This window comes from Oncorhynchus clarkii, chromosome 10, assembly GCF_045791955.1.
Source record: "Oncorhynchus clarkii lewisi isolate Uvic-CL-2024 chromosome 10, UVic_Ocla_1.0, whole genome shotgun sequence".
Classification (NCBI taxonomy): domain Eukaryota; kingdom Metazoa; phylum Chordata; class Actinopteri; order Salmoniformes; family Salmonidae; genus Oncorhynchus; species Oncorhynchus clarkii.
This window is the reverse complement of record NC_092156.1, coordinates 32,934,085-32,993,181: the sequence shown is the minus strand read 5'-3', so window position 1 is coordinate 32,993,181 and position 59,097 is coordinate 32,934,085. Positions and strand designations below refer to the sequence as shown.

The 59,097-nt window shown below is 41.3% G+C and overlaps 2 protein-coding genes, 1 long non-coding RNA gene and 1 pseudogene across 4 annotated transcripts; 1 reads left to right on the top strand and 3 right to left on the bottom strand.

Annotated features, from left to right (window-relative positions):
- Positions 1-18,962: 18,962 nt before the first annotated feature.
- LOC139418285 (alkaline ceramidase 3) lies at positions 18,963-33,607 on the bottom strand. Of its 2 annotated transcripts, XM_071167643.1 has the most exons (11): positions 33,396-33,607; positions 29,526-29,636; positions 26,081-26,133; positions 25,765-25,817; positions 25,305-25,386; positions 24,173-24,208; positions 23,252-23,310; positions 22,726-22,827; positions 22,255-22,359; positions 21,994-22,039; positions 18,963-21,363 (listed from the first exon to the last, which is right to left on the bottom strand). In XM_071167643.1, exons 1-11 carry the CDS (start codon positions 33,496-33,498, stop codon positions 21,310-21,312), a joined length of 804 nt encoding a protein of 267 aa, XP_071023744.1. In that variant the 5' UTR covers positions 33,499-33,607; the 3' UTR covers positions 18,963-21,309. The 2 variants fall into 2 exon arrangements, with proteins under 2 accessions (XP_071023744.1, XP_071023745.1); XM_071167644.1 differs by lacking the exons at positions 29,526-29,636; positions 33,396-33,607 and adding an exon at positions 29,394-29,413.
- On the top strand, positions 33,043-50,376 carry LOC139418287 (uncharacterized). Its single transcript, XR_011635294.1, has 3 exons — positions 33,043-33,168; positions 38,491-38,575; positions 50,309-50,376. It is a non-coding gene; the product is annotated as an uncharacterized lncRNA (long non-coding RNA).
- On the bottom strand, positions 39,946-40,629 carry LOC139419765 (tsukushi-like; annotated as a pseudogene).
- Positions 49,141-53,651, bottom strand: LOC139418284 (serpin peptidase inhibitor, clade H (heat shock protein 47), member 1a). Its single transcript, XM_071167642.1, has 5 exons — positions 53,456-53,651; positions 51,463-52,084; positions 51,240-51,338; positions 50,859-51,091; positions 49,141-50,579 (listed from the first exon to the last, which is right to left on the bottom strand). Exons 2-5 carry the CDS (start codon positions 52,058-52,060, stop codon positions 50,277-50,279), a joined length of 1,233 nt encoding a protein of 410 aa, XP_071023743.1. The 5' UTR covers positions 52,061-52,084; positions 53,456-53,651; the 3' UTR covers positions 49,141-50,276.
- Between the last annotated feature and the right edge of the window lie 5,446 nt (positions 53,652-59,097).

The window sequence follows — 59,097 nt, the reverse complement described above, 5'->3', positions numbered from 1 at the left end:
AACATTTCTAAAAATCAGTTTTTGCTTTGTCATTATGGGTAACTGGGTGTAGATTGATGAGGGGGGAAATCTGTTTAATCCATTTTAGAATAAGGCTGTACTGTAACAAAATGTGAAAAAAGTACTTTCCGAATTTCCATCAAAAGGAGAGCCATGCTTATGGTCTAGAACTCAAACTTCTTAACAAAATTCCTCACACACCCCACCTTTATATACAGTATTGTGCCTTCAGAAAGTATTCACACCTGTAACGGCAAATTTCCTCTTCGTCCGAAGAGGAGTAAGGATCGGACCAAGATGCAGCATGGTAAGTGTTCATGACAATTTATTAAAAACGAACTGAACACTGAAATACAAAACAATAAACGATGTGATGAAAACCGAAACAGTACCGTGTGGCGACAAACACTAACACGGAAACAAACACCCACAAACCAATAGTGAAACCCAGGCTACCTAAGTATGATTCTCAATCAGAGACAACTAACGACACCTGCCTCTGATTGAGAACCATATTAGGCTGAACACAAAAACCAACATAGAAAAACAAACATAGACTGCCCACCCCAACTCGCGCCCTGACCATACTAAATAAAGACAAAACAAAGGAAATAAAGGTCAGAACGTGACAACACCCCTTTACATTTTCCACATTTTGTTGTGTTACAGCCTGAATTTAAAATGGATTACATTTAGATTTGGTGTCACTGATCTACACACAATACCCAATAATGTCAAAGTGGAAATGTGTTGGTAGAACATTTTTGAAATGAATAAAAAATGTAAAGCTGAAATGTCTTGAGTCTATAAGTATTCAACCCCTTTGTTATGGCACGCCTGAATAACTTCAGGAGTATACATGTGCTTAACAAATGGCATAATAAGTTAAATGGATTCATTCAGTGTTCAATAACAGTGGTTAATATCATTTTAAATTACTACCCCATCTCTGTACCTCACACATACAATTATCTGTAAGGTCCATCAATGGAGTAGTGAATATTAAGCACAGATTTAACCATAAAAAGACCAGGTAGGTTTTTCAATGCCTCGCAAAGAAGAGTAAGAGATAAGAGAAAACTGAGGATGGATCAACAACATTGTACTTACCCCACAATATTAACCTAAATTACAGAGTGAAAAGAAGGAAGCCTGTACAGAATAAAATATATTACCAAAGCGTGCATCCTGTTTGCAACAAGGCTTTTAAATAATACTGCACAAAATGTGGCAAAGAAATCAACTTTAAGCATCAGCCATCTGAGCAGCTAACCGATCGCTGCAGCTGTACATAGTCCATCTGTAAATAGCCCACCCAATCTACCTACCTCATCCCCTTAGTGTTTTTATTGACTTTTCTGCTATTTTGCACACCAGTATCTCTATTTGCACATCATCATCTGCTCATTTATCACTCCAGTGTTAATCTGCTAAATTGTAATTATTTGCTCCTATGGCCTATTTATTGCCTACCTCCTCTTGCCTTTTGCACACACTGTATAAATACTTTCTTTATTTTCTACTGTGTCATTGACTTGTTTATTGTGTTATTTGCTTGTTTATTGTTTATTCCATGCGTAACTCTGTGTTGTTGTCTGTGTCACACTGCTTTGCTTTATCTTGGCCAGGTCACAGTTGTAAATGAGAACTTGTTCTCAACTAGCCTACCTGGTTAAATAAAGGGGAAATAAATAAATAAAAAATGTCCTGAACACAAAGTGTTATGTTTGGGGCAAATCCAACACAACACAGAACTGAGAAGCACTCTTCATATTTTCAAGCATGGTGGTGGCTGCATAATGTTATGAATATGCTTGTCATCGGGAAGGACTTACTGTAAGAGTTTGTTTGGATAAAAAAAAAATACAACTATAAGCACAGGCAAAATCCTAGATGAAAACCTGTTTCAGTCTGCTTTCCAACAGACACTGGGATACGAATTCACCTTTCAGCAGGGCAATAACCTAAAACACAAGGCCAAATCTACACTTGAGTTGCTTACCAAGATGACATTGAATATTCCTGAGTGGCCTAGTTACCGTTTTGACTTAAATCGGCTTGAAAATCTATGGCAATACTTCAAAATGACTGTCTAGCATTGATGAACAATCAACTTGACAGAGCTTGAAGATTTAAAAAGAATAACATGCAAATATTGTACAATCCAGGTGTGTAAAGATCTTAGAGACTTACCCAAAAATACTCACAGCTGTAATCGCCGCCAAAGGTGCTTCTGCAAACTATTGAGTCAGGGATGTGAATACTTATGTTAATGAGATATTTCTGTATTTTATTTTCAAAATGTTTGAAAAAATGTCTAAAAACATGTTTTCACTTCGTCATTATGGGGTATTGTGTGTAGAAGGGTGTGATTTTTTTTTTTTTATCCATTTTGAATTCAGGCTGTAACTTAACAAAATGTGGAATAAGTCAAAGGGTATGAATACTTTCTTAAGGCAATGTAGTTGCATTCAATGCATGACTCTAGGACAGGATCGGACATGTAGGGGCTTTGAGGACAGAGACTAAGACTAGTCCAGAACAAAGAATAACTTGCTGTTTAGTCCAGGACTAGGCTTAATCTGTGTCCAGGAAAACATACCATAGTGTACTGTATGTACAGACGGCACACTGTATGTACAGACGGCACACTGCTGGCCTCCCTAGAGAGAGCTCACCTTCACTGTGGAAGGCGAGTCCCTTCTGCTCCTCCGGTGGAACCGGCTGGGGATGACCTTCGCTCAGATCTTCAAGGCCCCTCTGAAGGCTCTCCTGATCTGCGAGGACCTCATGGCTGGACGTTAGCTGGAGATCCTCGGGGTGAAGGGAGGGAACCGTTTTTTTTACAGAGCTGGAAGGCACTGTAGCTTAGGGTTGCTGTTCTCACCTGTAGCTCAGGGTTTCTGTTCTCACCTGTAGCTCAGGGTTTCTGTTCTCACCTGTAGCTCAGGGTTGCTGTTCTCACGTGTAGCTCAGGGTTGCTGTTCTCACCTGTAGCTCAGGGTTGCTGTTCTCACCTGTAGCTCAGGGTTTCTGTTCTCACCTGTAGCTCAGGGTTGCTGTTCTCACCTGTAGCTCAGGGTTTCTGTTCTCACCTGTAGCTCAGGGTTGCTGTTCTCACCAGTAGCTCAGGGTTTCTGTTCTCACCTGTAGCTCAGGGTTTCTGTTCTCACCTGTAGCTCAGGGTTTCTGTTCTCACCTGTAGCTCAGGGTTTCTGTTCTCACCTGTAGCTCCGGGTTGCTGTTCTCACCTGTAGCTCAGGGTTTCTGTTCTCACCTGTAGCTCAGGGTTTCTGTTCTCACCTGTAGCTCAGGGTTTCTGTTCTCACCTGTAGCTCAGGGTTGCTGTTCTCACCTGTAGCTCAGGGTTTCTGTTCTCACCTGTAGCTCAGGGTTGCTGTTCTCACCTGTAGCTCAGGGTTGCTGTTCTCACCTGTAGCTCAGGGTTGCTGTTCTCACCTGTAGCTCAGGGTAGCTGTTCTCACCTGTAGCTCAGGGTTTCTGTTCTCACCTGTAGCGCTTCTCACTCGTAGCTCTGAAACTCCCCATTCTGGTTAAAAAATATATATAGAAATCGCTGATGTGCATTCACTTTTGAGGACACAAGCTCAAGTACATAGTAAAAATGTTATGAAAATATGAAATATCATATATACTTTTTTTCCTATTCAACAAAAGTGGTGGAATAGGGCTTGAAAAGACTGTCATGCTTTCTAAATAGAGTAACAATCAGATGTTAAATGATTTACTATACAATATTGGTAGCATTTCATATAATTGACAACACCCACTGAGTGGCTCAGAGACACCAATCAAATGTTTGTAGATGCGTTACTTCAGCTTTAAGTCATTTTGTCCGTCTGTGACCAAGAGAAAGCGGTCTTGTTTCAAATCTGTGAAATTATTTAGTATCTTTTCATGTTGAGAGAGCTAAAATATCAGTCGGAACCAATCCAGAACCACTCAAAGTCCCGTATATAGGGGACTTAACATCTAAATGAATGGTCAGGCAGTTTGACTGTAAGCTTGTAGTTGTGGTTGTTCTCAGTAGGTTCAGTTACGATACCTGTACACAGCTCCCACTGTAATCAAAGACACAGATGTAAAAAATGTCATGAAACTAAACATAATGAAGCATAACACACCTTGTTATATGTTCGAATCAAATCAAATTTATTTGTCACATACACATGGTTAGCAGATGTTAATGCGAATGTAGCGAAATGCTTGTGCTTCTAGTTCCGACAATGCAGTAATAACCAACGAGTAATCTAACTAACAATTCCAAAACTACTACCTTATACACACAAGTGTAAAGGGATAAAGAATATGTACATAAAGATATATGAATGAGTGATGGTACAGAGCGGCATAGGCAAGATGCAGTAGATGGTATCGAGTACAATCAAATGCTATTTATCACATACGCCAAATATAACCGTGAAATACTTACAAGCGCTTAACCAACAATGCAGTTCAAGAAATAGAGTTAAGAAAATATTTACTAAGTAAACTAAAGTAAAAAATGTAATAAAAAGTAACACAATAAATTAACAATAATGAAGCTATATACAGGGGGTACCGGTATCGAGCCAATGTGCGGAGGTACAGGTTAGTCGAGGTAATTTGTACATGTAGGTAGGGGTAAAGTGACTATGCATAGATAATAAACAGCGTGTAGCAGGAGCCTTTTGGACCTAGACTTGGCGCTCCAGTACCTCTTGCCATGCGGAAGCAGAGAGAACAGTCTATGACTTGGGTGACTGGAGTCTTTGACAATTTTTTGGGCCTCCCACTGACACCGCCTAGTATATAGGTCCTGGATGGCAGGAAGCTTGGCCCCAGTGATGTACTGGGCTGCACACACTACCCTCTGTAGCGCCTTACAGTCGGATGCCAAGCAGTTTCCATACCTGGCGCTGATGCAACCGATCAGGATGCTCTCAATGGTGCAGCTGGGGACCCATGCCAAATCTTTTCAGTCTCCTGACGGGGAAAAGGTGTTGTCATGCACTCTTCACTCCTGTCTTGGTGTGTTTGGACCATGATAGTTTGTTTAGGGATGTGGACACAAAGGAGCTTGAAACTCTCGACCCGCTCCACTACAGCCCAGTCAATCACAAGATCACCTCTGAAATAATAGGGTCAACCTATTAAAGAATAGCGCTTGTTCAAACAGTAGAACCAGCAACACACCTGAGCAAGGCTACACTCACTGCCTTTGTAGGAGCCTCTAAAAGCCTGCCAATAAAACCATCTGAAACTTGACCTCTCATTAGTAGCAGCACTCTAAAATGCAATAGTAAGTCTAAGAGGCTTGTCTTACCAGGGGTAACAGCCTATCCCTCCTCTCATAAATACCTCCGCAAACTCCAGGTCAGTATCTGATGGTCCTCTCAGGGGTCGCCCTGGGTCTTTGTCTGGGGATCGACCTGGGGGTCAGAGGGGAAAAGTTAATATCAGGCAGGGCTGCATCAGAGCCTGGACGGTCAACCAGGTTGTCCCCCTGCCTTACGATGTCCCACTGACTCAAACTCTGCCGAGGCGAGGCCTATTGCTCTCTTTCTTGGTTATCATCTTTTCCAGTGCTGTGTCTACAGTGTATGGAGTAGGGGACCACCTAGATCATACTGTGAATTATGTTTGTGTGAGGACAGACGCTGGGAGAGAAGCAAGTACAGGGAGTGAATATTTAATAAATAACAGACATGAAGCAAAACACGGACAGAGTCTGGACAAGGGAAACGTAACGACATTAATGCTGACACGGGGATCAAACTGAGGAATAGACAGATATAGAGGAGGCAATCAATAAAGTGATGGAGTCCAGGTCAGTTCAATGAAGCGCAGATGTGAGTAACGATAGTGACAGATGTGCGTAATGATGGACAGCCTGACGCCCTCCAGCGTCAGAGAGGGGGAGCGGGAGCAGGCATGACAGTTCCAGGTGTCGTGAAGGTACCACAAAATGATTGGTTTACCTACCCACATGTTAACAAGTGGTTATCTGTGGATGAGCATACAGAGAGGTATGCAACATTGTGAAAGTATGCTATCAGGATAATAATGGGGTAAAAACTAAGATTGGGAGTGAGATTAGGCTTTAGCCCGCAGATACAGAACAGTATACATTCCCTGTATTTGCCAGAATCTATTGGTTGATGCATGACTAGACTTGTGGAACACAATACATTTTTATGTAAATAAGGCCATGATGGGTAGAGATGGTTATGGTAGTATATAATATGTCATTTTGTCATAAACTCTTTATTAACAATCTGTGTAGGCTTAACAAGGGTATTTCTGAAGGCTTCATAATCTTCATGTAAAGTTGTATACAGTTTTAATATTAGCTCTAGATCGGCTCTATAGTTTCCAGTTAATGAGACAGAGCATGACAACGTTTGCAATGACTAAGCAAACACTTTTACAAACGTACGCACATGTCAAAATCACATAATCACTTTGGACATGTCTCTACATATCCCTCCATATGTGTCTGCTTTTTCAGGTGTTAATACAATCTGACCTTGTACCCTGAGGATGACTCAGAAAATGTCCCAATTATGATGAGGGACGGTATGGAATGATATAATCAGTGTTCCTACGTCCTAGGGATGAAGTCATATCCTGCATTATGTAGCAGGAAATGTTGGCTAATGGACCATGGTAGTAGTTTGAAATAGCTATATGGTGGAAAATCACATGAAAAACTTTGAAAGTCTGATCAGCCTTTCTAGACAGTTTTACATGCTATAGGTATACTGTGCAGAAAAACAGGAAAACTAAATAGAGGGATTGTTTTATTGTCTATGTTTCAGGCAATGCCAAGACATTTCTGAGACTTGTAAGGCATTGGCAAAAAAATATCTAATTTCAATCCCAGTTTTGTATCTTTGTTTTTCAGGTGAACGAAGATAGCCCCAAGAGGCAGTAAGTCTGTACCATGTAGTGCTGCTCTTTATTGAACAAGTAGTGTTGACATTGCACACATTATAGGAGCTGCTGCTACTGTGTATTTAAAATAACCTCTACATCTCACCTTCTCTCACTGATCTGAAAGAGCTGGATTAGGTGGCCTCTTAGACGACACACTCTAAAAGGTACTTCCAAGAACACCCTAGAAGGTGGGATTCATCGAAGAACCTCAGTTCTTGGGGGTTCTTGCAGGAACCTAACTGCCCAACTGAAAAATGTGGATTTGAATTTGAGAAAACAGCAGGTGCAGGCACTTAACTGAAAATGTTTAAGATCTCCTCAATTAAAGGTTAGGTTTCTCCCTTATCTGATCTACATTGATATTGTTTTATGATGATACCATCTATCTTTTCATATTTGTGCAAATAGCTGTAGCTTTTAAAATTCTTTCTAAAACAGAAAATGGACACAATTCAATGGGATGTTAATCAACAAAGACGTAAGAATATGTTGAAGGCTATAGCTGCATTGGGTGCAGGTGACTGAACTGCCCACCTATTTGTGTGTGTCTGTGTCTGCAAGTATACTGATGAGGCACACAAAGGTATGTACAATTGGTATTGGTTTGTCACATAATGTTATGCAGATCACATGTAGGCTATCATTTATTCATGGTTTCTCTAAAACCTTATAGGACTCAGTCACAGCAGCCATCTTCCTTCTCCCTGACCTCTACAATGAAGATCCCAGAGGTCTCTACATTATGGACAAGGTATGTGTATGAAAACCGTTGTCAAAAGCCAACCACTTTTTTCCTTCACATTTACCCCAAAACCGATGGTATGAATACTGCCGTGTGCATGTTTTGTTAATCATTTGTATAATTATTAATTATTATTTTTGTATTCACAGACTTCACCCTCCCTACACCTCTGATGAATATAACTGGAAACCTGTTCGTTCACCATGCACTGCAAAATCATTCTGGCTATGGATATGAAGGATATCAACACATTAACACACCAGAGGATAAACTGATTGAACTTGGAGCTTTGCTCGGAGTTTACCTCATATTTAGATTTTTTAATTTGGCTTTGCCACTAAACAAAAATATTGTGTTATTGTTGTTATGCTGATTGATAGTAATAATAATGATTATTCGAAGAACTTAGAGGTTCCCACACAGTTTCAATTTGAAGAACCCCTAAAATATCTTTATTTTTAGAGTGTAAGGTTGCTGTCAGATACCAATTTTACAGTCGTACAATCATCAGACTCTTACCAGTATAGTGAGGACGACTATACTGTCACAGACAGTACCCAACCTGACATAACACACACGTCACAGGCTGGGAGCCTGTTGCCAAACAGCGCCCCTGGAGCACTTAGGGGTAAAGTGCCTTGCTTAAGGGAACAACAGCCCTTAACTGCTTTGTCCGTCCAGGCTCGAGTATGGCACCCAAGTCTCACAGCGCAACCACCTCTGCAGATCCTTTCAATCAAATTTCAAATCAAGTGTATTTATAAAGCCCTTCTTACATCAGCTGATCTCACAAAGTGCTGTATAAAAACCCAACCTAAAACCCCAAACAGCAAGCAACACAGGTGTAGAAGCATGGTGGCTAGGAACAACTCCCTAAAAAGCCAGAACCTAGGAAGAAACCTAGAGAGGAACCAGGCTATGAGGGGTGGCCAGTCCTATGGAGATTATAACAGAACATGGCCAAGATGTTCAAATGTTCATAGAGGACCAGTAGGGTCAAATAATAATAATTACAGTGGTTGTCGAGGGTGCAACAGGTCAGCACTTCAGGAGTAAATGTCAGTTGGCTTGCAACATGGCTGCCTCAGACAAGAAGCCATAACATTAGCAGATCCACACGATTCAGTCACAAACAAACGCTTCCCCCTACTTAGACTGACAGATATTACAACAGCCCTATGCCTTTGTGAGACTGCTTAATGCTGCTTAGCTGTAATATTGTATCTCAATTACCAGTAAATTCACACAAAATCAAATATTTTATTTACTTACTTACGTAGACCTACTGTATTCTGAAATGGTGTACAATTCAAAATAAACCTATCAACCTTACCATTATTAATATATTTATCAAAGCAATTAACTATTTGAACAATCAAGGTATTCCAGACATGACTCAGTCCCTACTTTGCAAGCTCTCAATAAGCGACTGGTTCACCACTGTCTTACTCACGCTTTCCTAGAAAATCAGCTCAGACGGATGACAGCCAAGCAAAGAGCCTGTGGCCACTAAAACAAACTGATAGCTAGTTGTCTGTCTTGTTGTAAAGCTGAATCAATGTGAAACAGGAAACGCTGGGTCTTATTCTTTGATAATGGCCTTCATTATGCATTCATTACACCCAATAAAATGTTGGCTGAGCTCTTGGCATGCAATAAGCTTGCGATAGTAACCCCTAAAGACACAACAAGTGGATCTGTGGCTGCTCTGCAGACTGTGACATAGCCTACAGTAGCACTGTGTACCATTGTACACAATGCCTATGATGCTAGAAAGAGGGAAGGCATGGTTGAATGGGGAGGCATCGCCTGATGGAACAGATCCATTGCTTCCCACCGAACATGCCTCCCCTATAGATATGCGCCTGCGTTGCACAAATGTAATTTCAAGCACAAGATACTGCACATTTCGTGCCACATATAACGAATAAATACTTGGAACAAAACATGTGACTTCATAAGAAACAAACAACACTGAGCGAAGCAGCTGGCATGTTTAGGCTGCTATGGGATGTCTGTTGCAGTTGGTAAATGTTACTTCAACTCTGTTCTTCTCTCCCAGTGGTGGAATACATTTTACAGCAAATGGCCCTATAACTGCTCCAGGTATCTGTATCATTAATGTAAATCTATGTTGCAAGTGAGGACAGGAACGAATGTGAACCTTAGAACAAGCAGCAGAGACAGTAATATAACAATATGTAAATTAATGTAAGTACGTCCCAGGTTTATATGTGAGTGAACCTATTCTAGCTCCACAATGTTGTTTTTAGCTGATCCTTAGATTAAATATTAACTGAAACACCATGTGCACAGGTAGAGCTCTGCCCAGTGATACTACCGTCTCAGAGCAGGGAGTGTTAACAGGAACAGGAAAAATGTCTCAGGGACTTTTTCAGATTAGTCACCACTAATGAAAACCTCACTGAGGTGTTTTCTCTTTTTTTACACACAGTTATACACCTTCTACAGATGTGCATTGGTGCTTGCTCAACTAAAAACAGGGACAAAACTGAGATACACAAAACATGGGAAAATCTCATTGAAATCAATACTGGTTGTCTTTTGTGGTTTTGCCTTGTGTTTATTTGCTTTTCATTCCCAGTTTTCAGTATCTAATGTGTTATATAATTCTAATCTTGTATTCTCGCAGCCCAAAAATAATGAACCCAGAAACCTTTTTGATTGCAAAAGGCCCATAGAAACCACAAACTACTGAGTGTTAATCTGATAAAATCCCTATCTATGAAAAACAAACAAATCTACTCCACATACTGAGACAGGTAATACACACATTTACACTACAAATACTAGAGAACCTCCAGGGAAAATTGGATAGTGCTTGTGTGTGTTTAGTGTTGAACAGCTTGTTGATTAGACGAGAAGGAGCTGGGGCAGATCAGCTGTGTTGTCATTCTTTGGTGGAACAGCTTTGTCCTGACTTGTCTCTAGTCTAGTCTGTACTGTAAACACTTCCATATAACCCTATACATCTACCAAACATTTAGAAGGTACAGATGAGAGATCTTAATTTGAGACAGTTTCCTGCACCAACAGGAAATGTGAATTATTATATGGATTATATAATTAATTGAACATTTTTTGTAGGTGTTGCTACGTTTGGGCAAATCAATTCTGACATTTTAAAGTGGAAATTACAAACTTTAGAAGCCTGTTTAAACCTATACACATTACAAGTTTGCATTTCCTGCTGTGCAGGAAAATATTCCACAACAAAACATTTTTTTGTCACCCAGTGCAAGTTTCAGACTTGTCTGATTAGACTAAGGGCATGGTGACTCAAAGAAAATAGTAATTGTAAAGTTTTGGATTGCATCAAGTGTTTTGGATGACTCTTGAATAACGCATACTCGTAACAAACACACACTCTTTGTTTACCTTGGGCAATAGTGTCTTGCTCTGTGGGAATTCCAAAGCACTTTGTGGTTTCATGTTCTCATGTGAACACAAGAGCCAGATCATTATACTCCTACATACACCAATAGGATTCAGTGACTCAACCTTGCCAATGCAGCACTTAGGCTACTACTCAGCCTGAAGTGTCCCCATTTGCGCCAGCAAATTACTAGCTTTTCACATGGTGCCAACTGGTAAGATGCTTCAGGAGGGCAGTCATGTGTGTTAGAAAGGCAGAAGTCCTGGGGTCAAGCCTTGATGGGAACTAAATCAGGAGGAAGTGACACTTGCTAACCAAGCAGCATGATGTATTTACACCTAGCCTATGAACTGCAAATTATTCAACACTTCTCTCAATAAAGCTCTGAAAAATAGGCTATTGACTCAAGAAAGATCAAATCTCACAAATGTATCTTTAGTACATATTGAATGATGTTAATTTCCAGTAAGCAATACTATACACATTAAAAAGTGAAATACTGTAGCTATGTTATCAAAAAATGCAACTCCAAGCTACAAGTATCAGAACGCCTAGAAAGGTAGTTCTAACCTTAAGGTTTTTTGATAACATAGCTACACTATTTAACTTTTTAATGTGTATAGTATTGCTTACCAGGTGTGTCCAATCAATTTTGTAACCACTCCCTCTTAAAATTAGAGCTAATTGGAAAAGCTGTTCAAAAGAGGACATTGTATTATTTCTTTGTACTCCCTGACGAAGGCCATGCAGCCGAAACGCGTCAGATTTTTAAACTTTGTTTCTATTGAACATGCCATACAAATAAAAGCATTTTAATTATATGAAGAGTGCCTTGGTCCTCCTTTCTTTTTGGTGACCTGTATGTTTGACTAGTTAGAATTATGCCCCATAATGATAACATACAGTACCAGTCAAAAGTTTGGACACATCTACTCATTCATGGGTTTTTCTTTATTTTTACATTGTATAATAATAGTAAAGACATCAAAACTATGAAATAAATAACACATGTTGAATCATGCAGTAACCAAGAAAGCGTTAAACAAATCAAAATATATTTCATATTTTAGATTCTTCAAAGTAGCCACCCTTTGCCTTGGTGACAGCTTTGCACACTCTTGGCATTCTCTCAACCAGCTTTATAAGGAATGCTTTTCCAACAGTCGTGTATGTCCACATATGCTGAGCACTTGTTGGCCTCTTTTCCTTCACTCTGCGGTCCAACTCATCCCTAACCATCTCAATTGGGTTGAGGTCGGGTGATTGTGGAGGCCAGCTCATCTGATGCAGCACCATCACTCTCCTTCTTGGTCAAATAGCCCTTACACAGCCTGCAGGTGTGTTTTGGGTCATTGTCCTGTTGAAAAACTAATGATTTTATTTGATTTTATTTGGATCTCTTTTAGTCCCCATTTGGACTAATCTTCCAAGAGTCCTTAAACATTAAAATACAATTTATAATACAAACACACTTTCACATATAACACACTATTACAAACATACATAATATACTAGCATAATGACCTAATAAATATTAAATAAAAAAATATTGATTCTTCATCTACTATAGTCCCACAACATTTCTATATACTATATTTAAATTATTTTAAAATAACGTTTACATTTATATATTGAAAGGTTTCTAGTTTGTTCAGTTAATTTATTCCATTTCTGTATTGTTCTAAATCAAAATGTTAATTTGCCTATTTCTCTTTTTTGTCTGGATCACGCATAGATGGTGGACAATCTATTCCTAGTATTTACGGAATGTCTGTCTCTTACCAACTGAATACCATTGTGAATAGAACTTGGCCGTTTTAAATGATGTATATTATAAAATAAAATAAGCATGTTTTTTTCAATTACCTTGTCGATTGATGACCAACCAAGAACACTGCGCATGACTGCATCAGAAGAACCGTATCTCCACCTTAAAACAATCCTTGCTGCTTTATTCTGTGCATTCTGCAGCCTCCTAACTTCACTAGATGATGCATTTCCCCAGACCACCGAACAGTACTTCACCTGCCTCTCAATTAATGCTTGTGCTATTTGCTGAATAGTTTTTCCTGTTAAATATTTAGCTATCCTTCTGATTATGCATGCTGTTTTAATAATTATTTGACATAGATTAGTTATTTGAGACGACCATGATAAGCAGTTGTCTAGCTGCACTCCCAATAGTTTGGTTTCCGCCACTTCTTCAATTTGTACTCCTCCCATACTTAATTGTATCCCATGCTGTTTTTGCCTTTTCCTAGTTGAACAGACCAACATAACTTTGATTTTCTTGGTGTTTAAAACAAGTTTGTTTTGGCAAACCCACTTCCTGATATTCTCCAAATCTCCTTGTAAAGCATGCTGTACCTGTTGAACCGATTGTCTTGCTGCATAAATTGTAGTATCATCTGCAAATATAGTAGATTGAGTTTCAACCAAGGCATATGGAAGGTCGTTGGTATATATTAAATAAAGAAGTGGACCAAGGCAGCTACCATGCGGTATTCCACAGTTTAACACATTATGGGAAGAAAATTAACCATTGATATAGATGGACTGTTTCCTGTCAGTTAAATATGGCTGTACCCAATGCAATGCTACCCCCTTAAAACCATAATGCATTAATTTTGTCAAAATTATTTAATGATCCACTAAATAAAATGCTGCACTGAAATCTAAAAATAGTACACCTACAAATTTGCCATTATCCATGGCATTGAGCCACTGGTCAGTCATGTCAACCAATGCAGTGGTAGTGGAATGGTTTTTGCGATAAGCATGCTGATTGGCTGTAATCAGATCATTCTTTTCCATGTTCTCTCACATTTGTCTACTCACAATATTCTCCAATATCTTACTAAGTGTAGGGAGTAGACTATTTGGTCGACTGTTGGCAGGAGTAATGTTTTTTTTTGCTGTCTTTCGGAATAGGACACAGTTTCACATGCTTCCATACATTTGCAAACATCCCCTTTTCCAGTGACCAATTAAATATGTATCTCAGTGGAACTGCAATCTGGGGAGCAGCACAGCGAAGCAAACACCTCCTCCACTGACACCGTTTGTAGACTAAAAGAGCAGATCTTATTGCTCATAATATGATCATCAATCCATTGGACAATAGCTTGTTTGGAAGAATTTATGTCTACATTGTTGCTCAGTAATTTAATTTTCTGTGTAAAAAAATCTGCAAGATGATTGGCAATATCAACTGGTTTTGTTATTATTCTCCTGTCAACCTCCATACTAGATGGGCATGATGAGATAGTTGTACCAAGTAAGCCCTTAACTGTGTTCCATACCTTTTTAGAATCATTTTTACAATCAATAAAAGCATTGTTGTAAAATATATTTTTTTTCTTTCGATTCAATTTAACTGCACAATTACGCAATGTTCTATAATTCTATAATCAATTTCTAATTTTGACTTGGCTGCTAAGACTTTTGCCATATTTCTTTGAGAAAAGCCTCACCCAGTTCATCATCAATCCATGGAGATGGACGAGCACCAACTGTACTCTTGATGATGGTCCATTACCTCAGTGAGCAAATCAACAAAACATTCTGTAGCGTGATTTAAATCATCCTCTAGATAAATCAGCTCCCAGGGTACAGCAGCCAAATCTTTTAGAAATAACTCATGGTTAAATGTTTTAAAATTTATTTTGACCACAATCCTAGGGGGTTTATTTGGAACCTTGGTGTTCATGGTTATGGTTTCAATATTATGGTCTGTCCAGCCCACTGGCATTAATCTGGCTTTTAAGCATTGCAATGGTATATTACAGAAAATCAGATCAATGCATGTGTCTGAACAATGACCCAACTTAATTGAAGATCTAGTAGTATCATTAACCATTTGTTTCAAACCATAGTTCTTAGCAAATCTCATCAATTTAGTTCTATTCGAATGATTGTGATCCTTCCAATTTATATTAAAATCACCCAAGATAAATACATTTCTGTTGCTATCTGTGGCCTGGTCAAACCCAGTACATAAGTCATCCAGATAGGACACCGTAGAGCTAGGAGGTCTATACACACATCCTACCAATATAGCTGCCTGGTGAGGCAGATGTACTTGAGCCCATAGTGCCTCTATTTGACCTACATTAAGGTCATCCCTCCTCTTAAAATGTATATGATTCTGAATATACAGTGCAACACCCCCACCATTCCTATTCCTGTCCCTTCTCAGTAGACTATATCATTGAATGTTAATTTGCCCATCATTTACAGATGCATCTAAATGCGTTTCGGTCAAAGCCAAAATATGAATATTATTTATGTTGACCAAGTTAAAAACCTCATGTATTTTGTTAGGAAGGCTACATACCTGAGCTATATGCAGCCCTTTCCTTATCAAGTGAAGATCAATATAGCATGTATTCGTTATAGTTGAAGTTGTCATGATACACTACAACACACAAACTCAGTTTTAAACATTGAATTAAAATAACCAGAAAGTTATTCTAGAGTCCTGACACAATTGCCTGTTGATATAAAGTTTATCCCATCACCATGGAAACTCGTTGATTCAGGCAACGCTTTTCCTTCATGATGGGATATAGTTTTTTTCTCCTTTCATTGATCTCGGTGGGGAAGTGATCATTCATTCCAAAATCAGTGTTTCTGAGTTCTCTGCCCATGTTCTTCGTCATTTCCTTTTGCTTAAATTTATCAAAACATTAAATAATATCCCGTGGCCTATTTTCAGAGGCATTACCTATTCTATGGACTCTGGAGAAAGTGGCATTACGCACAACATCAGTGGGCAGTTTTAGTTGAGTTGACATAAAGTCTCGGACTGTGTCCTCACAGCCTCTGCTGTTGTCATTCTCCAGTATCCCTGAGAATATTAGATTGTTCCCGCATTGATCGACACTGTACATCAAGCAATGTTTCTTTAAGTTGTTTGTTCTCCCTTTGCACCACCTCCACCTTGCTATGAATAGAGTCTACAGTACCATTCAGCGCCGTGCTCTCTTTCCTTAGATCATCAATCTGATGTTGGCTGAATTCGAGACTAGCACATAATGCATTGATGTCCTCTCGTAATGATAGTCCCACTAAGCGCAAACCAGATGGGATGGTGTATCGCTGCAGAATGCTGTGGTAGCCATGCTGGTTAAATGTGCCTTGAATTCTAAAAAATCACCGACAGTGTCACCAGCAAAGCACCCCCACACAATCACACCTCTTTTCCATTCTTAACGGTAGGAACCACACATGCGGAGATCATCTGTTCACCTACTTTGCGTCTCACAAAGACAAGGCGGTTGGAACCAAAAATATAACATTTGGACTCAACAGACCAAAGGACAGATTTCCACCGGTCTAATGTCCATTGCTCGTGTTTCTTGGCCCAAGCAAGTATCTTCTTTTTATTGGTGTCCTTTAATAGTGGTTTCTTTGCAGCAATTCGACCATGAAGGCTTGATTCACGCAGTCTCCTCTGAACAGTTGATGTTGAGATGTGTCTGTTACTTGAACTATGTGAAGCATTTATTTGGGCTGTAATCTGAGGTGTAATTAAGTCTAATGAACGTATCCTCTGCAGCAGAGATACAATGGGGAGAAAAAGTATTTAGTCAGCCACCAATTGTGCAAGTTATCCCACTTAAAAAGATGAGAGAGGCCTGTGGGTCTTTCAGCATGACAATGATCCCAAACACACTGCCCGGGCAACGAAGGAGTGGCTTCGTAAGTAGCATTTCAAGGTCCTGAAGTGGCCTAGCCAGTCTCCAGATCTCAACCCCATAGAAAATCTTTGGAGGGAGTTGAAAGTCTGTGTTGCCCAGCAACAGCCCCAAAACATCACTGCTCTAGAGGAGATCTGCATGGAGGAATGGGCCAAAATACCAGCAAGTGTGTGAAAACCTTGTGAAGACTTACAGAAAACGTTTGACCTCTGTCATTGCAAACAAAAAGTATACAACAAAGTATTGAGATAAACTTTTGTTATTGACCAAATACTTATTTTCCACCATAATTTGCAAATTAAATTAATTAAAAATCCTACAATGTGATTTTCTGGATTTTTTTTCTCATTTTGACTGTCATAGTTGAAGTGTACCTATTATGAAAATTACAGGCCTCTCATCTTTTTAAGTGGGAGAACTTGCACAATTGGTGGCTGACTAAATACTTTTTTGCCCCACTGTATCTGTAGCGGTGTTTTAGCATCGTGCTTGACGAAAGCACTGATGTAAGTGACATTGCCTAATGATGTGTTTGGGTCCACTTCCCTCAAAACGAGTTGTTCAGAGAGGAACTTTTATGTTTACTGCCCCTTCAGAGACAAACATGAGGAGAGGATATTCTGAAAGCCCTTGTTACATTTTTTTGCTGATAATAATATTGACTAGTTAAATCTGGCATCTCTGTGCACTGACACGACCCCAAACACGCGAGGGAAGGAGAAGGTACTTATAGGCCTGATGAGAAAGAGAGCATATTCCTGAATTTGTTACTTTTCAATTTATCATTCATCAGGAAGCACTTGTGGCTAGACTTACAGAATGTGATGCAGAAAGTCGTGCGCGCGGTGAGCATTATTATTTCGAGGGCACTGAATCATAGGAAATTCTGCAAGTTGGAAAGACCCTCTGCTGCAGAGGATAAGTTCATTACAGTTACCAGACTCAGAAATTGGCTGCACCTCACAGAGTAACAAACACATCTCAACATCAACTGTTCAGAGGAGACTGCGTGAATCATGCCTTCATGGTTGAATTACCTCAAAGAAATCATTACTAAAGGACACCAATAAGAAGAAGAGATTTGCTTGGGCCAAGAAACACAAGCATGGTATGGGGTGCTTTGCTGGTGACACTGTCAGGGATTTATTTAGAATTCAAGGCACACTTAACCAGCATGGCTACCACAGCATTCTGAAGCGATACACCATCTCAACTGTTTTAGGCTTAGAGGGACGATCATTTGTTTTTCAACAGGACAATGACCCAAAACACACCTCCAGGCTGTGTAAGGGATATTTGACCAAGAAGGAGAGTGATGGAGTGCTACATCAGATGATCTGGCCTCCACAATCCCCCGACCTCGACCCAATTGAGATTCGGACTGCAGAGTCGGACTGCAGAGTGAAGGAAAAGCAGCCAACAAGTGTTCGGCGTGTGTGGGAACTCCTTCAAGTTGGAAAAGCATTCCTCATGAAGCTGGAGAGAGTGTGCAAAGCTGTCATCAAGGCATGGGTGGCTACTTTGAAGAATCTCATACATTTTTGTTTAACACGTCTTTGTTTACTACAGTACATGATTCTGTGTTATTTCATAGTTTTGTCTTCACTGTGATTGTACAATGTAGAAAACAGTAAAAATAAAGAAAAAACCCTTGAATGAGTAAGTGTCCAAACGTTTGACTGGTACTGTAAGTACATTACATTTAAGATCAAATTCACACGAAGTTTCACATAGACAAATCCCCAGAATACGGCATTGTAAATTACAGCATTTATCCAGGGTTTCACAGAACAGGATCCTTTGGTAAATGTACATATAGCCTCAAACTGAAATATGGCAATCCTTGCCATCTAGTGGCCATAAGGAATGAGAGCGTGTTGGAATCCATCACTAGAACTGCAGTGCATGAACAGACTGGTACAGTAGATACAAACAGGTTCAGAGGTCTCATCCTTGAAGCAAATATGTGTGTGTGGTAATACAGGACAATGATAATTATTTAATTGCAGACATGCAGACACCTGTATTCATTGCTAGATAGTTAAATAATGGATATTAAATGGCAAATCCATCTGAAAACATACATGTCCAGATGATCCAGTCTGTAGAACAGTGGTCAGAAATATTCAGTGGTCAGTCAAAACACTATTTTCTCATTCCTCCTTTTGGCAGCAACACCAAGGCTTGTGCAGATATCTTTATTTCAGGTAAACTTTCTTCATGATCTTTTGCGTTGGCAAATAAAAATACATACACATGAAAATAATTACCCTGTATCCTTGAAATTCCCACTATGATAACAACGTGACTGTATTTTTTGAAATGGAACAATCCTTAACTTGTATAATCTCCCGTCGATTTGTTAATATTAATCAAGTAAATCATAAAACACATGGACATGTAAATGTAAAAATATCTAAACAACAAGTATAATGCAGCTGCAGTCTTGGCATACATTACATGTCATTGAAGTCAAAGAGTGTTCCTGTGTTACCAAGACGTTGCAGAGGACATATATACTGTAGTCAATATAACTGATTTATTATACCTTTCCCTGCCATCTCTGTTTCAGTCCTGTCTGTAGCCAGCACACACTGTATCATCTAGACCAGATTCCCTTAGAGAAGGGAACCTCTGCCACCTCTGGTGTCTTGGGCCTCCCACCCCTAAAACTCTTCTCTGTTCTGGCACCCCAATGATGGAACAAGCTTCCCCCTAATGTCAGGACAGCAGAGTTCCTGCCAATTTTCCCAAAATGTCTGAAACACTACCTCTTCAAAAAGTATCTTAAATAAGACATTTAATTCATGCTTATGCACTTGTGTTTTCCTACTAGCACTGACATTTGCTGATAACTTCTTTGAGGAAAAATGTACATACCATGACTGTGATATGCGGTTGTCTGACCTAGGTATCTCAAGATGAATGCACTAACTGTAACGGTGTCTGCAGGCTTCCCATCCGAAACAGTTATGACTTTTTTCTTTGTTTTGGTCTTTGGCAAGGTTTTTTTGGGCTGTTCGTGCACACAAACATTTTTAGATGGAAGCCAAAGTCGGTAGCCAAAGTTGGTAACCAAACTTTACGCTTCTTCGTCGGTGATTGGTCAACAGTAGGGATTCTTCAATGCTGTCATTGTTAATGCTTCATGTTTGCTGTCACTCAACTAGAGATGAATCGTTTTCATGCTAATTATTTCACTTGAGAAATACTGCACCAAACATTTTAGATGTAAAGTTGAGCAACTAAGATCTCCTCAGAAAAAATTTCAAAATTAATGAAACATTTCTTGAGTTATCATTAATGTTGGACTATTTTGAGAAAGTGTTTACTGGCTACGGAGTTTCAATATGGACAAACAGTAGTAATTGCTGCTTTTTTCAAGCGAAGGGCATTTATTTTTTTAAAGATCTTTATTTTTTTCAAATCTCTTTTTCTCCCCAATTGATAGTTACAGTCTTGTCTCATCACTGCAACTCCCATACAGACTCGGGAGAGGCGAAGGTCGAGAGCCGTGTGTCCTCCGAAACACGACCCAGCCAAGCCGCTGTTTCTTGACACAATGCTCACTTAACCCGGAAGCCAGCCGCACCAATGTGTCAGAGGAAACACTGTACACCTGGCAACCGTGTCAGCGTGCATGTGCCCGGCCCACCACAGGAGTTGCTAGAGCGTGATGGGACAAGGACATCCCAGCCGGCCAAACCCTCCCCTAACCCAGACAACGCTGGGCCATGGGTCTCCCGTTCGTGGCCAGCAGCGACAGAGCCTGTACTCGAAACAGGAGCTCTAGTGGCACTGCCTTAGACCTCTGCACCACTCGGGAGGCTCAAGCGAAGGTCTTTTAAGGGAGTATATGAACACTTGTTCAGCTAAGCATCAGCCGAACCAAAGCATGCGGAAGGCTTAAGTCTCTCTATAAGAGCGCCTGCTCATTTATATTGAAAAAAATAGGGTAGTATAAACCAGTTCCCGGGTCTAAACATAACCAATGAAAAATACAGCCAGCTCAACCTGACCATCTGACATTATTATGGTTTGTGAATATGCTAAAGTATCATATTGAATGTTATAATACATACACTAATATAATTTAGATGTGTTCTTATGACTATTGTCTTTTTTCCTAATCTTATTCCAGAAAATATCCATGTTCGGGCAGGGCAGCTACATATCATATATGCATCGACATACAGGAAAGTATGTGCATTAATGCATTCAAAATGTTTGAGAACTTAAAAACAAAAACACTACAACATCACCATGAAAATCCTATTGTGATCGATGAAAGAGAAAAATCATTCCATATCAACTCTCAACGCTATGCTGTACTTGGCAAATCCACACAGTGTGAAACAAAAGGGTCCCTGGAGTGGTAGGTTGGGGGGGTGACCTGCCAGACCTCTGGTAGTGGGGTGTACAGTATGTGTCCCAGAGACAGCAGAGGGGGAGTTGGCAGACTAGCAGGTCAGGTCCCTTTGCTGATGCCTGTTGTATGGTAGTCACCCTCCTTCATGGTCTCCAGCCACTCAGCTTGTCTTCTGAGCCTCCATGTGCAACATGGGCCACACTCCACATATAAACTGATTGAACACATTGTGGACAAGTGTTAGGTTATTGTTGATATTATGGTGCCATACAGATGTAGGATCTTAATTTGAAAAACCTCTTGTGTATCATAACCTGAAGGCAGTTCTGATTCTGAATGATCTTCAGGTATGATGAGTATTAGAGAAGGATGGAGGGGGGCTCTGCCCAACAGTGGGCAGGCATACATACATCCCTGCATGCAGCCGTTATGTATTTGAAGATAGCTATTGTATAGAAATTGCATCCCCCAAAAATGTCCTTATCATAACCCTCAGTCCATAAATGCATACCATAGAATGTCACCTTAGTTATGACTGATTGAATGTCATGACTGAATGTCACACTACACATACTCAACTATATTTTCTATTCCCAACACCAATAATCTACTTAAAGAGGAATGTTCAGTATAAATATCATTGGACTGTACAGGACAACTTAACAACAACACACTGAAGAGGGGAGATAGCAGAGTCATCTTCTGCTCAAAACCTCACGCTCTCTAGGTGTGGGGTCTTGATTTGGTCACCCTGTCGCAAGTAAAACTTGTAGAGCCTACATCTGTATACACAAGCATAGAACTGGGATGTGTTGAAGAACTGGGAGGATGAGAGCACGCTTACCTTTACTTTTGGTCTGTGTTTGAGGTAGATTGACCGTATCTGGAGGCTACATGACAACAGAACATACTACATTTTTCAGTAACACATTCTTGTAGAAATCATCTGACCATATCCCTACTCAAGATACCAGTCTGTTCTTAATCTAATTATGTTTTCAAGCAGAATAAATCAATTTTAGTGGGAACAAATACAATGAGCAAACAAACACAGTAGAAGCTTTATAAGACCTATAGAATATAGACGGTTCAGTGGATAGTTTACCTGAAGAGTATGTGTAGGTAGGAGCCCAGGCCTGTGAGGATGTGCCACCAGGCATGGAACTGTGTCACCGCCCCAACAACAGGGGGCAATCTCTGTCTGGTGGATCTAAAGGAGAGTGAGGAGTAGAGAGTTTTACATTTGATTCTGTCTACAAACGTAGAATCTTAATTTGAGACAGTTTGCTACAGCAGCTAAATAATCCTGCAGCAACAGGAAATAGTCGTTATTATGTGGATTATAAATATTGGCCATTTTTGTAGAGATTGATTAAAAATGTTAAAGGAAATTCAAGTCTGAAATTTTAAAGTGGAAATTACAAACTTCAGAAGTCTTTTTAAACCTCAAATACAGGCCAAGTTAAAAACATTTTTGCATTGCAGGAAAGTTCTCCTTCAACATTGAGATCCTACATCTAGGGAAATGGATGTCCATATTCTGATGTCAGCATGTGCAAATTGTTTGTATATTTACCTGAGTGAGTCACATGCCAGATTATCAATGTTCCACAACAGGAACCCCAGCAGGAAGACACTCAGGGAGATGTAACACATAGGTTTGAGCCAGGGGTAGACCCTGCAGTTAAAATACAAAGTCATATGAGATGTATAAACAATGTTATAACATAGCCCTACTTCAGAGGAGGCTGGTGGGATGAGCTATGGGAGGACAGGTTCATTGTGATGGGTGGAATTGAATCAATGGAACGGTATCAAACGCATCAAACATGGAAACCACGTTTGACTCTGTTCTATTTCAGCCATTACAATGAGCATTACAATGAGCTCCTCCCACCAGCCTCCTCTGCCCTACTTCGTACTGTGGTTTCTGAAAACGTTGTCATCCAGAACCACAAATATCAGCATAATAGCAGTATCCAATGGTGTGTGGCTATTATACAATTCAAACTTTGTAAGGACAACAAATGTACTGTTGACCTCTTAGTTATCAGTTAGTTTCCCAAACTACTGCGCCATGATGCTACCACATTGCCACATACCATGTAACTATGAAGATAGAACGCATCACCAAGCAGGCTACAAGCGCACCATACATGACCTAAGGACACAAAAAGAAGAATCTTTAGTTTTGAAAAGCAACCAAATTCAGATCTGTGTCATATTTTAAAGTAGCCTAATTCTGGTGTTTTCACTAGAACAAAGGTGAAATTAAGTATGAGGTGTATAATGCACACGTTTTCAACCAGACTGCTCAACCCCTAAAAAAGGATAACACAGCATGTACAAGGTTCAAACATGAGGTTGTGCTAAATCCATGCTCAAATAAAGACTGCTCTTTTGTGATGGTTGATGAGACGTATACATGGATGGTCACAGTTCGTGTGTTGTATCTAAATGAGTAGCAAATCAAACTACATGCATCAGCTTGGTGTGAAACACTAACTAGTTGAAACAATATGCTGACAATATAACGTCCTCCAAAACAGACTGTTGAGGGCATGTTTATGACTAAACGTGTGCCACCATGGAGCAGTAGGTTAAGCAGAGGGGGCTCTGAAGTGTAAACAAAGGCTGCTTTGTCACTTTGTTTCTGTTGTTGTCGAGCAACACAGACACTTCTCTAGACTCTCAATATCCACAGCAACACTGGCTATTGTGGTGGTATGCTAGAGAGGAGTTTATATAAGTGTAACCTGGGCATATAAGATTAGTCAAAGAGATAGTCAAATAGGTGGTGTATGACATGTTGTACGACAAGTGACAACGCTGAAATATATTGCATTGCTGAATACAACTGCACAGAGACATCTGAAGTGACATGCCACAATAGCAATCTAACAGGACCTCATGACTGGCTGTTTCCACTTTTAGCCAGGGGCAACATTTACTAATGATACAGTGAAACCTAATACCAAACAAAGAGCATGCTCACTGAAGAGTGCAAATGTACTCTCTCTTACCTGGTGAAATACTGGCTCTTTCCATTGTAAATACACCTGGGGAAAAAAAGAGAAAAAAGAGAATGCAGATAGTGACATTAATTATTGACATACAGTAATAGAATGAAAATGGACACAACAGTTACAGTCAGGTCCAAAATGATTGGCACCCTTGGTAAAGAAGAGGAAAAAAATACTTTATAAATTAAATAATACAAATACTGAGCTATTTTGTATGCACATTTTTTAAATTCTATTATTTTATACTAATACAATTGCTCAGAGAAAGATTTTGTTCAACAAGCAAAATTTTTTACATCTAAAATAATCTGCATATGCATCTTTCTTTCGATGCCAAACCCACCACAGGTGTGCGTGGCCAAAGAGCTCTATTTTCATGTTATTTGACCACAATACCAGTTCCAATCCAGTGCCAATGCATTTTAGCAAACTCCAGGCGTTTACATTTGTTGTTCGCTCTCAATAAAGTCTTTTTTCTGGCACCCCTTCCAGAGAGCATGGAGGTGGCGTAAACTTGGTCACCGGAAGATACATGAAAAAAAAAATCTGTAATTCTCCAACTTTGGCCCTTTGCCTCCCGAACCATCTTCCTTACTGTACGTGGGGACAAGATACACTTTCGTCCAATACCAGGAAAGTTTACCACTGAATTGTTGCCCTAATAGTGGTATAGACGTAGGATCTTAAATATGAGCCAGTTTGGTACAGCAGGAAAATAATACTGCAGCAACAGGAAATGTGAATTATTATGTGGATTATAACTAATGAAAAAATGTTGGAGGGGTTGATACATTTTTCAGTAGGGCAAATCAAGTCAGACATTTTAAAGTGGAAATTACAAACTTTTACAAGCCTTTTTAAACCTTGAATCCACTACACTTTTGCATTTCCTGCTGTGCACGAAAATTCTCAGCAATAAAATAGTGATCAAATTAAGATCCTACAGCTTTAGTTGTGTGTACACCACTACAGCTGTAGGATCTTAATTTGATCACTATTTTATTGCTGAGAATTTTCGTGCATATATATATATATATATATATATATCTGAGCAAATGCATTAGAATAACATCATTTTTATCAAGGGCACCAATAATTTTTGACCTGACTGTGGGATTTATGAGACACTCACCACACTGACTGAGACACTGAAGAACAATAACAATGTGATAGGAAATAAACTCAGAGTGTTTTCTTGCTTGAAGCATTCATATCTGTAACAAAAAATGAATTAAATGATCATTCCTCTCATGAAACACATATTTGTAATTATAGACATACTGTATACAGTAAGGCTTTGAGAAGGATGGAGAGCAAGATGATGAAAGATGCCCCAGTTGAAATGGAGGAACTCTAAGTGCCGCTGAATCCATAGACATCAGCTCAGTTACATGGCATCTACAACCACGAGAGAGACACAATATGTGCTTTCTTAGGGTAGATCAATTGGAGGGTTGGATTCACTTTTCATTTATCACATTACATTTTATATTGCCCTCAAATTACTTTCAGTGAGCTTTTGACCTGGGCTGCTCAATGGCATTGGCACTGTGAAAGCTGAAGAGCGTAAATCCATTATGTTGGGTACTTACAGACAGTAGACAAAGACACAGGTGCTGTAGATCATTGGCAGCTCATCCAGCAACTGTGGGGGTCAGACAGCAGAGACAGAGAGTGATGTATAATGGGATGGTCGGCACGAGCCATGACAGGACTATTGTTTTCTGTTGACTCCAGTGTCTGACCGAACTGCATGTGCATTCTTCAGGAAATGATGAGGTATCATTTTTTATGTCCTTAACAGCTGAAAAGGTCCATGTGATTAGGAGAACACAACTCTTCAATGGTGGATGCATACAATGTGCTGACGAATCACAATTTATTTTTAGATACTAAAAGTCAGCTCACCTGCATCTCATATTGCAGCGTCATATGGAAGCACCAGGAACCGATGCCAACAGCTGGAACAGAAGAAGAGATCACTTTAAACAAGCAGCAGGAAGCACAGACATTCAAACCATTCACTCAAATAAACAGAAAGGCCTCTTGATGATGTCCTTTTAAAATACTATGAAGTAGGAGTAAGTACTGTAAGTAGCCTTACACAAGCCTTGGCTTGTACGAGCCGGAACGGCTCATAGGAGCAGGAGCCCATCTCCTGTTTCTAGAGTATGAGGCAGCTTAATGTACAAGTAAATCAAATAAAAATGTATTGGTCGCTTACACAGATTTGCAGATTTTATTGCAGGTGCAGCGAAATGCTTATGTTTCTAGCACCAACAGTACATTAATATCTACCAATACAATAACAATACACACAATCAAAAAAATAAAATTAAGGAATATCAGAGCGAGCAATATATAAAATAAATGGAATGTATAGACAGTATATGAATAGAACATGTGTATACAACAGTAGTTATATAAGATGAGCCATGACTAGAATACAGTATATACATACTGAACACTTAGTATACAAAAAATTAAGAACACCTGCTCTTTCCGTGACATAGGCTGACCAGACGAATCCAGGTGAAAGCTATCATCACTTATTTATGTCACTTGTTAAATCCACTTCAATCAGTGTAGATGAAGGGGAGGAGACAGGTTAAAGGATTTTTAAACATTGAGACAATTGAAACATGTATTGTGTATGTGTGCCATTCAGATGGTATGGGCAAGACAAAACATTTAAGTGCCTTTTAATGGGGTATGGAAATAGGTGCACGGCGCACAGGTTTGTGTCAAGAACTGCAGCGCTGCTGGGTTTTTCACACTCAACAGTTTCCCGTTTGTATCAAGAATGGTAAATCACCCAAAGGACATCCAGCCAACTGTGGGAAGCAGTAGAGTCAACATTGGCCAGCATCCCTGTGGACACCTTGTAGAGTCTATGCCCCGGCAAATTGAGGTTGTTCTGAGGGGAAAAGGGGGAGGTGCAACTCAATATTAGGAAGGTGTTCCTTATGTTTGGTATACTCAGTGGGTAAAATAGTATGAAAACATGAAAGTAGACCAGTGTTAATGACTCTAGGTACATAGGGCAGCAAGTCTATGGTGCAGGGTAGAGTACCAGGTGGTAACCAACTAGTGACAGTGTAAGGTTCAGGGCAGGTTACCAGGCAGAGGCCGACTAGTGATGACTGTTTAACAGTGTGATGGCCTGGAGATAAACAGCTTCGATCAGTCTCTCGGTCCCAGCTTTGATGCACCTGTACTGTCTATGCCTGGTAGCGGGGTGAATGGGCCGTGGCACGGGTGGCTGAGGTCCTTGATCTTCTTGGCCTTCCTGTGACACCAGGTGCTGTAGATGTCCTGGAGGACAGGCAGTGTGCCCCCAGTGATGCGTTGGGCTGACCGCACCACCCTCTGGAGAGCCTTGCGGTTGTGGACAGTGCAGTTGCCATACCAGGCAGTAATACAGTCAGACTGAATGCTCTCGAAAGTGAATCTGTAGACATTTGTGAGGGTCTTAGGGGCCAAGATGATTTTTTTCAGACTCCTGAGGTCGAAAAGGGTCTGTTCAGGGCTCTACAGGGCAACCATATTACTCGCAAATGGCCTAAATATTTTTTCTGTGCGAACTGGAATTTTTATTTAGGCGCACCAGTGCCCCTAGAAGAATGAAGGATTCTAGCTTTATTACCTCATATTTTTCATTGAAATCCTACATTTATTTGTGTGCGCCTACATTTTCCAACTTAGGCACACGTATGATCCTTGTAAAAAAGGTCAGCGTAGAGCCCTGCTGTTGTGCTTTCTTCACCACTCTGTCGGTGTGGAGGGACTATTTTAGGTCCTCAGTGATGTGCACGCGGAAGAACTTGAAGCTTTTGACCCACTCCACTGCAGCTCCATCGATGTGGATGGAGGAGTGTTCTCTCTGCTGTCTCCAGTAGTCCACGATCAGCTCTTTCGTTTTGTTGACGTTGAGGGAGATGTCTCTCTCATGCAGTCTCCTCTGAACAGTTGAGATGTGTCTGTTACTTAAACTCTGTGAAGAATTTATTTGGGCTGCAATCTGAGGTGCAGTTAACTCTAATGAACTTATCCTCTGCAGCAGAGGTAACTCTGGGTCTTCCTTTCCTGTGGCAGTCCTCATGAGAGCCAGTTTCATAATAGCGCTTGATGGGTTTTGCGACTGCACTTGAAGAAACTTAACGTTCTTGAAATGTTCTGTATTGACTGACCTTCATGTCTTAGAGTAATGATGGACTGTCATTTCTCTTTTCTTATTTGAGCTGTTTTTTTGCCATAATATGGACTATTTTACCAAATAGTGCTATCTCAAACGCATTAAGGAAAGACATTCCACTATTTTACTTTTAACAACGCACACCTGTTAATTGAAATGGATTCCAGGTGACTACCTCATGAAGCTGGTTGAGAAAATGTCAAGAGTGTGCAAAGCTGTCAAGGCAAAGGGTGGCTTTGAAGAATCTCAAATATATTTTTGTTTAACACTTTTTTGGTTACTACATGATTCCATATGTGTTATTTCATAGTTAATGTCTTCACTAGTATTCTGCAATGTAGAAAACAGTAAAAATAAAGAAAAACCCTGTAATGAGTGTTTCCAAACTTTTGACTAGTACTGTACATTTTTGCCCTCAGAACAGCCTAAATTCATCAGGGCATTGACTCTACAAGGTGTCGAAATCGTTCCACAGGGATGCTGACCCATGTTGACTCAAACGCTTCCCACAGTTGTGTCAAGTTGGCTGGATGTTCTTTGGGTGGTGGACCATTCTTGATAGACACGGGAAACTTTTGAGCGTTTCAAACCCAGCAGCGTTGCAGTTCTTAATACAAACCGGTGCATCTGGTACCTACTACCATATCCCATTCAAAGGCACTTGCATTTTTTTGTCTTGTCCATTCACACTCTGAATGGCACACATACACAATCCATGTCTCAGTTGTCTCAAGCTTTAAATATCATTCTTCAACCCGTCTCCTCCCCTTCCTCTACACTGATTGACGTGGATTTAATAAGTGACATTAATAAGGGATCATAGCTTTCACCTGGATTCACCTGGTCAGTCTATGTCATGGAGAGAGCCGGTGATCTTAAAGTTTTGTATACTCAGCATACCGGATCGAGCATTCCATTCCAGCTAAACAATGGATATAATGTATAGCGTAAAAATAAAAATACATATCTAAAATGTATGAAATAAAAATCAGAGATCAGTAATATTTTACACACACATGAACGTACCCATAGGCAACGATTTCTGATGAAAAAACACATGGGGAAAAAATGGGTATAGCATTTAGGAAATAAACTCATTTGTATTATAAAATATTAGTAAATCATACTAATAGTTCCTGATGTGTATGGAGCACCTACCTGCCAATCCCAGAAAAGAGTAGACGTAGCGGAACTCTAGGCCGTCTTTATACGTCTGGATGGCACCGTAGATGGGAGGCAGGATCATAATGAGGTTGCTGACAGTGTTCCCTGTACAACAAGATAACAAACTGAGCAACTGTCAGAGGAAGACAAGACAACGTGTAGTGTATGATAGCAAACAACCACAATCATTTGATGTCTGATAGAATTTCTAATAGTGTGTCTCTTAGCAGATGGAAAACTAGAGAAAGAATAGTGTTTACTTTCTGTAAGCAGGTCCAATTTATAAAATCAGTAAGATTTAGACTGGTGAAATGAGTTTTTATTTAGAAGGCCATTTTAGGAAAACTGCCATTTTATCTATGCTGTCTTCTGGCTCGAAAGGAAAATGCATAAAAGCATGGTCCTTTAATTTCTCAGCCCCCTGGTCTTGGAATCTCCTCCAAGCCAACCTAAAACTACAGGACCTGGTGTCCCTGGATGAGGTCAAAGGACAAATAGATGAACAGGTTGTTAAGACATGTAGTTGTTACTAGATGTTACTAGATGTCACTAGTTGCTTATGTAACGAAGCATGTTGTTTTACTTCACACGCACCACAAACAAACATGCCTGCACACACACACATCCACTGTTTGTTTGCTGTTGTATTTGTGCTGTCGCCAGTGTCTTCTGTCTGTGTTGTCCGTTTTGTCTTCCATAGTTTTTTTCTATCCCAGCCTCCGTCCCCATAGGAGGCATTTTGCCTCTTGCCATCATTGTAAATAAGAATTGGTTCTTAAATTCACTTGCCTGGTTAAATAAAGGTAACATATTTAATTTGAAGATTTCACAACACCAAGTGATGGTTGATGATTAACGATGCTAATGATTAGAATGTTGTTTCAAGTTGGGGCTTATATGCAAGAGGCAAGAGCTCTGAGGGCTAACTCAGTTTGTTGTTCAGTTAACACTGCTACACTGCTGTACTGTATTTGTTGCTTGCTTAGCTGCTGGATACAAAAGTAAAGGATTCTTGAAATCATATTCTTACAAATATATGTACAAGACTAAGGAATATTTGATGTCTGTTGCACAATATTTATGTTTAACATTAGGCTGGTGCCCTACATTAGTAAGTTGTGTTGTACATTAGGCTGACTGACTTCAGGTCAAATAGCATTAGCCATTCCCCAAGGTGCTGTAGTCAGTACAATGCCAAGAACTTTCCTGTTTAACGTTTTCATTAGTTTAACTTTAAGCAAACGTGAGGAGAATCTCCTGTTGAATGTATTCTGACCTCCCTCGATGCTGCAAGCAGCGCTACTATTATTCAGCTCTGCTGAGGTTCTGAAAATTAAGATATAGCACATGTATGCCACACAATGAGGGTAAAAAAAAATTGTGGTTGCCTCTTTGTCTGTCTTCCACATTAGATGTATTGGACGTTGCACATTCCAGGCCTTTTATTCTACAACTTGGGACCCAAGTTACGAGTCAAACCAACCATTGCTTCAAACTCTACTGGTCGTGTGGAGTATCAGTGACATGGTCACTTTAATAATACAGTGTTCTAAACATTTATAGTATTCAAACCTCTTGAGTCAATACATGTTAGAATCACAATTGGCAGTGATTACAGCTGTAAGTCTCTGGTTAAGTCTCTAAGTCTTGCTTTCCATACTTGGATTGCGCAACATTTACCCATTGTTCTTTTCAAAACTCTTAAAGCTTTGTCAAATTGGTTGTTGATCATTACTAGACAAACATTTTTCAGGTCTTGCCATATATTTTCAAGTTGATTAAAGTCAAAACCGTAACATAGCCACTCAGGAAATGTCACTGTCTTCTTGGTAAGCAACTCCAGTGTAGATTTTGGCCTTGTTTTAGGTTATTGTCGTGCTGAAAGGTTAATTATTCTCCTAGTGTCTGGTGGAAAGCAGACTGAACCAGGTTTTCCTCTAGGATTTTGCCTGTGCTTAGCTCCATTCCTTTGTTATCCTGAAAAACTCACCAGTCCTTAACGATTACAAGCATACCAATAACTTGATGCAGCCACCACTCTGCTTGAAAATATGGAGAGTTGTACTCAATAATGTGTTGTATTTTCCCCAAACATAGCACTTTGTATTCAGGACTAAAAGTGAATTGCTTTTCCACATCTTTTGCAGTATTACTTTAGTTATTTCTTGCAGGATGCATGTTTTGGAATATTTGTATTCTGTCCTTTACACTCTGTCAATTAGGTTAGTATTGTGGAGTAACTACAATGTTGTTTATCCATCCACATTTTTTTCCTATCACAGCCATTAAACACTAACTGTTTTAAAGTCACCATTGGCATCATGGGGAAATCCCTGAGCAGTTTCCTTCCTCTCTGGGGACTGTGTTAGGAAGGACGCCTGTATCTTTGTAGTGACTGGGTGTATTGATACACCCTCCAACCTTCACCATGCGCAAAGGGATATTCAATGTCTGCTTTTTCATTTTCACACATCTACCAATAGGTGCCCTACTTTGAAAGACATTGGAAAACCTCCCTGTTCATTGTGGTTGAATCTGTGTTTGAAATTCACTGCTCGACTGAGGGACCTTACAGATACTTGTATGTGTGGGGTACAGAGATGAGGTAGTCAGTCAACAATCATGTTAAACACTATTATTGTGTCCATGCAATGTATTATGTGACTTGTTAAGCACATTTTTACTCCTGAACTTGTTTAAGCTTGCCATAACAATACAGTACTTTTTTTTGTTTTGATTCAAGACATTTCAGCTTTTCATTTTTTTTGTTGCATTTGTAGAACAAAATCAAAAAACATAACTCTACTTTGACATTGTGGATTATTGTGTGTAGGCCAGTGAAAAAACAACCTAATTTAATCAATTTTAAATTCAGGCTGTAACAACAAAATACGGAAAAAGTCTAGGGGTGTGAATTAGTGATGCGTGGGATGACTCATAACCCGCAGTCCCCCCCAGTTATATCCGTTGGGCTGACGGGTTTAGTGTCATTCAAAATTGTTTGGATGAAGAGCGTGTGTTGCGGCGGGCAGGTTGAATAAAGAGAAAACAGTATATTAAAAAATCCAGAAATGTACATTTCTTGTGCAATTTATATCTATAGGCTACATTGAGGTTTTTCTTTCATTATTTTAGGCTGTCTGGCATTAGTGCGTAAGCCTAAGGTTTAGGGTCAAACTGTATGCAGGCCAAATAGTCTTCACGCCTATCGCCAAATGTTTTTGGGAGCGGGCAGAACAAGTTTACGTCACTCCACAGAGGCAAAAGGGAAAATGTCGAAAGCTGAAGAGTTGAAAATAAGAGGGCCAGAAAAGTCATGTTTGGGAAAGATTTGGTGAAGTGGTAGCTCTGTTAGCTCTGGGATTCGATCCAGCAAACTTTCGGTTACTGGCCCACTCGGCTACCTGCCGAAAGAGCCTATATGCTGAAGCCATCTTGTGGCGCATTTCATTGTACACATGCGCAAAGCGACTTTTTAATGTGCCGTATAGATAGCCTATTACAGTAGCATACTTGTAAACAGTTAGGCCTACTTGAAAGAGCGCGGTGCTGCTGCAGGTGCAAGTGAAGTTGTGACTCATTGGCGGGTCTGGCATCCGCCTAGGCAAGAAGCACGGTCGAGGTGACGACACTAATGGTAACTTCTACCTTACCGGTATAAAAACATCAAAGCTGTATTTAAATGTAGAAATAACAGGCATGATCTAGCCTTCTGGCGCGAGCGTACGGGAATGGCACCACCAGGCATAATGTTTACGCTATTTCTGAGACGGCTTTCCGCACCGAGCCACATCCGTATTTATTGCATTCATTTTTGTTTTCTATTACTAGTTTTGCAATAAGCATGGTGTCAGCTGTACTTACAGAATTCTGCGATGTAGAAAGAGACGACATAATTATCCTCACACCAATCTAGCGTTGAGGTTGGCCGCCCCCAGTATCCCAGCCTGTCTGCGGATGGAGCCATGATGGAAAAAACGATCGGGCAGTTCTGTGTGGCTTGCAGTCCAAACACTTAAAAGACACACCCTATCCCCTCAGCCCTCAAATGAAGTGGACACTTCTGATGACGTATCATGACGTCTGACAAGTATACACTTACAGAGCGAGGGAGGAAGGAATGATTTTTGTGTGTGTGTGAGTTAAGGAGGAGTGCAGCATCTTTAGTACTAACGAATTATGACCGAAAGGCGCCCTCCATCCCCTCAGTTACAACCAATTGTATGTATTAACCCTAGATGACTGACAGGGGGCGCTGTTTTGAAGCCACTGCGCCGCCATTTTGGTACACTATAGTAAAATATATACAGTACCAGTCAAAAGTTTGGACACACCTACCCTTTCCAGTGTTTTTCTTTATTTTTACTATTTTCTACATTGTAGAATAATAGTGAAGACATAAACTATGAAATAACACATGGAATCAAATACCGGTACCCCCTGTATATAGCCTCGCTATTGTTATTTTATTGCTGCTCTTTAATTATTTTATTTCTTATTTTTTACTTATCTACTTTCATTTTTACTTAGGAGGCATTTTTCTTAAAACTGCATTGTTGGTTAAGGGCTTGTAAGTAAGCATTTCACTGTAAGGTGCATGTCACAAATAACATTTGATTTGATGTATTAACCAAAAAATGGTTAAACAAATCAAAATGTATTTTATATTTGAGACTTTTCAAAGTAGCCACCCTTTGCCTTGATGACAACTTTGCACACTCTTGGCATTCTCTCAACCAGCTTCATGAGGTAGTCACCTGCAATGCATTTAATTTAACAGGTGTGCCTTGTTAAAAGTTAATTTGTGGAATTACTTTCCTTCTTAATGCATTTGAGCCAATCAGTTGTGTTGTCATAAGGTAGGTGTCACGTCTACTCCCGCTCCCCCTCTCCAGCACTCAATGTCGCAGGTTTACTAATCCCTGGCTCTGACTACCATCATTACGCACACCTGGCACCATCGTTATGCGCACCTGCGCCTCATTATGAACCTCACCTGGACTATAGCACTTCACTGAATACCTCCCCTATATCTGTCAATCCCTTTCATTCCCTCGCAGTATTAGTTATGTGTTTCATGTCCAGACGCTACTCTTGTTTTGTATCGATCTATGTTTATTGTATTATTAAACTCACCCCCTGCACTTTTTGACTCCCAGCATCTCCTTTACAAAATACTGCCTTGACAAATGGAAGCAGCAGGAAATCAGGATATCTCCCAGACAGTCGACGAACAGGGATACCTACTTTGTCAACACCATGACCAGCTGGCACAACTGGAGAAGGCTATGGAAGAGGTTCTTCGCAGTCTTCAACGTCTCGAACATATCCGAGAGGCGTTGCCTTCAACTAGCGGAGGATACTCTGCCAACCGGCAGACCCAGCGAGCCAGCACACCAGTCCATTCAGCAGTCCGCCCAGGTCAGCGATGCCCGTTTATCCCTCCTGGATAAATATGACAGAACCCCATCGAAATGCCGTGGATTCCTACTCCCCACCACGAGAGGTCCAAAGTTGCCACGGTTATTTCTCTGCTGACTCTATGACCGTCTGGGAGAGAGGAGGGGAGGAACTGGCTTCGTATTAGGAGTTCATGGCTCTGTTCAGAGGTATCTTTGATCATCCACCGGAGGGCAGAGAGGGGGGTGAGCGCCTATTCCAACTGCGGCAGGATTACCAGACCGCTGCCGAGTTCACGCTCACCTTCCGGACAATAGCAGCATCCAGCGGATGGAATGAGCCGGGGCTCCATATGCTATTCAGAAGAGGACTGTACGAGGAGGTCCAGACGGAACTGGCATGTAGAGACGTCAACCTCTCCTTGAAAGTGATGGCCATCCGCCTGGATAACCTACTTCGGGAACATCGGTACCCTCATCGCTTCTCTCCCTCCCTCAGTGACCACTCTGTATCAGACCCTGAACCCATGGAGGTAGGGGTCAGACGCCTCCCCGCGCCTGAGCGACGCAGACGGAAACAGCTGGGGCTCTGTCCCTATTGTGGTCAAGGGGGGCACCAGCTTCAGCATTGTCCGGTACGTCCCAACTTGGGATCCACTCTGATTGGCCAAGAGTGTGCAAAGTTGTCATCAAGGCAAAGGGTGGCTACTTTGAAAAGTCTCAAATATAAAATACATTTTGATTTGTTTAACAATTTTTTGGTTACTACATCAAATCAAATGCTATTTGTGACATGCACCTTACAGTGAAATGCTTACTTACAAGCAGTGGATTCCAGTGTGGCGGGGAACGTTATTGATCAGACCCTTGCCTCCTCTCTGAACATCACCTCCTACCCGCTCTGCTCTCTGTTTCAAGGCCTTGATAATTGGCCACTAGGATCAGGAATCATCACACACGTCACCACACCACTCACCCTAACCGTGGAGTCCATTCATCAGGAAAACATTCCCGTCTTCATCATTAGTGCACCAGCTCACAAGATCAGCCTCCCAAGGTTCCAACGCCACAACCCCAACATCTCTTGGTCAAGGATGAGTATCACGGACTGGTCACCCGAATGCCGGGAGGACCTGCTTTCCCATCCCCTAGAGTCTTAGCCCCTGTGGTCTAGGACGTAGATGTGGACATTCGCCAGGCTCTGGAGAGGGAACCCGCACCCACTACCTGTCCTCCTGAGCGCATCTACGTTCCCACGGTGATAAGGGATCCCTCTCTCTGGTTTCCCTACTGCTCTCTAGGTCGCTGAAGCAATGTTCCAGCAGTGCTTCAGACATTCTGGTCTTTCGAAGGACATAGTCTCCGACTGAGTCCCCCAAGTCACATCACGGGTATGGAGAGCCTTCATAGAGAAGTTTGGGGTCACGGTCAGCCTCACTTCCGGGTATAGGCCTCAGTCTATAGGAGTGGTATACAGTAGATAGCCCTATTTGGTAAAATACCAAGTCCATATTATGGCAAGAACAGCTCAAATAAGCAAAGAGAAATGACAGTCCATCATTACTTAAAGACATGGAGGTCACTCAATATGGAACATTTCAAGAACTTTGAATGTTTATTCAAGTGCAGTCGCAAAAACCTAACGCTATATTGAAACTGGCTCTCATGAGGACCGTCACAGGAAAGGAAAACCGACAGACATCTCAACATCAAGTGTTCAGAGGAGACTGCGTGAATCAGGCCTTCATGGTCGAATTGCTGCAAAGAAACCAATACTAAAGGATACCAATAAGAAGAGACTTGCTTGGGCCAAGAAACACAAGCATTGGACATTAGACTGGTGGAAATCTTTCCTTTGGTCTGATGAGTCCAAATTTGAGATTTTTTGTTCCAACCGACGTGTCTTTGTGAGATGCAGAGCATGTGAACGGATGATCTCCATGTGTGGTTTCCACCGTGAAGCATGGAGGAGGGTTGTGATGGTGTGGGGGTGCGTTGCTGGTGACACTGTCTGTGATTTATTTAGAATTCAAGGCATACTTAACCAGTATGGCTACCATAGCATTCTGCAGTGATATGCCCTCCCATCTGGTTTAAGCTTAGCGGGACTATCATTTTTTTTTTTTAGCGGGACAATGACCAAAAAGACACCTCCAGACTGTGTAAGGGCTATTTGACCAAGAAGGAGAGTTATGGAGTGCTGCATCAAATGACCTGGCCTCCACAATCATCCGACCTCAACCCAATTGTGATGGTTTGGGATGAGTTGGACCGCAGAGTGAAAGAAAAGCAGCCATCCAGCATATGTGGGAACTCCTTCAAGACTGTTGGAAAATCATTCCAGGTGAAACTGGTTTAGAGAATGCCATGAGTGTGCAAAGGTATCATCAAGGCAAAGGATGGCTATAATTTGGAGAGTCTAAAATATATTTTTATTTGTGTAACACTTTTTTTGTTACTACATGATTCCATATGTGTTATTTCATAGTTTTGATACCTTCACTATTATTCTACAATGTAGAAAATAGTAAAAATAAAGAAAAACCCTTGAACGAGTAGGTGTGTCCAAACTTTTGACTGGTACTGTATATATTTTTTGGGAATAGTAAGAATACCTTACTGTCCCCACTACAACAACAACAAAAACACCTAAATACATTTGATTGAAATACTGTAGTCATTCCTATGGCGGACTGCTCCTACTGAGGAGTACCAATATGGTGGCCGGTGGCTATGAAGTCTCTCATTGGCCATTACATAGCATAAGCACTCCAGGGTTTATACACATCATTGGTTTACAACCAACCTGGTACAGGTGAGGTTTGCTTGGGCAGGTTACTGCAGAAACATACCGATATTCACAACAGTGTTTTCTTAAATGTATCAGTGGTATAAGCCACTTTCGGGTTCTCATCCTGGCAAATGGTACAACAATGATTGTGCTTTTAATTAATTCTTGTTATTACTGTGTAATTAACTTTAAACCATGTAATTAAATACATTTTTTTTTAAACGGGTGATTTATATACCATAATCATTTTTGACACTTTAAAGTGCCCCATGAGCTTAGTTCAACTGTCGTTCTCCATCAGAACCGAAAATATAGGCATGTTTTACTCTATTGTTCGTTAACAATACAGGCCTAATTGTAAACAAACACTATATAGTCTTAAAACATGGTTCAAACTATCATTTTGATATCATCGATGGTCAGTCCTTGCATCCATAGCTCTGTCTATGAATTTGAAAATGGTTACATTTCTCCAGCCCCATCACTTATCCTTTTACCAAAACAGTGGCTGGGCGATGATTTGTTATTGATTGAACTGCAGATTGCCCCTTTAAGTGTATTCTATTCATTTATTGGGAAATATAGCCTATACTGCTTTGTTCCTTACAAAGGTTTAGATGACCAGTACAAATAGAGGACTCAGGAAGCTGTGACATACTAGCCAGAAATACCAGTTTATAGGTACACTGAAAAATAGGAGAGGGATTGAAAACTTGGTACAACACATCTGCATAAAGTGCAGGTAATAATTTCTGTCTTGTCCTTCTAGATCTTCATCATGATGTTAACAAGATGGTATTAAGATGGACCAGCTTGAACTTGAGAAAAGTAAGTCAACCAACATCTGATGAATGGTAAGCCTTCTACAGCATTCTTGACATAACTCTCTGCAAGTTTAGTTCAGTTCTCAACACTGGGGACACTCAGGGGTGCATGCTTAGTCCCCTCCTGTACTCCCTGTTCACCCACGACTGCGTGGCCAAGCACGACTCCAACACCATCATTAAGTTTGATGACACAACAGTGGTAGGCCTGATCACCATCAACGATGGGACAGCCTATAGGGAGGACTTAAGAGACCTGGCAGTGTGGAGCCAGGACAACAACCTCTCCCTCAACGTGAGCAAGGCAAATGAGATGAACGTGGGCTACAGGGAAAGGAGGGCCGAACACACCCCCATTAACAACGACGGGGCTGTAGTGGAGCGGGTCGAGAGTTTCAAGTTCCTTGGTGTCCACATCACCAACAAACAATCATGGTCCAAACACACTAAGACAATCATGAAGCACAACAACACATTTTCCCCCTCAGGAGACTGAAAAGATTTGGCATGGGTCCCCAAATCCTCAAAAAGTTATACAGCTGCACCATCGAAAGCATCCTGACCGGTTGCATCACCAACCTGGTATGGCAACATTCTCTGCCTCTGACCGTAAGGCGCTACAGAGGGTAGTGCGTACGGCCCAGTACATCACTAGAGCCAAGCTTTGTGCCATCCAGGACCTATATACTAGGTGGTGTCAGAGGAAGGCCCAAAAAATAGTCAAAGACTCCAGTCACCCAATTCATAGACTGTTCTCTCTGCTCCCGCACGGCAAGCAGTACCAGAGCGCCAAGTCTAGGCCCAAAAGTCTCCTCAACAGCTTTTACCCCTAAGCCATAAAACTGCTGAACAATTAATCAAATGGCCATCAGGCCTATTTACATTGACACCCCAGCCCCCCCTTTATTTTTGCACTGCTGCTACTCGCTGTTTATTATCTATGCATAGTCACTTTACCCCTACCTACATGTACAAATGACCTCAACAAACCAGTTCCCCTACACATTGACTCGGCATTGGCACCCCCTGTATGTAGCATCGTTATTTTATTGTGTTACTTTATTTATTTATTTAGTAAGCTCATGAAAGCCATTGAACATGTTTAATTCACACAAACTTAATCTGAAAGTTTTAGTATTGATTATTTACAGTAATCTCAGTAAGAAATATGGTAGCATGATTGCCATTGCTAGCTAGATAACTAGCTAAAACGGTTGCCTAGCAACAAACATTTAAAGAAGATTTGTAAGAAGATATTTGAGAAGTTCCAAAGAAAATGATGAAATCTTAAGATTGTTGAGGAATTGCACTTACAAACTATCTTATGAACTTTTTTTTTTTCTTAAGAAGAAGTTGCTTAACTTTTTGCATAAGAAGTGTTTTGTGAATCTGGGCCATAATCATAGGCTCATAATCCTCAGTGGAAGGCCCTGCAGCTTGGGCATGGCCCTCAAAAGGTTCTTTGCCAGATTGAGGATTTGGATGTTAGGAGGGCTCAGCACCTGTGGATCCCTAGTCATGACCGTGGTCAGCAGGTTGTTGGACAAGCTGAGATCTTGGAGCCTGTTGCTGCTCAGGTCCACATCAGCCAGGGGCAGGCCAGAGAAGCAGCCCGGGGCCAGCTCCTCCAGGGTGTTGTGGCTCAGGTCCATGGTCTCCAGGTAGCGCAGCCTAAAGAAGGTGCTGCTGTTGAGTCTGGAGAGGAGGTTGTTGCTGAGGTCCAGGCTGACCAGGGTGGTGTACCCTGGCCCAGAGACGTGTGGATGGCGCTGGAGGACAGGTCCAGGGAAGGAATCCAGAGGGATGGAAATGGGGACCACCAGACCAAGACCTCGGCCCACCCCACTACGGTCCACCCTGGTTAGGCTGAAGCTGTCGAACAGACTGAAGCTCTCCACTTCACAGAGACAGCCCGGGTGGCAGTCTGTCGCTGCAGCCACGTAGTAGAGGATGAGCAAGAACCAAACCCTGGCCTCCTGGGTGGCGCAGTGGTTAAGGGCGCTGTACTGCAGCGCCAGCTGTGCCATCAGAGACTGGGTTCGCGCCCAGGCTCTGTCGTAACCGGCCGCGACCGGGAGGTTCATGGGGCGACACACAATTGGCTGTCAATGTATCTTAGGTTGTTTTCAAGCGTTTCAGTTAATTGTTTGAACTTAGTCCAGTTTGCTTACTTTTTTTGTGCAGTGTGAACACTCCAAATGGAACAGACCCCTCAAAAGAGGAAAAAAACAAACTGAGACAATCTCCAGATGTGGTCTGAGTTCAGTTCGCTTGAATTCCACGGTCGGTTCCCTTTTTTAGCTCCCCAGGTTCGCTTGTTATTATTCCCGTACCACACTTGACTACCGCAACACCATTTCCCCTGCCATAAACCCTCACATTGGTGCTACAAAAGAGAGAAGTTGATGATGTGCAGGTTCCCTGAAAAAATGCGTGCTGTTTCTAGATATTGATTAGCGATTGTCAAGGATACACAGAAATTCCAAAATGTATGGGTTTTTTAGTTCAGATTATTTGTTTGCCATATGTGATCTATAGCTTAAGAGAGCTTCATAAACTGTTTATTGATAGTGTGAGAAGAAAACATATTTGGAGAGATTTACAACATAGGGTACAAAATCTATTCTAGCTCTTAAAGGGGCAGTAGCCTACTTTTGGGTGTACAATTTTCAATGACAGCATTATTTATTCTGAAGTTATTATATTTCTATGTATTCTGTTAACAATCAAATGTAAATGTTAATAGTATCTTCTGATTACAAGTATTGTGTCTCATATTTTAACATAGGTATATCTAGCTGTCCGATAACGCATTCTAATTGAATGGCTTGTCCTGCACTTTGTAAAAACCCAGTGAACTGGCAAAAGAGTTGAGTCCTCATTCAAAGGCAAGGGCAGTGTGAATACAAAGCACATTAGACATGTGTCATTCTTGTGGCCCTGTGCTCTAGAGAACATCACACTGCTCAGATGTCTCATCATGTCAACCGGAGAGGTCACACCTGTCCCAGTCTCTGTTCCTGGAAGGGATCAGCTGTGCAGTGTGTGTGTGTGTGCAAGCTCTGTGGCGTCATGGTGAAATACCTGCCCAGGGGGCAGCATGGGGCACCAGGTGTGGCTGTACAAAGCACAGCTTATTCACTGAAATCTTCCATATACTATAAGCCAACCAACCCTATCTGAACTCTGGAACATGAATGAGCTGTTCCTAAATTCACCTAGTATTTTTGCATTAGCATTACTTTTGCATTAGCATTATTTTGTGTATTATTTGGTGACATATTAGATCAAAAAAGTTGGTACACTCAAACTATTGTAGTAGTACACACATAGGTCTAAATGCCTTTTTCCTTTTCTCTTTCAATAGAATATTCCTACTTGGAAACCTTAAACCACACTTGGCAGTGAAATTGCTAGAGAGAACATAAAACAGGAGGGTGTTGTTCTAAATGTTGGGGGGACAGATTTGTTGCCAGCATGACTAAGACAATAACTGCATTTTGGTTTTATTTAGGAAATGGACACAGTATCTTTGTTCACTAATTTTAAGCGCAACCTTATCTTTGACTTTAAAGGGTATAAATTCATTTAATTAATTAACAGACTTATTTGAAAATGAGTGCGTATACAGAGTGCATTAACTTGACTGTCCTGACAACATTCCTCCTTTCACAGCCTCTACAGATAGATGTGGAGTAAGCCAGTAATTTTAAACTTTTTCAGCCTGGGACCCAAATTAGAAATTCTGTGCTTTCCTGGGACCCAAGCTTAGGAAAATATGCAACTATAAGTAAATATTGGTACATTTCATTGCCATTATGCCTTAAAAAAAATGCAATATAGACAAAAACAAATAACAATGAAATACCCATGAATTTATTTTCCCCATTAAAAACACTCTTACATATCTGGCTCGGTTGGAATGTTGCTGTTAAAATTCAATAAATAATTTAATTCTGAACTGGAATAAAGGATTAATCACATCACACAGATGTATAACAGAACACACACGCACAGGCTTTTTGATCGTGCAACCCAAAGTATTCTGTATACATCTGGCCCTTCTGTGTTAACAAACCTCCAAACGAGCTTCATACAACACTCCTTCCGTGGCCTCCAACTGCTTAAATGCTAGTAAAACGAAAATGACAGGTAGCCGAGTGAGCATTGGGTCAGTAATCGAAAGGTCACTGGTTCGAATTCCTTAGCCGGCAAGGTGGAAATAAATCTGCTGTTCAGCCCTTGAGCAAGGCAGTTAACGGAGCCATCATCGACTCAGGGGGTTTTATCCAACATGTCTCCGGACCTACTCATTGCCACAGTCTGCTGGATCTAGTTTTGTCCCATGGAATACATATTGTCGATCTAAATGTTTTTCCTCATAATCCTGGGCTATCGGACCACCATTTTATTATGTTTGCAATCGCAACAAATAATCTTCTCAGACCCCAAACAAGGATCATCAAAAGCAGTGCTATAAAGTCTTGGACAACCCAAAGATTCCTAGATGCCCTTCCAGACTCCCTCTGCCTACCCAAGGATGTCAGAGTACAAAAATATGTTAACCACCTAACTGAGGATCAATTTAACCTTGTGTAATACCCTAGATGCAGTCGCACCCCTAAAAACAAAAAAACATTTCACAAGAAATTAGTTCCCTGGTATACAGAAAATACCCAAGACCTGAAGCAAGCTTCCAGAAAATTGTACCGGAAAGGGCACTCCACCAAACTGGAAATCTTCCGACTAGCTTGGAAATCTTCCGAATGCTGCTCGATCATCCTATTTTTCCAACCTAATTGAGGAGAACAAGAACAATCCACATTTTATTTTTGATACTATAGTAAAGCTAACTAAAAATAGGCATTCCCCAAGAAAGGATGGCTTTCACTTAAGCAGTGATGAATTCATGAACTTCTTTGACGAAAAGATCACTATCATTAGAAAGCAAATTACAGACTCCTCTATGAATCTGCATATTTCTCCAAAGCTCAGAGTCTGAACAGAACTGCCAGGACCTAGGATTGATGGAGACACTGAAGTTTTTTAATGCTGTATCTCTTGACACATTCATTTATGAAAATAGTCATGGCCTACTTCCTGTGCTTGGCCCTCCTACAGTGGGGAGAACAAGTATTTGATACACTGCCGATTTTGCAGGTTTTCCTATTTACAAAGCATGTAGAGGTCTGTAATTTTTATCATAGGTACACTTCAACTGTGAGAGACGGAATCTAAAACAAAAATCCAGAAAATCACATTGTATGATTTTTAAGTAATTAATTTGCATTTTATTGCATGACATAAGTATTTGATACATCAGAAATGCAGAACTTAATATTTGGTACAGAAACCTTTGTTTGCAATTACAGAGATCATACGTTTCCTGTAGTTCTTGACCAGGTTTGCACACACTGCAGCAGGAATTTTGGCCCATTCCTCCATACAGACCTTCTCCAGATCCTTCAGGTTTCGGGGCTGTCGTTGGGCAATACGGACTTTCAGCTCCCTCCAAAGATTTTCTATTGGGTTCATGTCTGGAGACTGGCTAGGCCACTCCAGGACCTTGAGATGCTTCTTAAGGAGCCACTCCTTAGTTGCCCTGGTTGTGTGTTTCGGGTTGTTGTCATGCTGGAAGACCCAGCCACGACCCATCTTCAATGCTCTTACTGAGGGAAGGAGGTTGTTGGCCAAGATCTCGCGATACATGGCCCCAACCATCCTCCCCTCAATACGGTGCAGTTGTCCTGTCCCCTTTGCAGAAAAGCATCCCCAAAGAATGTTTCCACCTCCATGCTTCACGGTTGGGATGGTGTTCTTGGGGTTGTACTCATCCTTCTTCTTCCTCCAAACACGGCGAGTGGAGTTTAGACCAAAAAGCTCTATTTTTGTCTCATCAGACCACATGACCTTCTCCCATTCCTCCTCTGGATCATCCAGATGGTCATTGGCAAACTTCAGACGGGCCTGGACATGCGCTGGCTTGAGCAGGGGGACCTTGCGTGCGCTGCAGGATTTTAATCCATGACGGCGTAGTGTGTTACTAATGGTTTTCTTTGAGACTGTGGTCCCAGCTCTCTTCAGGTCATTGTCCAGGTCCTGCCTTGTAGTTCTGGGCTGATCCCTCACCTTCCTCATGATCATTGATGCCCCACGAGGTGAGATCTTGCATGGAGCCCCAGACCGAGGGTGATTGACGTCATCTTGAACTTCTTCCATTTTCTAATAATTGCGCCAACAGTTGTTGCCTTCTCACCAAGCTGCTTGCCTATTGTCCTGTAGCCCATCCCAGCCTTGTGCAGGTCTACAATTTTAGCCCTGATGTCCTTACACAGCTCTCTGGTCTTGGCCATTGTGGAGAGGTTGGAGTCTGTTTGATTGAGTGTGTGGACAGGTGTCTTTTATACAGGTAACGAGTTCAAACAGGTGCAGTTTATACAGGTAATGAGTGGAGAACAGGAGGGCTTCTTAAAGAAAATCTAACAGGTCTGTGAGAGCTGGAATTCTTACTGGTAGGTAGGTGACCAAGTACTTATGTCATGCAATAAAATGCAAATGAATTACTTAAAAATAACACAATGCGATTTTCTGGATTTTTGTTGTAGATTCCGTCACTCACAGTTGAAGTGTACCTATGATAAAAAAATTACAGACCTCTACATGCTTTGTAAGTAAGAAAACCTGCAAAATCGGCAGTGTATCAAATACTTGTTCTCCCCACTGTATGTTGAAAATAATAAATGGCTCCCTGTCCTCCTGATGTGTACCAAACTCACTAAAAGTGGCAGTAATAAGGCCTCTTTTGAAAAAGCCAAACCTTGATCCTATATCCTCTACAAATGTATTTAAAAAGTTTTTGCGCAGCAACTCACTGCCTTCCTGAAGACAAATAATGTATACGAAACGCTTCAGTCTAGTTTTAGACCCCATCATAACACTGCACTCGTGAAGGTGGTTAATGACCTTTTAATGTTGTCAGACCAAGGCTCTGCATCTGTCCTCGTGATCCTAGACCTTAGTGCTGCTTTTTACACCATCGATCCTCACTTTCTTTTGGAGAGATTGGAAACCCTAATTGGTCTACATGGACACATTCTTGCCTGGTTTAGATCTGTGGATGGTTTGTCCTCTGACAAATCAATAGTAAGTGTCAGTGTTCCTCAAGGTTCTGTTTTAGTACCACTATTGTTTTCACTATATATTCTACCTCTTGGTGATGTCATCCAGAAACACAATGTCAACTTTCACTGCTATGCGGATGACACACAGCTGTACATTTCGATAAACCATGGTGAAGCCCCAAAATTGCCTACCCTGGAAGCCTGTGTTCCAGATAAGGAAGTGGATGGCGGCAAATGTTTTACTTTTAAACTCGGACTAAATAGAGATGCTAGTTCTAGGTCCCAAGAAACAAAGAAATCTGCTGTTGCATCTGACAATTAATCTTGATGGTGGTACAGTCATCTCAAATAAAACTGTGAAGGACCTTGGCGTTACTCTGGACCCTGATCTCTCTTTTGACGAACATATCAGGAATATTTCAAGGACAGTTTTTTTCCATCTTCGTAACATTGCAAAAATCTGAAGCTTTTTGTCCAAAAATGTTGCAGAAAAGCTCATCCTTGCTTTTGTCACTTGTTGATTACTGCAATGCTCTACTTTCCGCCTACCCGGATAAAGCACTAAATAAACTTCAGTTAGTGCTGCTAGAATCTTGACTAGAACCAAACATTTTTTATCATATTACTCCAGTGCTAGCCTCCCTAAACTGGCTTCCTGTTAAGGCAAGGCCTGAATTCAATGTTTTACTGATAACCTACAAAGCATGGGCTTGCTCTTACCTTTCTTTCCAATTTGGACCTACCATACATACCAACACATACAAGACGCAGGTCTCCTTATTGTCCCTAGAATTTCTAAGCAAACAGCTGGAGGCAGGGCTTTCTCCTATAGAGCTACATTTTTATGGAATGGTCTGCCTATCTATGTGAGAGACCTTTTAAGTCTTTACTGAAGACTCATCTCTTCAGTATGATTGAGTGTAGTCTGGCCCAGGGGTGCGAAGGTCAATGGCAAGGCACTGGAGATACGAACCGCCCTTGCTGTCTCTACCTCTGACCCTATTACGGGGACTGAGTCACTGGCTTACTAGTGGTCTTCCATGCTTTCCTAGGAAGGGTAGGTCCCTTGAGTGGGTTGAGTCACTGACGTGATCTTCCTGTCCTGTTTTGCGCCCTCTCGGGCTCGTGTGGTGGAGGAGATCTTTGTGGGCCCTAGGACCATGCCTCAGAACTACCTGGCCTGATGACTCCTGGCTGTCCCCAGTCCACCTGATCCAGTTGCTCCAGTTTCAACTCTTCTGCCTGCGGCTATGGAACCCACACCTGTTCACCGGAAGTGCTACCTTGTGCCGGACCTGCTGTTTTTGACTCTCTCTGAATGCTCGGAAATGAAAAGGGACATTTACTCCTGAGGCACTGACCTGTTTCACCCTCTACAACCACTGCAATTATTATTTGACCATGCTGGTCATCTATGAATGTTTGAACATCTTGAAGAACAATCTGGCCTTAATGGCCATGTACTCTTATAATCTCCACCCAGAAGACGACTGGCCACCCCTCAGAGCCTGGTTCCTCTCTAGTTTTCTTCTTAGTTTCCTGCCTTTCTTGGGAGTTTTTCCTAGCCACCGTGCTTCTACATCTGCATTGCTTGCTCTTTTGGGTTTTAGGCTGTTTTTCTGTATAGCACTTTGTGCCATCTGCTGATGTAAAAATAAATAAATACATTTGATTGAATATGATTGATTAAACGGCAACAACTTCTCCCTGGGCGCCAATAACTTGAATGCCGATTAAGGCAGCCCCCTCTCCGCACCTCTCTGATTCAGAGGGGTTGGGTTAAATCCAGAAGACACATTTCGGTTGAATGCATTCAGTTGTGCAACTGACTAGGTATCCCCCTTCCATAACATTTCTCCAGTCCCTTCCGTGTAACCACTGTGACTCAAGCAGTGTACCCGTACTGTCTAGCTTCAACCCTCTGTCTTTTCAGATCTTTTTTTGTCATATTACTTTGGAGCAGAGTTTCGTGGCCTCGTGCCATGGTGCATTAATGCAAAAGCCAGCCTGTGGGACCAACGCTCTACAACACACAGAAATTAACTATAAATAAGTCCAGGCCCTGAAAATCATGAGATTGATGTGTGATCGTAATTGCATTATAGCTATTTATATGTTATATGTTTTCATATGAGAACCAACTATTTAATAAGTGAAGATGTCAAAGGTATTTTTCATCATTTGAATTTGTATGAAAAAAATACAAGCTGGATACATTTTATCCGCATTTAAAAATATATAAATGTAAGCAAAACAATACTTATTCTTGATCTAAGGGAGAAATAGTAAGCCCATTGAGCCCATGGGATGTTACATTTTGTTTGCCTACATTGTAAGCCAATAGATGGAGAGAGATGCCTAAATGATCCCCAGTGCCACAGATAGGCATGCAAGGAGCCTATTAGAATGATAAAACACTTAGACTTACTGTAGATTTCAGTTTACTCCTTTGACTAACTAGAAAACACTTGCTCTTATACCTATTTAATAACTCAGTAATGAATTACTACAGTAGCAACATATTTCAAGGGAATACACAGGTGTAGGAGCAACTCATTGAATCCCAACAACTGTCTGATCTGATCATCTTAAAGAGAGCCACAGGATTTTTTATTTCACAAGGTAAGTTGCCTGAGAACACATTCTCAGCAACAACCTGGGGAATAGTTACAGGGATGAATAAGCCAATTGTAAGCTGGGGATGATTAGGTGACCATGATGGAATAAAGGACAGCTTGGGAATTTAGCCAAGACACCAGGGTTAACACCCCTACTCTTACAATAAGTGCCATGGGATCTTTAATGACCTCAGAGAGTCAGGAAACCTGTTTAACATCCCATCTGAAAGACAGCACCCTACACAGGGCAGTGTCCCCAATCACTGCCCTGGGGCATTGGGATATTTTTTAGACGAGCAAAGAGTGCTTCCTACTGGCCCTCCAACACCACTTCCAGCAGCATCTGGTCTCCCATCCAGGGACTGACCAGGACCAACCCTGCTTAGCTTCAGAAGCAAGCCAGCAGTGGGATGCAGGGTGGTATGCTGCTGGGATGCAAACCTAACTTGGATATGTGAATGGTCCCATAACACTCAATCGGCCCATGGTGGGAATCCTGTGGGCTTCTTTGCCTATGGCATCCCACTCCATCTGACCAATAATTATAAGGCTATAATCTGGACATAGTAGCTGCTATATACATCTGCATAGGTTGTCACGGTTTGGAGATGTGGCACTGGAGAGTATGACATGCACTGTTATGCAAAGCCACTCACAATACATACAGTAGATGGTGTTTCAGCATAACATTTGAAAGATATTAATTTCATTTGGTAGCACAACCTTGTGAATTTTCTAAAGTCGTATAGCTGTAATTCCTTTTGGCCAATCAGTTGGAAACTCCTATTAGCTCCTGCCATTCCATCCTAGTTGTCACCATAAGTTCGCCCTCGAACCAAGTCACATTACAACATTCTTTTGTTTTACCATTTTATTGGAAAAAGAGAAAACTTCTAACTATCTCATACCATTCCATTGTTCCAAAAAAGCATATTTTTTTGTGGCAAAACGTGACAGTGTTGAGACAGGGCTAGGCTGATTAATCAAAAGTCTTCCACAGATATCACCTTTCTTTCTTTCACTCAGAGGTTAGTTAGCTAAAGAGTACAGAGCAGTGCTTTCAGTGCGGATCAGTAAAAAGCCAAACAGAGGGGCGTCCCCTGGGTCATAGATTCATGTGCTTTGGGGGAGTGAACAATAGGCTAGCACCATGTAGTAAGATTGTGAAAAGGCTTGTGAATTTAAAAAAAAAAAATTTACATTAAAGATATTGGAACCCACACGAATTTCACAAACTAAAAATGTGATATTTGGTGACGGGTACACGGTAATCATAGCAAAACCTGTAAAGAAAACAGAAACAGTTTACTTGCTCAGCACATTTGAATGAGATTATCACACAATTAGTTATTTTTAATAAAGAGTATGAATACCCCGACAATAGTCATTTGATGTTGACTTAATCTCAAGTAAACTGGTAGAAACAAATAGTCTGGAATTCAAAGTAAAGTGAAACAATAGTGAAATAGAGCATGCATTCAGTTGGGATCCCAGACTGACAGACAGACAGGAGAGGAAACCCTGAGAGTAACACTGATTTTATATTTAAGGCGATAGTCTGGGAGATCATACTTAATGTAAGTATCCATCCTGTGATCTGCCCTTAATTAAAATACTCAAACATGCCACGTGGTGATGGTGATTACTAACTAGCCTGGAATCCAAACTGAATATCGCTTTCTATTCAGTTTGGATTGCAGGCTTGATGATGATACCATGTTAAGGTGAAGTTAATGTTTTTTTGGAGTACACAATGCTTTGTTTCTTACAGCACAGGACAAAATACACAAAAATATATTTCTGAATCATGCATTGTGAAAAACCGGCATGAATGTTGGTACATAGATGATGAAATGGGAATGTACTCTTGAGTTATAAAATGTACAATTCATTTTCTCCCTCCTCTCTTTTGCATAGGAAAATACAAACACATACACACACACACACAAATGCCTGTGCATACAAAAACACTTCACCTAAGACTCAAAGTTGTTATAATTCATCTCTCATCTTCTCGCCCTTAGGTCGGACCAGTCTACCGAGGAAGAGGATGGAGTTGGTCTTGGTGTCCTTCACAAGGAAAATGAAGGGGTGGTCAGCGTAGAACAACTTGGGGTTTTTCAGTTTATCGGTGCCAAAGATGCTGGTATTGATGGGGTTCCCATCAGTGTCCCACTCCATGGCAGAGGCATGGAAGACGTTGGATAGGTACAGGTCCTTCTTCCCAGAGATGTTGGACAGGTCCGCCTTGGTCTTATCCACAGCCTCTGTCAGACCCAGCTCCCCAAGGTGTTTCTGTGTGTGTGTGTGTGTGTGTGTGTGTGTGTGTGTGTGTGTGTGTGTGTGTGTGTGTGTGTGTGTGTGTGTGTGTGTGTGTGTGTGTGTGTGTGTGTGTGTGTGAGAGAGAGAGAGAGAGAGAGAGAGTTGTAAAGGAGTTCAGCCACTTAAGAGCATCGGGGATGTGTACTGTATGTATAGTGTATACTAACATGTTATTCAAACTTGCATCTCATAAACATTTAATAAATGTGGTTTTCACCAATGACTTGTGCCATGTCTAGGTTTTTCCAGTACCTGGATGTTGTGGCTGACTTCCATGCTGACTTTGGGAAGAGACACAGCCACAGCCGTCTCCTTCAGCTTGCCCATCCAGTCATCCAGCTGCTTGCAGGTCAGCAGCTTCTCCAGCCTCTCCAGGGACTCCACGTGGTAGGGCATGAAGAACACCAGGCTGGATTTTTTATGGGCCAGGGGTATGCTCAGGATTAAAAGCTTATTCACTGTATCCTCGTGGAAACCATAGAGACCTGCAGGTACAACCAGTATGAGTACAAACTCAGAGACATTTCTAGAGCTTTTCTGTACATCTTCCTTCAAACTGAAATTAAAACACCCCAGTTCAGTTTAAATATACTGTTTAATATTATGTTGAGGGACATGTTGTAATTGATTAACCTGTGCGGTGCATCATGGGTACACCAACAGTGTGAGAGCGGGACACCAGGAAGCCACGGTTGTCCACCATCTTTTGGTGGAACTGTTCATCCCAATGGGCTGTTCAGATTGAAAGTAAAATACAATTGACTGTAAATTAGTAAATATGTGAATGGATGAAAAAACAAGGCAAAAAAGAGAAGAGTATCTCCCAAGTGCTGTTGCTTTGTAAGATCATACTCACGTTTGAAGAACATGGCGTTGATGATCATGGCCCCATCGGTCCTCTCCACGTCCTTGGTGACCTCGGGCAGCTTGCCGTCGGTGGACTTAGCCGCCCAATCGTTGATGGACTTCACAGCGCTCTTCTTGTCCTTAAAGTTGATCTTAGTGTGGTCATAGTTGTAGTGCTTCTTGCTGCTCTTGACAAAGGCATCTGCGAAGTTGACCGAGCTGGGGCTGTAGATGCGGTTGCTGATCTTCCAGGTGACGTTGCGGGTCTTGGAGTTGCTGACCTCCTCTAGGAGCTCGGCCAGGCCGGCGTGAAGCTGCTCGTCCTTCACCTTGTCGGCACTCAGCACGGTCTTTACCTGGGAGGCGGTGGAGGCCTTGCCCCCGAGGGCCACCAGGCCCAGGGAAGAGGCCACAACCACGGGGGAGATGAGGATGTTCTCCAGGTCCTTATCCTTGACCATGTTCTGGTAGAGGCTAAAGGCCAGGCTGGCACTGTTGTTGGCCAGCAGGGTGGCGTGGTTACTTAGGACCTTGTCTGCCAAGGTGGCAGTAGCAGCGGAGGCTGCGGTGGCCAGTAGGGCCATGGCTACCAGGTTAGTCACCCACATAGTGTCAGAACGATCATTAAAGACCTGAGAGGGGACATGATAGAGCATCAGAGCAATTACAGAGCAACAGAGTCTCAAATCTTTAGTGTCAGAGGAAAATTAAATGAAATTTGCCCTGGATTTTGAGAACAGAAAACCTTTGTTGGACTTCTCTCCTTACTCTCGCCAGTGATAGCACGAGTTAAGGAGATAACCCACTTCTCTAACCCGTTGCTGAGATTCAAGTGGAATACCACTCGTCCTTTATTCATCCTGAATGATGCAGAATAGACATGCTGTGTGGTATACTAAGCTTTCAGTATGCGGTCTGTAATGTAATTCATTGGTGGAGAATCTGAGAGCAGGTTTGCCCATGCCAAGTTCAAGGCAAGACTCAAGAGCCACGTTTATACTGCAGCTGTTTCAATCAAGCTCTCGCTTCATCTGGTGGACCAATCACTTTTTTTTCCTCTTGCTACTCGAAGGAGTGTTGCCCTACAGGAAGACTACACAGACAAGTGCTCAACAGGGTCAGATTTAACTGCAGAATCTAAACAAAAAGATTGTATGCATCCTCTGAGGCCTGGAATGAGTGACCTTTTAAGCAGGTGCGAGGTTTCAAATGTTTCACTGTCTTAACAGAAGGTTTGATCTTTCAGCTTACTCAGGCTGTCATGTCTGTGCTATAGGGATGATGTTTTCAAAGTTTTGTTGGAAGTACAGATGATTTCAATACATTCTCAGTTTGCATTATATCTATCATTTTAAAAAACAGACCAATCAGCACTGCCACAGTGTGAGAGAGTCTATAGGAGGAGGGATATTCAAGTTTACATCATCATCATCAATAATATCTGTCTGAACATACAGTATGTTTATAAATTACACAGCTCATTTACCTCTGCGTAATCGATCGGATGCTTTCTCGAGTCTCGACACTCTCTACCACCATGTAAAGAGAGATGCCCCATGGCAAACTGTGCGTTAGATCAGAGCACAGATAGTCTGTTGCTGGGTGGGGCCGTTACTAAGAAGATAGGCCTACTCTACAGACAAGGCACAGTTCAAAGCAGCATTGCCACTCAAATGATAATCACTTTTAATTGATCTTCACAACATTTTCACTGTTAATGTGATCCATTAACTAAGCGTGAACACTGTTAGATGGAGGAAGAAGTATGTTTTAGCCTGGCAACTTTTCGCATGCATCTTTTCCATTCAACTGGCCTACAACATGCTCAACGACATGAAGCTGTATTCTAATGCAGCACTACATTCTCTAAAGGCATTTTATAACCCTAAGCCCAAAATGGAGGGACTTTTCACATTCCTGGTCCGACATTTTCCTTCAGTTAACACAGTTCAGTGAATATCCCTCCCCCACTCTCACTCTCATCTCATCCCCCTTTAACTTACCAGGCTCTTTCAGCAGTTTTACTCTAGTATCTCTCTCAGCTTCCACACGGACAGATCTTCAGCTGGTCTATAAACCGTGGGAAATGAATTTCTGGAAGTTGGGAAAATAAGTATTTCAATGAGGTGCAGTGATTTTCCATGCACAGTGAGCTGAGCTGGACCCTCCCACTGTATCCCATTACTGTGGAGCAGCTATGCAGAGGGACTTTCCCCCTCCAGGTCCTAAAGCCTCAGACACACTGAGTGCTCATTCACACTGTCGACAGACATCTGGCAGAGTTTCTGTAAAGTTCATAGTTCCTCTTCTGAAATTATGCTTATTTAATATACTGTACACAGTTTTAGACCATGCAACATGATTTACCATAGCCCTACTGCAAGGCTGAAGGCTGAATAATAATAATTTTTAGGGTGTAGAAAGTACTTCGGTATTATAATTGTTATGATTTAGTAAAGTTTACTTTCTAGTTGCGAAGGTTTTACTGTCCACCTCTTCCTCCCAGTGCCACGTTTGCGGCTGTGTCTGTCTGATTTGCGAGGCTTACAGCGTGGGATGCAGGAGGGGGATGTGTCCATTCAATGCCGGGCCATGACAAATTGTTAAAATGCCCTGGTGTCTAACGGCACATAGTTTGATTCTCTTTTCCCCAAAATGGGCACAATTTCTTCCTCTGGACATGCAGTATATCCAATTATTCCTTGTCTAAAAAGCACCCATTTAGGTACTCTCAAACATAGTAGTGTTTCTACTGAGCAGCAATAAAGTTTAGGAAATCACTCAACATGCCACAGTAGCCCAGTGTTTGGTGCAAAGGAATTTGTGACATCATATTAGAAATTAGGTCACATTACATTGGCTACGCCTCAGCACTGCTAGAGTGAAAAGGCTATGTATAAGAAGCATGTTCTGTTGATGTTTAGATTACTGAACTACTTACATAGAGCCAACATTGGTTTGAGGATGAAAAAAGTAACCCCACACCATATCTTCAACCTCAACATGAAAAGCATAGCTTTCAGCTACATGTTTAGTGCTTTTGTACTAAACTCAGCAAACAAAGAAACGTCCCTTTTTCAGGACCCTGTCTTTCAAAGATCATTCGTAAAAATCCAAATATCTTCACAGATCTTCATTGTAAAGGGTTTAAACACGGTTTCCCATGCTTGTTCAATGAACCATAAACAATTAATGAACATGTACCTGTGGGACGGTCGTTAAAACACTAACAGCTTACAGACGGTAAGCAATTAAGGTCACAGTTATGAAAATTTAGGACACTGAAGAGGCCTGTCTACTGACTCTGAAAAACACCAAAAGAAAGATACCCAGGATCCCTGCTCATCTACATGAACGTGCCTTAGCCATGCTGCAAGGAGGCATGAGGACTGCAGATGTGACCAGGGCAATTAATTGCAATGTCCGTACTGTGAGACATCTAAAACAGCGCTACAGGGAGACAGGACGGACAGCTGATCATCCTCGCAGTGGCAGACCACATGTAACAACACCTGCATAGGATCGGTACATCCAAACCTCACACCTGTTGGGCAGGTACAGGATGGCAACAACAACTGCTCGAGTTACACCAGGAACGCACAATCCCTCCATCAGTGCTCAGACTGTCCGCAATAGGCTGAGAGAGGCTGGACTGAGGGCTTGTAGGCCTGTTGTAAGGCAAGTCCTCACCAGACATCACCGGAAACAACGTTGCCTATGGGCACAAACCCACCATCGCTGGATCAGACAGGACTGGCAAAAAGTGCTCTTCATTGACGAGTCGCGGTTTTGTCTCATCAGGGGTAATGGTCGGATTCGCATTTATCGTCGAAAGAAAGAGCGTTACACCGAGGCCTGTACTCTGGAGCGGGATCCATTTGGAGGTGGAGGGTTCGTCATGGTCTGAGGTGGTGTGTCACAGTATCATCGGACTGAGCTTGTTGTTATTGCAGACAATCTCAACGCTGTGCGTTACAGGGAAGACATCCTCCTCCCTCATGTGGTACCCTTCCTGCAGGATCATCCTGACATGACCCTCCAGCATGACAATGCCACCAGCCATACTGCTCGTTCTGTGCGTGCTTTCCTGCAAGACAGGAATGTCAGTGTTCTGCCATGGCCAGCGAAGAGCCCGGATCTCAATCCCATTGAGCACGCCTGGGACCTGTTGAATCGGAGGGTGAGGGCTTGGGCCATTCCCCCCAGAAATGTCTGGGAACTTGCAGGTGCCTTGGTGGAAGAGTGGGGTAACATCTCACAGAAAGAACTGGCAAATCTGGTGCAGTCCATGAGGAGAAGTTGCACTGCAGTACTTAATGCAGCTGGTGTCCACACCAGATACTGACTGTTACTTTTGATTTGGACCCCCTCTTTTATTCAGGGACACATTATTCCATTTCTGTTAGTCACATGTCTGTGGAACTTGTTCAGTTTATGTCTCAGTTGTTGAACTTGATGGAAGAGACCCTCTTTACATACTTTAATGGTTGATAACATCTTGTGGTTTTTGCTCACATTTCTACACATTCTTACAGACCAGTCCGTTATTGTTTTCATTGTGGTAAGGCTGTGTACAGTATATAAAGGGCTATAAAGTGCAGTCTCCAACTAAGATCTTATAGGCAAAGGCAAACACAATGTTCTCTATCATTATTGGATGACTGGATTGAATAAACCTTCACATAGAACTTCATAGCTCACTTGGTTACTGCCTGCAAATTATTGCAAGATGCATGTAAAAATAGCAACAATAGCAGCATGGGAATCCCATCAACATACAGTAGGGAAAAGGGGCAGGGGAACAGGATGTGCATCCGTCTCCATGTTGTACAGCTTCCTGTGATGGCCTGCCTTGTTTCCACATCCAGAAATAACACGTAGCATAGGAGTGGAGACACAGATCATGGAGAGGGGAAAATAAGTATTCAAGCGAAAACAGGTTTCAGCACCTTAGCTGCACTTACTAAATTAAATTAACTCATTAATAAGGGAGGTTTTTTTTCATGTTTTGTGTATCAAATAAAGTACTTTTTTGTTTGAGAGAACCATCAGTTATTTTATCCGTAAAAGAACCATCAGTTTAGAGCAGGGTTTCCCAAACTCGGTCCTGGGGCCTCCCAGGGGTGCATGTTTGGGTTTTTGCCCTAATGCTACCGCGCTGATTAAAATAATCAAAGCTTGATGATGAGTTGGTTATTTGAATCAGAGAATTGACAAAAAATGTTTTACTCATGCTCTAAACCAGAGTATCCAAAATTCTGTCCTGGGGCCCCACCTGGGTGCACATTTAGCCTTTTGCCCAAGAGACCAAGTTTTGGATACTCTGGTTTAGAGGATGAGTAAAACATTTTTTTGTAAATCCTCTATTTTGAGAATGGCAACTTCCATATGTTAATATAGCTCACAGTTCTCATGTATTGAAGCAGAAGAGCATCCCCAAGAGACACCTTATTCTTCAGCTGTAAACTATTTTTGAGCAAACCTTAACTTTTGTCTCAAATCTGAGCTCTCTGCTGTGAGGAAGCAGGTCACAGTGTGGGGGTATTCTTCTGTTAGTAATGGAATGTTGTCTGATCTTCTTATGATGTAAGACCTCACTCAGTAAGGTTGCCCTGCATGCTGATGCAACCTTCAGCTGTTTTAATATCACCAACTATGGCCAAACCTACTCAAAGATGTGATTTACTGTACAAACTCTGGTACAGTAGTTTAGTGCCTGTCTGGAAGGCGTGAAAGGGTTTAGAGATATTTTGATATAGTTCATTCCGATCCCATTTATGCAGTGTTCTTCAATCATGTCCCTGAAGACCCACTGAGCAGGCTTTTGTTCCATCCCATATCTGATTCTAATCAAGGGGTTAGTTGATATTATTAGAGGAATCAGGTGTGTTATTGCTGGGCTACAGCAAAATCCTGCACACACAGTAGGTATTTTGAATGATGATTGAAGACCACTACACTGATGAATGGAGTTTGTGTAGACAATTAGTATCAGGCATAAATTATAGGTGTAATTTTCATCATATTGCTTACTCACGTAGACAGTCCTTTCAGACGGTGTGTCTATTAGGGACTAGTTTACATTTGGAACTGGACAAATGTAAAGAGAGGCCCTCAAGTTAGCTGTGTGAGATACAGAAGGCAATAGCTTCCTCTGGTGGATGAAAATCATCAAATTAATACAGGAGATGATGATGATTCACCACCAGGGGCTGCCAAGTGCTGGGGAATTATTCATGCAGCCACAAGCTCTGTATCTCTCTTGACTAGGATTTAGATATATGAGGGTTTTCTCCAGTGACAGTCACACAATTTCAACCATAGTTTATAAATCTGTAATAAACAGTTAGAAAACAATCAATAAATGTACAATTAACAGTATAAACTCCTTCTAAACCCCCTTATAAATCAGTGCAGTTAATCTACAGAATAGTGCTCTCAGAAACAGAGAGACACAGAGAGTGTGTAGACCCACCTAACCTTCTTTGCTCACCAACTTCTGTTACAAGATTAAGTACATTTATTCCACTTGTCAGTTACACAAGTTTAGAATCACCTGACACAAACATCTCCCAAACCAGGGGTTTAATCTGTGGCTGTTAGGCCTGGAATAGATCTCCTGCTGGATGTCACTCCCTCCCTGTGCCTGGTGTTGGCTCACTGCCTCAGAGCTGTAACAGGGGTTGGTGCTAGATGGCACCTGCGAAGGGCAGCCATCCTGATTCTTGGAGGTACCATAGACATCATCAAGGAGAACAGTTGAAATGTTAAGTGATGGAAATTATGAAATAGTGCAGGACATGTCAATTAGGGCTCCTGAGTATCGCAGCACTAAGGCACTGCATCTTAGTGCAAGAGGTGTCACTACAGTCCCTAGTTCAAATCCAAACTGTATCACACGTCCGGCCATGATTGCGAGTCCCATAGGGTGACACACAATTGGGCCAGCGTCATCCGAGTTTGGCCGGGGTAGGCCATCATTGTAAATAAAAAATTGTTCTTAAATAACTTGCCTAGTTAAATAAAAAAAATATTCAAGCATCAATACCAAATTCACCCTGTAAAAATGACCAGCCGTAATGATTTAGGACGATTATCCAGGGAACCTATGGAAAATAATTGATCATTCAGTTATTGAGTCCTTATTGGAAAATGTCCTATACATTGTGCACTTTTATTTACCTATCCAATGTGTGGGCCTTATTCTGATTCATCTGATCATATGTCAGATGCTCATTGTCAGTCACTAGCTGCAACCTGGATCAGGGGTAGACATAACATAGTGAATGTAAATCCATTACACTCCAATTAGTATGATAAGTTACATTTTAATTTGATATGTATTAATTTCTGGATGTCCATATTGTGTATGATATGGTATGCATTCCAATTTGTATGGTATGTTGCGAATTGCAATTCTTAAAAATATGTTACAAATTACAATCATACAATATGTTATGATTTAGCAAAATGTATCATATTTTATGAATTCCAATTTGTTGAGGCTAACGTTAGCCAGGTGGCTATGTGGCTAGCTAGGCTAAGGGTTTTGGGTTAAGGTTAGGCGTTAGGTTAAAGGGTTAAGGTTAGGGGAAGGGTTAGCTAACAAGTAGTTGCAAAGTAGCTAAAAAGTAGTAATTCATTG

What these genes read in the sequence shown, in the direction of transcription:
- LOC139418285 (XM_071167643.1), bottom strand. Translation starts at nt 33,498, where the DNA reads ATGGCTCCATCCGCAGACAGGCTGGGATACTGGGGGCGGCCAACCTCA. An exon ending in TACCTACACATACTCTTCAG is followed by an intron (nt 22,040 to 22,254) that starts GTAAACTATCCA and finishes GTTGTCATGTAG; the next exon opens with CCTCCAGATACGGTCAATCT. An exon ending in AACACAGACCAAAAGTAAAG is followed by an intron (nt 21,364 to 21,993) that starts GTAAGCGTGCTC and finishes GTGTTCAATCAG; the next exon opens with TTTATATGTGGAGTGTGGCC.
- LOC139418284 (XM_071167642.1), bottom strand. Translation starts at nt 52,060, where the DNA reads ATGTGGGTGACTAACCTGGTAGCCATGGCCCTACTGGCCACCGCAGCC. An exon ending in ACCCATGATGCACCGCACAG is followed by an intron (nt 51,092 to 51,239) that starts GTTAATCAATTA and finishes TTGTACCTGCAG; the next exon opens with GTCTCTATGGTTTCCACGAG. An exon ending in AAGTCAGCCACAACATCCAG is followed by an intron (nt 50,580 to 50,858) that starts GTACTGGAAAAA and finishes ACACACACACAG; the next exon opens with AAACACCTTGGGGAGCTGGG.